The 62,581-nt window shown below is 34.2% G+C and overlaps 1 protein-coding gene and 1 long non-coding RNA gene across 3 annotated transcripts; one reads left to right on the top strand and one right to left on the bottom strand.

Annotated features, from left to right (window-relative positions):
* The first annotated feature begins 5,045 nt into the window (after window positions 1–5,045).
* Window positions 5,046–7,443, top strand: LOC124372356. The gene is made up of 3 exons (XR_006923326.1): window positions 5,046–5,123; window positions 5,837–5,985; window positions 7,349–7,443. It is a non-coding gene; the product is annotated as an uncharacterized LOC124372356 (long non-coding RNA).
* Window positions 7,444–20,520: 13,077 nt separating this feature from the next.
* Window positions 20,521–59,728, bottom strand: LOC124372355. 2 transcript variants are annotated; one of them, XM_046830738.1, is made up of 9 exons: window positions 59,578–59,728; window positions 55,851–56,054; window positions 54,503–54,627; window positions 39,109–39,319; window positions 37,728–37,872; window positions 35,334–35,413; window positions 33,378–33,506; window positions 21,799–22,000; window positions 20,521–20,655 (listed from the first exon to the last, which is right to left on the bottom strand). In XM_046830738.1, the coding sequence occupies exons 1-9, from the start codon at window positions 59,583–59,585 to the stop codon at window positions 20,521–20,523; spliced, it is 1,239 nt and encodes a 412-aa protein (XP_046686694.1). In that variant the 5' UTR covers window positions 59,586–59,728. The 2 variants fall into 2 exon arrangements, with proteins under 2 accessions (XP_046686694.1, XP_046686695.1); XM_046830739.1 differs by having other exon boundaries at window positions 21,799–21,991.
* Window positions 59,729–62,581: the final 2,853 nt, after the last annotated feature.

Below are 62,581 nucleotides of genomic sequence, written 5' to 3'. Positions count from 1 at the left end.
TTCTTGGCATATGTATTAGTCTCTGTGCATAAGAAATGCCAAAATTCATCACCTAAATATTGCATAAAAATGTAAAATTCAGTTGGGTTTTGTACTAGTCTTCCCAAACTACGTACATGTACTCCTGGCACTCATGTGAAAACTATTGTTTTCGTTTCATTTACCTGATCAACGCAGGGCTTGTCAGCATCACAAAACTTGTGACTTTTTGCCTGAAACATTGTTTCTTTTATTTTAGGGTTTGGGATAATATACTTGTCAGTAATAGAAATTCTACTGCCAAAACTCAAATCTATTGTTTCACTCATAGGCCTAATAGAATCAGTAGTCACAGTTAGGATTTCGTCACAATCAACATCAACTAACCTAGCCCTTTTATTTAAGTTGTTTTGAATAATAATGATGTCATTACCTTGACATTTTGATGTTGAAGGTAATTCCAATAAATCAAAAATCTTTATTTTCTTGTAAGGGTAAACAATCAGCAGACACTTGTTTATTGTGTTGAATAATTAAGTCTTCAAAACTGTTCCCACTATCTTGTTCACTGTCACTTATTTCAATATCACTGTCCAAAGCTACTTCTGAATTATGCAAATTGTCTTATTTCCATGATTTAGCTGCTGAACTAAAAACTCATTCAAACAACTAAAAACAGTTAAACACTGAATCTTGAGAACACGATGTCTGTGCACGAGAATCTGATGCGCAGAACGTTGGAAGTCAAGAAAATTGAGCACATGGCAAAATGTAAACAAAAACAAAACAACCTATAAGTAATAGAATAGAATATAATAGAAAACTCTCTTTATTGCAGGAATATACAAACTCAATTTCAAATGAAATGAAACAAATAACACGTCATGATTAAAACAGTTCATAAATAAACAATAATTACTTACAAACTAACAATAATTACTACTAAAATATATACTATAAATATGTAAATTCCCGCAAAAGGTAGCCCTTACAGGCATAAAGCCCAATTATAAGGGAACCCTATGCTAAGGTTTACCTCCCCGGTAAAACGAAAATTAAATAAAATCCTTATATAAAATTGAAGAAACAACAACTTTCATAATAAATTTAATATCTATGTAAAAGAGTCTGCCTAACTACAAATAATAGTGGTAAAAATAACACAAACTATTACTTTTACCATAAAAAAATTATATACATATATTATAATATAGTACTTAATTTTATAATAACAATTTATATAAATGTACCATTATATCGTATTTTAAATATACTAGAGCTACATAAAAAAATAATACTACATTTATAAAAGGTTTGCGAAATAATATTAAAACATTTTTCTCTTAAATCCATAGTTTTTAAAGATATATCTAAACTATTGGCAACATTGTTTAGCAAATTAAATGCCGTCAACATTGGTGAAGTGGCATACCCCACCGTTCTAGCATACTCCACGTAGAGCAACCTACTAGCTCGGCCGCCTCGTCTCGGCACATGCCACGGCACACACGCCAGCAGCTCGGGGTCATCCACAGACCCAAATATGACACCCTTAAGAAAAACAAGGCTTGTGACCTTTCTCCTTACATCCAAACGATGGAACTTAAACATCTCTAAGAGCTCTACATATCTGACTGTGTAAATAGGATAAATACGGAATCCAAATACCTTAAAAATACAAAGTTCTTAAAAAATGTTTCTGAACTCTTTCAATCATTTCAATATATAAAGCTGAATGAGGGGACCAGACAAAACTTGCAAACCCAAGTTTCGATCTAAACTAATGACTTGTAAAGAGTTAGAAAAGTATGTGGATATTGAAAACAAACTGCAAGTTCGAGTTATAAATCCAAGTGTTCTGAGGGACCTACTGACCGTATTGACAATATGCTCATTAAACTGCAAATCTGATGTCATTATAACTCCCAAATCTCTGAATCTTCTAACTCTTTCTAAAACTATGCCATCGATATTATATGGAAATAAAATTGGATGTAACATTCTATTGAATGACATAGTCGAACACTTAGATACGTTCAATATCATTTTACTGCGGCTACACCACTGATTAAGTGAATCCAAGTCGTTTTGTACAATTGTGCAATCAGATGGTAGTTTGACTAATGAAAAAATTTTTAAGTCATCTGCATACAATAGAAAATTACTTCTTAATTCTAAGAAGATCATTAAATATATTAAAACAAAGAGGACCTAAATTACTGCCCTGAGGAACTCCAGAGGGGGCTAGGAAGGAATCGGACTTGTATCCTGGGAGGAAACAAATTGTCGTCTATTTTTAAGGTAAGAGGTAAAAAATTCTATTATTTCAGCTGAAAATCCATAGTAGTTCATTTTCTTCAAAAGAATAAAATGGTCAACCTTATCGAACGCTTTTGACATGTCTGTATAAACAACATCGACTTGATGCCTTGAGTCCAAAGCTGAAGAAGTAAAATTAACAAAATTCACCAGATTTGTACTTATAGAACGCGAAGGCACAAACCCATGCTGACGACTGCTGATATATTGTTTCATATGAAAGGATACATGATCAAAAATTATTAGTTCAAACACTTTAAGCTGGAGTACATAAAATAGCTACAGGTCTATAATTGGGGATTTCAAATCGGTTACCCTTCTTTAATATTGGAGTTATTTTAGTGATCTTCCAAGAATCCGGAAAACACTTGTTAGCTAAACACAGGTTAAAAAATATGACAGAGCGGTCTCTCAACAAATTCTGAACAACCTTTGATAATGTAATTGGGAATCAAATCAGGCCCGTATGAACGCTTAGACGGAAGTTTTCGAATCGCGGCAGAAACCTCGCTCACAGAAATGGAACGTAAATTAAAGTTATTAACTCCATTCATGACAGGAGATTTATTAATCAAGAACTCCCCGCGGTCATAAACCGAACTGAAATATCGAGCAAACCCAGTCGCTGCGCTCAAACCATCATCAAACGTTTCATTTTCCCAGACAAACCGCTGACCCACAGGATTTATTTTGGAAATTTTTTTTAATTAATGAAACTCCAAAACTTTTTAGGATCACTCACAAGTGATTCTTCAGATTTATGTACATAATTGTTATAAGACTGTTTAAACCATACGCTTGAGTGTTGATCTACACTGCCGAAACTTCTCCAAATGAACTGGATTTTTAAATCGCTTAAATAAATTTCTAAATTTATTCTTCTCTTTTATCTTAAATATTATGTCTGAAGTGTACCAGGAAGGATACTTCGATGGACGCTGCCTACGCGCAATTGTATGTTGATTTAAACAAGAATATAGAATTTCGTAGAAACAAGCAACTGATTCATTAGCATCGTTCGCCTCTAGGACACGGTCCCAATTAGCGATGGTTCAAATTAGTAATGGTTCAAGTGTGTCAACATAATAAAATGAAACGGAAAAAATGCTCATAAGAATGCAAGTGGTACACAACTGCGATCTAGTGAAAAAACAATCAATTACATGTTCGTTAGTGTCTATAAGTAGCACTACAAGTGGAGCTCAGGGATTCAGTCCTGCTTGCCGGCAACAAGTAATGCTCGGGCAAGTTCCCCAATGGGTTGTTAAGTTTCATAACACTAGGGAGGGTACACAAGAGTGTACTGAAATCAAATCAAGTCAACGACTTCTAACAATGACTTTCCACTTTATTATTTTTTTTTAACAAATCGTTTTTGTTTGTTTTACTCTAGGAATAAAAATTTTACATATTCAAATCACATATGATTGTAGTCAGTTTGTTTACAAATTTATTTATTCAGCTATTTTCTCATTGCCATCATGGTTACCAATAAGGACAATGTAAAATTATTTCCTAATGCTCAGCCAAATCCAATGAAGTTTGTCCCAAGTGACATACACCATCATTGAACTCAATGTTGATCTTATAGAAAATAAAGCTTCAGTGCAAAATTTCAAGTCTGTAATTCCATAATATTCTATGTAACTTTTCTTAACTTTTTCTTCATAAAAACCTTTCTTCGATTTCAATGGACATTTTACAAAAAGAATTACCCGAATCGGTTCAGCCGTTATCAAGATTAGCGCTTACCAACACATTTCGACATTCATTTTTATTTATATTTATTTATATATATATTTATATTTATATATATATATATATATATATATATATATATATTATATATATAAATGTATTTGTAAACCTGTTTTAATAAAATAAATGAAAAAATAGTGGATATGACTTAGTCCTCAAAATATATCTATTTCCCTGAAATTTAACTAATATTTTTAAAACAGCCTGGTATTTTTGGGTTGCTTTTTTGTGGTACCATATGGTTTACACACATGGTTAATGGAGGCTATTTTTGGTACATTAAAAAAATTTAGGTCATGTTCAAGAATTCTAAAATCCAAAGTGGCAACCTTACTGTTTCTTTCTGATACTTTGTCGAGAATTATATGGAAATCAAGCATTTTGTTGAAAATTTGGTCTTTATAATGATTTATTTTCTAGATATTGAAGGTGTCTTTTAAATGATAAATTATTAATTAAAATTATTCACTGCCAAAAAGGACATAAAATACACAATCTTAAGGGAAAACCATTGTTAAAGAGTTTTTAACTATTCAAATATTTCATTGGAAAGAGAGTTGTAAGTATACATGAAATGACATGTTTCATTGTCTTTGCAAGGGGAGTTGTCATTTTAAAATTAGAGCTGGTTTTTTTTAGTCTTAAAAATTTTGAATATGCAAAAAAGCTGTTGATTTTAAGATACAATTCAACTGTCCTATAGACTATCATTCCAAGATTATAGCAGGTGGAGCTGACCTGGTTACCACCATACATTCACGCGCGTGCGTGTGTGTGTGTATGTGTTTCAGCTCCCAGTTGCTAGTCACTTACATAATTTACTTTATTGATTGATTTATTTTTAAATCTATCATATATAAGAACATTGTATTGTAAATAATGCTAAAATGATTACACAAAAATTAGTAAGTGTCTCAAATATTGAGAAAATTTCCAGTTATTGTTATATGTAGAATCCTGAACGATGTTTGTTTGTGTTGTATATTACAATGCTTTTATATTTGTTTCAGACTTTTCTTTGTCCAATATGGACACGGATATTTTGGGAGACTGTTACGGAAGCGATGGTATGTTAGTTGTTTGTATGAGTTGAATTTTGTTCTGCAATTACTACTTCTTAACTTATAAATACTGCTACAGCTATTTATATATCAAATATATTAAAATTAATGACTATTGTTAGAGTAACAATATAATATTTGCTGTCCATAATTCTAATACAAAAGCTGTATGCATGAATTTAATATCTGTGGATGTTGCTTTATTGTCTAATCAAGCGCTGGTCTATAATCAATATTTACATTAAAACTACATATTTTCTAGGCTCAATACTATCATATGAATTAGTAAGATGCTATTAAGTTTATTGTATTTCTTTAGTTTTTAATCTTTTGTGTACTATTTTTATAATGTATACAGTCAATTAAGAGTAGGCTTAAGTTCAAGATTTTCAAGGTGTTAAGGACCATAACTTTCGTATTTATTCTAATGTAATTAATTTTTAATTAATCTGTTCATTAAAGCAAAAACTTTATTTTATCATTCACAGATGTAACAACAATTTCCAAAAGTCTTTATTTTTCTTATTAGTTTTCTGTTTTAATAAAAATTGTAAGTACTGCAGAAAAACACAAATGAAAAAATATTGTACATGTAAGTACAAAAAAGCATACATTGGCACAGAATGTAGGCAATAATTACCACAGGTGAAAAATATATATTTCTTATCGGTAGGGTCGTCATTATACTTTTACATATAAAAAACTTTGCTTTATTACAGCTCTCAGTCCATTCCTAAGACTCAGTCCACCACCCAATGACAGAGACTATATCTTCAATTTGGCTGACAGTGAGGGTGTGGCCGACTTGTTTGATGTCCCCATGATAATGAAATGACGCATATTCCTCAGCAGGTCAATCTTCTTTTAGGTACATATCTACTTACTTAAATTTAATTTTTAAATTTACGTTCTTTGATTACAGATGTCACCGTCTTAGGTAATCAACTCTACTAATCAAAACATACCATTGTAGCTGTGTAGTTTATTGTTTTTCCAAACCTTCTTAAATTTTCATTTTTAGATAGAAATATTTATTCCGATGCCTCAATTAGAAGTGTTTGCACTGGATTTATATTCCAATTAAATACAATTTCGCAAGTATGGGTATAAGCTGTTGTTTTTTTTAATTTTGTTGTTACCAAGAAAAAGGCCAAGTTAACAATAAGAGCTGGCTGTAGTGAAATAAACTTTAGTTTTACTCTATAAGAACAATGTTAAACTTCAAGCACTTTTTGCGCTCTTGTTTGTTGTATGATTACAGATGTCTGATTTTAAAAGATACGATTAATGAGCATCCAAATGTCTTTTTAGTTTTTATTGTAAATTTCTTACTTTTTGAATAAATGAAGTACAAAAAAACTTTTGACTTTTTGTTTGAATAACCAATATAAATATTGAAATTGTTTGAATATCTATTAATCATATCCTTTAAAAGTAGATATATCTTTAAAACTCATCCGTAGTTTTAAGATAAAAAAATAAGGACATAAGGTACTTGAAGTTTGTTTCTTCTAGAGCATGAGTAAACATAATATGTCACCATTTACAGTTTTATTTTTTCTGTATTTATTACTCATACTTAGAATACTGCTACATTTATATATAAAAAAATGTTTGGACTTCCTCATTATTGCTTATTTTTATCTTAATTAATTAAAATTAACTACTCTATTGTCAGAGTTACTCAATATAATATTTAGTGTCCATAATTCATATGGAGCTAAAATCAAGATGGTCACCAGTTCAGCCGGCTCTTAACTTAAAACTGAGTGTAATTTTGTAACCTTTGTGAGAGTTTTCTCATTTGTTTGGTCCACTATTCACCAAATGAAAAGCAAAACAATAAATAATGCATTATGAGTACTCTTCTCTCAAAAATAACCTTCAAACAAAGTACTCTTCTCTAGTTATAAAAGTGTTCTTTTAGAAACTAAAAACATAAAAATTTGTCCAAAACTTATGGTTGATGCAAATATTTCATGTTTCTAATCCAGAAAAATTGACGTAATCAAAAGTGTTTCTTCAATAATTTTATAGTTACAAATTTAGATTTGTTTTAATAATGAAATTGGGCCGCACAATATCTTAACCATTTACAGCCTAAGCCTTAATCAGTCCTTTCTTTAGTATATGAGTTAAGTATATGCAATAGGTACAACATTTTGCAGATTTTGAGTTAAATTTACATTATATAAGTAATTTAACAATATTACTATTTGATTCCCCAACAGACACGTGTACCTGACGATGATGATGGTGGTGCTACAAGTGAGTTTTGAGGAAGTTTGCTTGGCGGCTCCTCCTCGCTCAGGATTTCCAATTGAAAACACGTTGAGGATTAGCTTTATGGAAAAAGATATTCTCATTTATACTACAAATGTTTTAGTATAATTTGTATTCATTCCCTAGTTTAAAATATTTCAACTGCCAATATCACTTACCACCACAGTAACTTAATTTTTTACATATATAAAGCTGAAGACTTATAAATTGTAATGCCTGTAAGTATCTAAGCAGTAATGGCTTATAGCACATTTCCCCCATGGTAAAATATATTGAAATGAGAATAAGTATGTGCATTGATTGTCATTTGATACAAAAGCACAACATTGTCAACGTTGAAATGATATGGAGGAAATCATATAAATGTAATAAGAACAATGAAGTTGATACTGTCACAGTTTGGTAATAACAATTTTGTATTTACATTTGAAATCCTTTTTAAAAGGTTTTGTGAAGTAACAATATTACATTATTGGTCTTTGTAATAACAGTAATAAATGAAGAGATACTATAATGATGCACAAATCAGAAAAAGACATGGATTATATCTTATTTCTGAAAAGTACTAAAGCTTCAACCAACAAAAGGTTAAAAGTTGTTTTGTTTTAAAATTAAAAAATATTTACTCCTCTTTTGAACGTTTCTTATGTTTTAAGGTATGTTGAAATTTTGTAACAATACATCTACACAGGTACATTTGTCAAAATACAAGAAACACTGGACTTTTTAGTGTCTCAGATTTTATTTCTTTATATTTGTAATCCAGGTTTTTTTAACATTGAATAAAATTTAATATCAAATCAATGTTTTTACCGAGTTGTGAAATAATTTACATGTTATATTCACACTCGAGCCAATGTGTACCATACTTGGTTCTCGGTTTAGAAAACTTTAAAGGGGTGCTATAGTGAGTCTGCATAGTAACACCTCTATCCACACATCCCCTACAACAGGACAACATGGAAGTTTGCTATATAGGTGTGGAGAAGGGGCCGGCTCACTTCTGCCGAATGAGGGCGAGTTAAGAAAACCTGGATGGGGTGCACAAACTATATATTAAATATATTCAAAATTTCAACAAGATAAAAACAAAAACAGTGATCAACAGTTTATTTAATAAGATTTGAGTTTTTTAATCCATAATTATTGTTGCTGCCTCAGATAACAACACCATCTCATCTATAGTGCACTGGTTTATAACAAGATGGTTGGCCAACATATCCCTAGTTAACTTAGGAACTATTTGAATTTTGGAACTGCTTTAATTTATAACATCAATACCAAATCATACCCGGAATCCTGCAACATAGGGCGGGCTCGTAATAAAAAGGAAACGTGAATTGAATTAACAAATAACTTAAAACTAAATAATAATAATAAACTTTCAAATACAACAATAAATTAAACGGGCCCACTGAAACGTATAGAACTTGTCATGGGATTGTTCCTAGTTGATAGAAAAATCAGCAGGCTTACCTTGAAAACTACTTTCTAGAGTCCACTGATTTGAAAGAACATGTAAAAGTACACATGTTTTAGAAATTTGTTATTGCACTGCAATATTTGTAAACCGGTAGAGCATACCAGTTGAAAAAGATTGCGGTGCAGTTTAAAATTTCTAAATATGTGTACTTTTATATGTTTTTTCAAATCAGTGGACTCTAACTAACAACAACAGCCTGTCAACTAACAACAATTCTTGGCTCTCAGTTCTGTTAATTCAAACCTAACTTATCACAGGGTATGGATCACAGTTTATTGCTCTCAAGTATTTAGTAATCCGCCATGGCATGGTGTGAAGGATCGGCCGGGAAGAAGGGAGGCGGACAGAATAGTACTCCCGCACTTGGACTTCATCAGTAGAGCATTGTAGACTTAATCAGACATAATTAAGTAAACATTAACTTTTTTAAACTGATAAAATATACAATAATGAGGAGAATTAAGAATGTTGGGGTAAAAGTTTGACTGGCCACATGCAGAATTTCTGCCACTATGACGAGTTGACCGCCTTGACGTTTCATGTCTGAGTTGCCAATGCCTTTAGGAACACAGCAATGGGTTTACACACATACCACATAAATGCGTAACTCAGGGGACATCTGGAGGGCGGGGCAAGGAACTGCCTTGGCTCAGTGCACAAGCTTATGTATTACCAATGGTAGCACACTGGCGCATCATTATTAGGCTATGTCAATGTTAGGAGTGGAACTATCAAGTAGTAACCTTTCTAATTTGCCATAATGCAAGCCATACTACTAGGAAACCGAAAATTTGGAATTAGGAAACTCTTTTTAGCCTACTCACTCTAGAATGAAAACTAGGTGTAAGCTAAGGTAAACTACGTTGTAAAAAATTCAAGCAATGCAGTTCAAGTTTCACGAATTTTCTCATACACGTTCAAGTAAACTAACTGTTGCCAATGTTTCCAGAATCCAAACTATATAATAGTACTAAAGTTATAATTATATAAATATGTCATTTTCAGAGAAAAGCTTAAGTTTACTAGTTTTGATCACACGTCAATTGTACAAGTGGTGGGAAATGTGCTATTTTTTAAGAGCCTTACTATAAGTGACTTGTTTCTGTGTTTGTCTAAATAGGTAACTGCCATTATTCCCCAGATAAGTGAGCAGATTTCAATCACATTATGAATGTTGTAGATATGTTAATAATTATTGTTAGTTAAATATTTCTTTGTATCCACATTTTACACTATTTCGTTTTTATTTCACATTTATTATACAACTTTGACATGGACAATTTGAATAATCTGTTTTATTTGAAGTTATCAATTGTTGGTCCGTTTTATGGAAGCTGCAATATTGTTATTGTATATTTTGTATAGAACATATTTTTATCCATTTTTAACTAAGTTCTGTATGAATTGGATGAATTAAATTTAAGTTTATTATTGATGATAGATGTTTAGTTGAAAGGGCGACACATTGTTACAGACAAGTGTAAATGTTATGTTTTAGAAAAATCAAAACAAGCAATTGTTTAAGTGATTGAACATCTTTTCAAATTCTAGAAATACCAATTACAAGTTATAACCATATTAAGTTATAGTAACTGTTGGATAGCTACAGTGATAACAGTACAACCCAGTTACTTCAGTATATGCTCTGGAACCCTCCAGCTGGGTTGCATTGGGCAGTTAATAAATTATGAAATCACTAAAATTTCTAGGAGAATCAATATCCAGCTGAAAGGGTCATGACAACGTCTCATAGTAATTCGTCTTCCACTGCTCCTCATCCTGAGTGAGACGGTACCAACTAGATTCAATGCAAGGAGGCTTTACTAAAAATACTGAGTACTTTATCTACTCCACATATACCCATCTCTTCTAACAGCTCCTCAGTTATTGGACATAAACTTGCAGCTAGAAGAGAACTGGGCTATGTCCTGGAACATTTTTAATAGTGAGATTAGTTTGTAACAAACAACCCCCAGCTCTAGGTAGTATGAACCTTCCTCAGAAATTGTAAACCCTGCTTAATTGGTTTTGAACTGGAGTGGAGAGATAGTGGAGCAGAGTACTAAACTATGAACACGTTGTTAATGACGTTCTCTGTACGCTTTTCATGAAGGTCTGGTCAGCCTCCATCTCAAAAGGGAAGTAGGGCCTTTAAAGGTGTTGGAAATTATTTTAAGTTGGGAATATATTTTTTATGGTTTTTTTTGTTATGTTGTTTTATGTTTTGTTTTATTTTGTTACGTAGCTTTTTAACCCTCTAAGTGGCGGTAATATGTTGCTGGAATGGCGGGCTATTTTTCAGAGTCAAGCAGGACTATCTTATAATTTAAAAATAAAATGCAAATTCTAATATGAGCAATGCTTGTGATATATCAATGTTTTCGTAATAAACTACAGAATAACATAGTATAGTTATTTTTTACATACCTTAACCTTTTTTTATGATATCCACACAAATGTTCAAAAAAAGATTTTTTTCTCCATCAAACTTTTCATTTTTACGTTCTGTAACTTTAAAAATGTCATTCCTAGGAGATTATGTTAAATGCAACCTTTATTCACAATTTAATTCTAAACAAAAAACCTTCAATAATATTTTTTCTATTTACAACACTGTAAAAGTTATATGGGAAAAACTTAATCTAGAAAAAACACTTTTTCTAGTCAGAATCGCTAGAAGTTGCTTGCCTTTTCCTCCAAAGCCCTCAGTAAAAAAACAGACCGCGGGAGAAAACTTAGGATTATTGGTACTTTGGGATTATACCGACCACACCAGTATGAAGAACACAAAAATATAAATTTATAGAAACAAACATGATAGAACGAAAAAACAACTCTTTAATTACAAAATTAAAAACTTACAAGCATTTCCAGGTATTGTAATCGGTATTGTTGTCTCTGTTATCTTTCTCGAGAATCCCGATTACGGCAGGCAGCGCGGCATCACATGATTTGCACGGTACATAATTGCCTTTCCATTACAATTCAATTTATATTTCTGATCAGCCCCTCTAGAATTTGATATTTTACTGATAGGTACTATCTCGAGGAATGTTTTTCTTTCTTTGACATCAACGCGGGGCAGCACCATTTTGGGTGGCGGAATGTGATCAAGAATAAAAACAAGTTTTGAGTGTTTTTTCAATAAAGAGTTTAGTTTTAGTTTGGTAATGTTTGTTTTTGTTGAATTTTAGTGTTTGGAGAAATGTAGAGGTAAAACACGGAAGTACAACAAAGCGACGCGACTCTGCAATCACGTTATCTACTAGACCGCTCGACTTTGACCTCTGTCTGAGGATGGGAAGGGGTTTGCGATAAGACAATTCCTGTTTTATATTGACGAAATATTGTTTTACGCTAATCTAGTAATCAGTAGAAGAAAAATGTCAAATAACGATTCATGTCTGGGTGTGGTCGGTATAATCCCAAAGTACCGGATTATTTCAATTAGTACCATTGATTATTTTATCGTGATGTTGATGATACTATATGAAATGTATTTGAAATTTAGTAGTGAACGCAACTGTGCAAACTAGGCGTAAAAATAATTATCGGTTGCCTAGCAATAAGCGGCAATGTGAAGCGACTTCTAAGACGTCGCTTGCCACGTCACGGCGGCGTAAATAGAACGTCTCAGACGTCGCTTGCCACTTAGAGGGTTTAATATGATTCCCTGAACGTAGAAAAATAATTTTAATCACTTCATGTAAATTTGTATGTCCAATTTATAATCAGTCCCAAATAAAAACTTCTGAAAATAAACCTGTAAAATTTTAACTGTTTATACATGAATTATAGCATTGAAGAATGACGTGTTTTCAATTCATTCATGATTGAAAAATCATGTTTTATTAAATATAACTTTTTAAAATTATATATTTTAAAATTGTTTTCTTTACAACATTAATTTTTATAAATAAAAAACATGTCACTCGGAAGCTCTAACAGTGTCACTCGTCATTACATATTCCAACTGAATTATCCAATAAAACTACAACACATTCTTAAACATCTTACTTTGTTGACACTGTAACTAGAGAAAACTTGTTATACTTCTACATTATATAACATAATAAACACTAATGTTAATCACAAGACCGTACAGTCAATGGAAGTTACTACAATTTTGTGCAGGTAACAAATGCAGTGAATTTTCTATTGACCTAGGGTAGATTATGTATTGCAGGATAAGCATGGGTGCATATTGAAAATTAAAAATTACTTTAACTAAAACTTTTCTCCTGGAAGAGGAAAATTACTGTAGTTCAATGATTACCATGTAATTAGCCCGGTACTACAGTAAGGTTGATTTATTCTGCACTGTGAAAGTGCATGAATTATCCTAATTCTATTACTGTAGCTCTTTTCTCTGTTTTTTACAGAATAGATTAATATTTTGTTTTTGAGTTTTTCTCCCTTTGATTTCTGGTAATATTGATTTTGACTTAACTATGAATTTTTCTAATTATTTAAGAGTTTACTGTGTTTAAAAAACATGTATCAATCCTGCATGATAGTTTTCTCTTGGTGTTGATGATCTACATATTCCACTAAATATTATAATCATTACAAAATTATACAATCTAATTTTTTTATCTGCTAGCTTGTTTTATTTTGAAATATTTCATTTTTAGATTATATTACGTAAATATACATACTAGTATGTTGGTAAAAAAGTGTAAAATATGTATTAATGAAAATTTGTTAGTTATGTTACCATTATTGTATTGTAGGTTAAAAAAATAAACATTGTGGAAAAGTTAACCTGTGTAAGTATAAATAAAAAATAAATGGGGACTATTTTTGTTTTTTATCAATGATTTTTTAATTAATTAAAAATGCATAATTTTTATACCCATTTCAGAAAACTTTTCTTGTATTTACATTTATTTATAAGAGTACAATATATGTTATCTAATTATATCAGGACTTTTTTAATTTAAAACACAATATGTGTTCTTGTGAATGAAATGGAGCATAATCAATTAGTTTACATATAAAGTTGATTTATATGTGAAATGTGATGTTATGTATTTAAATATGTAAAGCAATAAAAAAATTTAGTTACGTTTTTTGACTTTATACAATCCTCCTGATTCGTCTGTTTATCTATAGTTATATAAACATTATAAACACTATATCTATAGTTAGACCCGTGATAACAGAAATGTCTGATGATGATGATGATCTATAGTTATAAAAAGTCTATAGCTCATTTCATTCTCGATATGTTTTCTGGACAGACAGACAGACAGACGAACAAACATCAATTTTGGAACTACTTAAAAATATTGGAAATGTGCTGAAAAGTGACAAGTGTAACATAATTTGAGAAAGTGTACTTCTTTGGTAACTTTGAATAAAAAATTGGATTTATTAACAAAATTTTTAACATAACAGTTATAAAATTAGTGAAACTGAACAACTTTGACTTTTTGGACACTCCTGTGTACAAGAAGCAAAATTAGCTAAAACTATTATCAGTGAATAGGGGTACTTTTAAAATGAGGTATGGTTCAACCTACCTTTACATTTGAAAATCTGTCATAAATGACCTCTACCAAGTGCCATTTTGGGTAGGTGTCTTGGTTCAGCCACTATACGAGTGGATGGGTTGTCTGCTTTACCATATATACAAAATTTCAACTTTATAGCTCAACCTGCTAACACTAATAATTGAACTCATATACAGAAAAACTGGTAAAAACAAAATATTGAAGGGCTCTACTAAACATAACAAAAGTCTTACTAGCAATCGAACAAAGTAACCTCATTACATGATTATTGTAACATGTTTAAAATGTGAAATGACTGTACACACTTTGTTTACAAACTTGTTACTCTATGATTGTCTTGTTACCATCTTGTTTAACCATACGACCAATGTAAAAATGTTCATTAATGCTCAGCCAATTCCAATAGAGTGAAATGCACCATGACTGATCTCAAATTAGGTAAATATTTCACAACTAAGTATTCAACAAGAAAAAAAACGTTTAATTTAGATCCAAGATAGCGTAAATTTGTTTTGACAAATACGAGGTAGGTTCAGAAAGTAAGTTCCATTGGGATTAAAATTGAAGTGTATATAAATACAGAACAATTATTTATTTCACAAAATTCTACAACTCTTCAACTACTTTTCCACATAACCGCCAAAATTTTGTAGGCATTGGGCATAGCGTGGCACAAGTGTTTTGTATAATTGCTTCATAGAAGTTTGCCGCCTGTGTCTTCAACCAGTTGGAAACATTTTCTGTCAGTTCTTCGTCATTGTTGAAGTATTTGCCTAGGAACAACTTGAGATGTAAGAACAGATGAAAGTCGCTAGGAGAGAGGCCAGAGCTGTACGGAGGATGGTCAAACACGTCGCAGCCAAATACTTGTAGGAGGTGTTTTGTCACATTTGCAGTGTGTGGTTGTGAAGAAAAACAACACCTTTGGACAGCAATCCTCTGCGCTTATTCTGTATTGGGCGGCGCAATTTCCAAAGTGTCTCGCAATAAACATCTGCTCTGATTGTTTGACTACGCAGTAAGAAATCAAGGAGTAAGATGCCTTTCCAGTCCCAGAACACTGTGCAAATCAATTTTCGAGGTGTCAAGATTTGTTTCCCCTTAACTTTTGCTGGGGACGAAGTGTGCCTCCATTCCATTGTTTGCCGCTTACTTTCAGGGGTGTCGTAAGAAACCCAAGTTTCATCTCCTGTGACTATCCGTGTCAGATATTCTTCGCCGTCTTCATCATAACAGGTCAAAAACTGAAGTGCACTACCCATCCATTTTGTTTTGTGTTGCTCAGTAAGAATCTTTGGTACCCAACATGAGCAAAGCTTATGAAATTTCAGTTTTTCTGTAACAATTTCATGAATTAGTGATCGTGAGATTTGAGATAATTCCATTGCGAGAGCACTAATTGTAAACTTGTGTTTTTCGTGGATCTTTCATCAATCGCCTGAACCAGTTCTTCTGCAACCAAAGATGGAGGCCCACTTCGTTTTTTTCATCGTGCACTTCCACTATGTCCTTCATTGAACTGTTGGACCTATCTTCTCACCATTGAATCACTCATCGCATTTTGTCCGTAAACTTCGAAAATTTGCCGATAAATTTCAATTGGTTTCACTTTCCTAGCATTCAGAAAACGAATCATATATCTGATTTCATAAGCGGCGGAATTTTCAATAAACACTGACATTGTAAACAAGCACAACAAAGCGTACGTGGCTAACAGCGATCTCAAGATGGCGCATGTTTCTTCTTGATACAGAGCGTCTACCGCGCATGTGTGGAACTGCGATCGCAGCGCTGTGATAAATTGAAAAGGAACTTACTTTCTGGACCTACCTCGTATTTTTTGTAATAAATATTGTTTTACATAGTTTGAATTTTGTCAACTTGACTTAGTTGGTGTAAAAGATTGCCTAGTGCTCAACCCATCAGCTGAATTGTTAATTATTAGTATTATGTTTTACTAAATCAGATGATAAAATATTACTTTATTCTATCCATACATATTTCAAACTATGGACCTTTATTCTTGAAATAGCCTACTTTAGACCGATTAACTAAAACTCGACTAACCAAATTTTTGTATTAGTCAAATTTATTCAAAAAAGGAGTTATTGATGTTTAAACACAAATAAATAATAATTAACTTTAAATTGTAGTTTAACAAAGCTCAACCCAGGAACTGGTGAAGACCGCTGCAGTGACGGTCGATCACTCTCAATAATTCAAAACATCGCAGAGAAAAAGCCACTTTATAAAGTTAACTATAATGCTTTTCAATGAAAGTAATGGTAGCATTGGATAGCGGATAAATAAATGTATATAGCGCTCCTTAGTTTTGGAGTAAGCTTGACTTAGTTTAGTTTTCATTTATCTTATCGATTGTTTTCAAGGTCGCTTGACGTACGTTGGCACCAGCGTTCTTACGTTTCGAGCTCGGCGCGATTTCGAGCAAACTAGTGTTCGCGTTAGTTATTATTAAACTTGCCGTTTCTTTTCGAGGCCGCTGGGTTGCTTGACGTATGTTAGCACCAGCGTTCTTTAGTTTTGAGCTCTAGTCGAATTAGGCTGGATTTCGAGTAAATTAGTGTTTGATTTGAACTTTTATTTAGTTTATCGTTTCTTTTTGAGGCTGCTGGGTCGCTTGACGTACGTTGGCACCAGCGTTTCTTAGTTTTGAGCTCTAGTCAAGCTAGGCACGATTTCGATCGAACTAGTGTTCGCATTTAATATATTGTTTCTTTTGATGTCACTGGGTCGCTTGACGTACGTTGGTACCAGTGTGCCTTAGTATCCAACTCTAGTCGAGCTAGGCACGATTTCGAGCGAACTAGTGTTCGCATTTAATATATTGTTTTTTTTCGATGTCACTGGGTCGCTTCATGTACGTTGGTACCAGTGTGCCTTAGTGTCGAGCTAGGCACGATTTCGAGCAAACTAGTGTTTGCGTTAGTTATTTATTAAACTTGCCGTTTCTTTTCGAGGCCGCTGGGTTGCTTGACGTACGTTAGCACCAGCGTTCTTTAGTTTTGAGCTCTAGTCGAATTAGGCTGGATTTCGAGTAAATTAGTGTTTGATTTGAACTTTTATTTAGTTTATCGTTTCTTTTTGAGGCTGCTGGGTCGCTTGACGTACGTTGGCACCAGCGTTTCTTAGTTTTGAGCTCTAGTCAAGCTAGGCACGATTTCGATCGAACTAGTGTTCGCATTTAATATATTGTTTCTTTCTGTGTCACTGGGTCGCTTGACGTACGTTGCTACCAGTGTGCCTTAGTATCGAACTCTAGTCGAGCTAGGCACGATTTCGAGCGAACTTGTGTTCACATTTAATATATTGTTTTTTTTTTCGATGTCACTGGGTCGCTTCATGTACGTTGGTACCAGTGTGTGCCTTAGTGTCGAGCTAGACACGATTTCGAGCGAACTAGTGTTCACGTTTAGTTTTTATTTAGTTTATCGTTTCTATTTGAGGCCACTGGGTCGCTTGACGTACGTTGGAACCAGCATTCCTTATTTTCTAGCTTAAGTTAAACTAGCAACTGTCGTGTTAGAGCACATTTAGGTAGGAGAACAGTCATCCTAAAGCATATGCTGATACCTTGCCTTTATTTCCTTTCGTTTACGTTAACCGTTATAAATCAATTTTTTCCTTGTTTAAATTTTTTCATCTCTGTTCACAAATAAAAAAGTCTGTAGATGTTGCAAAGTAAATAGGTTTAAAGTGTATATTTAAGAATTGGCACTATTTAATTGTAATCATATTTATGCTATGAATAAAGGATTTTTGAACTGAATTAAATTAAACTTCCATATAAAGAAACAAAATTTATTAACAATTTTCTTAAATTTTAATATAACATTTCTTTACTACAATATAAAGTCTCATTCTACGCTAGCAACATTAAAAATCAATTATGATACATATAGACATTATCAGTTTCTTCCATTGGATTGGGCAGAACAAGACAAAAAGAGAATATAAATATTGAGAAAAAAACAATATTTACATTATCACATATTATCACCAAAATAAATTAAAATTAACTGTAAATAAACAAGTTTCCAAAAACCCAAACTTTCGGTTAATGTAAACAAACTTGAAATCACAAAACATAAGTAATAATTTTTTTACTGGCAATACAGTGGTGTGTTACATTAGAAATAATATTATTACAATACACAGGTCTATATAAAACATTGTATATTAAGTAAAACCATATTATTATCTGTTAGAAAGTGTATAATAAACTTGTTCGTATAATTAGAAAATATCCAGAGAATGTGGTCAGAAAGAAAGGCAGGCAGTGAAATTTAAAAACTACATGATTTTTTGTGACAAATGTGGATATTTAAATGTGACATTTTGAGTGTGTTGTACATACATTTTTATATTTACATCAGTGTTTTTTTATTGATTACTCTATTTTATTTGCATTATTTTTCCTGAATTGTTAATGCATTTACTGTTTACTTACTTATACTGTATGTTGCCTTTCATTTACATTTTAGTTCAGCTCGTTCTTTTAATACTGCCCTCTAACAAAAATACTTTGAGCTTATTAGAAATTAATTTGTTAAGTTTAGTTGATTACCTGGACTGGTTTTGTAAAGCGTCTTTAATTGCAAGACTTAAAACTTTTAACAAACAGTGTTAACAAATACGTACCTAGGAATATATGTATTGACACAACACTTTATGCTTAATTTTGTTCCATATCAAAGCTTGTACAAATTTTACAACAATAAATTATTTATTTATTTACTGGAAAGTCTCTACCGAACCTGAATATTTATTAATCAGTGAAGCAAGCTTTCAGATGGTAATTTGAATGAGTCTACAATTCTGAGATCAGTAACTTACAAGCTATTCATAATAATGAAAGAACACGTCAAAGCAAGTAATACCAGAGACCAAAAATAGAACTAATCGTATGTTGAAATTTGAGGCCGGTGAAAACATTGCGTTTATAGTTCACTCTAGCGAATCAATTCTGTAAGTAAGCTGTAGAGTGAAGATAGGGCGGGAAGGGGAAGGTGGTTCAGGGGAGAGTGGGGTTAGGAATGAGGAAGTGCAGGGTAGAGGGAATGGCACAATGTAAGGGGGGCTGTCAACACTATAAACAGCTTGGTTGATACAGAGCCAGCACACTTCTCCTGTCTGGATCAGCAGTTCTGTTATTGGTTTCTGGTAATATTGAATATTCTATTCATTACAAAAATTATGAATAATATAATGGTCCTCCTCAAAGTAATGTATTTTCAGGAGGAAATACAAAATGAATCACTGGTTTAATCCTTATCTAACTTGAATGAGTTTAAGGAAAAACAATACATCTTATAATTGACTAAACTTACAATAACTGAACTGGATTGTATTCTTTGTAATCGGTTCATTATAAATTTGACTTTAACTTAACTTCAAGAAATTCATTCACAGTTATGTCTAAAATGTTTGAGTGAGAGAAACCGCAATCGTTTTTTACAACAGCCTCCAGGTTGGTTTTCTAGAACACAAGACACATTCTCAATAGCAAACGATTCAACTGGATGTGAGTCCAAGGAGGGATCCGATTTTGTAACATCGTGTTTAGGCACGGGAAGTTTAAAGGGAAAGTTACTCCGGACATTAGGCACGGTAGGATGTCGGTACGACACAGGATGTGTTGGCGGGTTCAACTGAGTAAGTGAATCGGAGATATTCGCTTGACTCATAAGGAGTGGGGTGGGATTGTTCTGCAACAATGTGGCTACTGGAGGACTGGGATACAACATGGGTATTCCACTGGGAATGTTTGAAATCAATCTTTGTTGTTGGCTGAGGAACCAGGTGTTGGAGCACTTGGGGTGAACCGATAGGATGAGGCACTGCAGGTGGTTGTATGGTATTATAAGGCTGTGACCTTGAGTCTTGGTCAAGCACAGTTGGGTGGGATACAACTGGAACAGGATTTGAAAGATTCAGTGGTGGAATGGAAACAGGTTGAATGTTGGGGTTACGATTTTGTGTAAAACCGGAAGCACTCGCAGAAAAATCTTCCAACTTCATATGTCTGTTATTACAGTGAAGATCAAAACAACTGTTTTTCTCCCAGTGGAAGCAGACTGTAGTGGAACCCTTGGCTTTGGGCTCATGGCGTAGCTGGCACAAGTTTTTTTTTAGCGCAAGACGAGTTGTAGTAGTCAGGACAATCATCAAGGCAGTTCTGACTTCTTTTCAAGTCTTCTTCATTTTTCATTATTGTTTCTGTTATATTTCGTATACTCTGCAACCAAAGTAAAAAATTAACCATGTGAAATAATGGTTACAACTGAATCTGCTTATAATCTAAGCCTTAAATTGCATTTCCTTTGTTTTCTTAGGACAAGCAACTAAGAAATTACACTTAGTACTAAAAGGAACTTTGCACTACTTCAGAAGTGAAAGGATTTATGGATGGGTAAGGTTGGGGCCACCGCTTGTCAAGGTCCATGAGGAAAACTTTTGGGCATTATTATCAGTCATATCTTTTTGGACGAAGGGAGGCCAGCCAGCTCTGTACCAGCCTCTCCAGTCAAATTGGGCATGGGTGCCACACCATATCTCTAAGCTAGCAACTGCCTCTAAAACACTTAGGAAGTCCCACCAACTCCAACAGTCATCCCCTGCAGCAGACTAGATGTATCAATTTACCCTTGCACCTCAATATATTGATATTTGTGGTAAATGATGTCAGGCTCCTGGACATCCATAACGTTGCCGAGATTTGAGTGGACACATGGGTTTTTGGTGTACTCAGTATAGGTTCAACTGAAGGTATAAGCCAGCCAGAAGACTAAATTCGTAATTAAAAATTGATAAAATCATTTAAATTTAATTGTTTATTCCAAACAACAAACATAGGTGTTCAATTAAATATTTAAAAAATAATATTACATCTCAAGGTACAAGTATTTTTGTTTTTTACATATAAACAAATAAAAAGCAAAACAAACTACGAAAAATTATATTAGCGTATACTTTTCCAGTACCTAAAAAAGAAACATATTTCTTGTCTTTAACTTGATTTAAAAATTATTTTATACTCTCAAGTTATTTTTATGAAATTATATAAAATTAATGTTTCCTACTGAAAAAGTTATAGGGAAAATCAGTCAGTAAAATAATTTTTGAAAGCTGAATAAAAATGTGAGGGTTTCAAAGGTTGAATCAATTAACTGTAATTTGACCCAAAATGTTTTTGATTATAGAAAATCAAATGATTTGGGTCCAAACTATAAAATATTATTTTAGTACAGATACAACTTCTTTTACTTGCCTAACCCTAATGAAAGTTGCTTTGATTACTATTGCTTATAGTTTTTTTCTTAACAAAATATAGAATACCATATCTAAACTCAAAATATAATTAAAACTGTTATTTAATTACCTCTCCAGCTTTCACAGTGTAGTAATGATACTTTTCAGTGACTCCACCACTGACTATTAACTCCTTTACCAAGGTCATTAAGCTCTTCTTCTTGTACACGCAAACGTTTTGGGTTGTGACAAGATCTTCTGGCCCCAGTCGGGGCCCAACTGGACCGAACAATCTCCACCCCAATCCATTCAGAGTACAAGATCTGCAAAAACTAACACACACTTCACTTTTTTGTGTTGTTGGAGATCATTTTAAAACTCACATCTTAAAGCTCACATCTTAACACACGTTCACTGCTAAAAATCCCTATATAGAGATCCGTATTGCTGAAATTTTAAAAATATATTTTTACCTACTTTTGGATGAAATATGATAAAAATATATGAAAATTACTCATTAGTTACAAAAATTATCACTCTACCATTTTGCAGTAGGAATGCAGTAACTGTGGTTAGCGCTACAGTAGAACCCCTCATATCCGGCCTCGGTTTTACTGCACCTCGGTTTATCCGGCCACTTCCCGGAAGCCAATATCGAAATTTATTTACCACGGCTTGCAGACGCGCAGTTGCACGCACTAGTCTCCCACGACTCGTGCGTTATTTTGGTGTATCTATTTGTTTACATTTTCCTGTGTTGTCCTCAGTTGAGCTAGTAGGTTTAATCTGTAAACAGTTCGTTGATTATTTCCAGTGCGGTTAGTACAGTACAGTACAATTGTTTTGTTTCGTCAAGTGTTGTGTACTGTAGGTTGGTTTATCCGGCCGAATCGTTATCCGGCCAGGGGCTCGGTCCCGTGGTGGCCAGATATGAGGGGTTCTACTGTACCTTCCTGAGGACAGTCTTCGTTTCCAGCTGGTAACTAGTTACCGCTCGCACTGGGGAAGACCCTTTTATGGCAGTGGGAATATTCCAAATGAATACATCGTAGCTAAGTGAACTGTATTTTATTCGTTTTAGACAAAAATAAACAATATTTTATAGGTAAATGTGTAAACCAAAAAGAATGTAAAAATGTATAAAAATTTGAAAAAGTTTATATACATCTCTGTTAACTCACTCAAATTCAGTTATTATTTACAAATATGTGGTGAGTAATTATAACAAAATATATTTCAATATTTAATTTAAATGTTGTAGTGTATAAAAAATATTCTAGTACATAAGTTTGTAAAATGTGTGTAAAAAGAAGAAATGTTTACTAAAATAAAATATTGATACAAATGTGTATATACATCCTAACCAACCCACCCAAAAGTCAGAATCAGAATCAGAATATCTTTATTGTCATTTGTCAATATTACAATTGCTATAGACAATGTCAATATAACTAATATAATAAATAAAAATGTTATAAGGCTACTCAGTTTATTTGAATGTCATTAACTGATATAATATATTGAACTAATTCGTACAGTGTATTTGTCAATTTTAAAAATGTAACTGTAGTATTAGTAAATACATAACAAAATAAATAGTTGAAACAATGAATTAAATTACAACTAATCAACAACTCCATTCCAGGCCTAAGGAAGGTAACAATTCATAGCAAAAAATTCTTCAAGGGAATAGAATGCCTTACTTATAAGCCAGTTCGACAGTTTAGCTGCAAATGGTTGTAGTTCTAAGCTTCTAAAACGTTTGAGGTAATTTGTTAAAACATTTAATTTGTAAATATTTATGGCTAACTAATGTTTTCCTAAGTCTAGAGGAAGGTGCAACAATATCCCGAGCTCCCCTAGTGTCATAATCATGAATTTCATCAAAGCAGATAAAGTCTTCAAAATTCTCCTTTACATATATTACATTTTGAAATATGAAAATGCCAGGAACAGTCATTATATTGTAGTCAATAAAGCATTGTTTACAATCATCTTGATAACCCAAATTGGCTAAAATTCTTACTGCCTTTCTTTGCCACGCAAAAACTTGACTGGCACCCCTACTGTTACCCCAGAGCATTGAGGCATAAAGTAAGTGTGAGTGAAAGTCACTGAAATAAGAAGAGAGCAACATATTTCTACCAACACAGTTTTGTAATTTACGTAACAGAAAACAAGCCTTAGATAGTTTAGAAATTACTGAGTTAGTTTGAGCTTCCCATGATAGTTTTTGATCTAATGTTACTCCAAGTAATTTCACTGGCTTAATACAGCTCTCTGCTATGTGCAACTTTTTTAATGTGAAACAAATTGTTTCAGTTTTATCCCCATTGACTTTAAGATGGTTGACATCAAACCACGAGTTTGCAATTTCCATCACTCGGTCACTTTGTGCTTCCACTTCTTGGAAAACTTTGCCAGTAACTAAAAAAAGAAGTGTCATCTGCATATAGAATAGTCTTACATGGAATATTGGTTGGCAGATCATTTATATACATAATAAACAAGAGTGGGCCCAAAACTGACCCCTGTGGAACCCCAGCAAGGACCTCCTGAAATGAGGATTCTGAACCGGCCACTGAGACTTTGTGTAATCTGCCACAAAGATAAGTTTTAAGGAAGTGCAACGGTTTATTATCAATACCATAGTATTTCAGTTTACTCAGTAGAGTTTCATGTGATATACTATCAAAGGCCTTACTGAGATCCACAAGAGTCATATTAACATATTCACAGTTCTCAAAGCTATTTATGACATTAGTTACAACTTCATTTAGAGCTTTAGTTGTAGATCGACCAGGACGAAAGCCAAATTGGCTATTACTTAAAATGTTATATAGATCAAAGAATTCTAACAGTTGGTTCTTAACGCATGACTCCATTATTTTTGAAAACACAGATACAATACATATTGTTCTATAGTTGTCAATACATGATTTATTGCCTTTCTTAAAAAGAGGTATACTCCTAGACTTTTTTAAGCAATCTGGAAATTTAGAACAGTGAAATGAAAGATTGATCAAAAATGTTAATGGCTTAACAATAGCATCAGCAATAAGTTTGATAACTTTGTTACTAAAACCAAACACATCTTCACTGTTAGAGGGTTTTAATGATCTTATTACCTTAAGTACATCAAGCTCGCTCGCTGACATATTTCAAGTAAAAGTTTCCTGGAGGCTGTTCAACATTACTTAGAAAGGAAAAATGACTAATATTATTCTTATTAATTGCCTTAGCACTATCAACTACATTTTTCCCAATGCCAATATAATAGTTATTAAATTCTTCAGCTGTAATAGGTGGTATTGGATTTTCCCGTTTATAGTAATTACCAGCCTCAGACTTTATTATTTTCCATGCGGCTGAACATTTATTCTTTGAATTTTTTAATATGTTCTCATTATGCAAGATTTTTGCTTCTTTAATTTTACTCCTGTAAAACTTCTTTTTGGCAATGTAACACTTCTTAAGTAATATATTGTTTTTGTAATGAGGAATTTTTAGCAAATCCTGTAACATAATTACCGTGCTTCTCATTTTTCTTAAGCCACTGTCAAACCAAGAACTATTATTCTTACTTTGATTTCTCTGTTTAACATTTTTAGTTTTTTTTGGACAACTGTTATTGTACACTATTGATAATTTACTTAAAAAAATAATCATATGCAATATCTACATCTTCTATGTTATACAACAAGTTCCAATTTAATAAAGAACTTATTTCTGTGAACTCTTGCAATGTTTCATCACTTATCTTCCTATAAGAGATTTTAACAGTTTGGGGAACAGTAAGTGGAGCAGTGAATTCAAAATAAACAATAGAATGGTCTGAGATTCTCTCCTTCCATAAGCGGTTTTTATACAAATTATTATCTAAATCTGTAGCTATATTGTCAATACAACTGTTATTTCTTGTTGGGAGTTTATTTACGCAGTAAAGATTGAATGATTTTAGAAGGTTTACAAACATTACAGTGTCTTGCTCTCCACTCTTTAGAATGTCAATATTAAAATCCCCCTAATACAATTTTACATTTAGGCTTTTTTCTTTGAATAAAGCATAAGAGATTATCAAGATTAGCCAAAAACATTTGGCACATAGAGCTAGGAGTCCTATATACAGATATAAAAAAATTACATTCCAAATATTTACATGTATACAAACAGCTTCAAGTAAACCAATTTGGGTTAAATGGGCGATATCAATCACCTCAAAAGCAATATTGTCATTAACAAGAATAGAAGCACCTCCATAAGCATTTTCTCTGCAAAAGGCAGCAGCTAAATTAAAACCTACAGGAACATACAAGGAGACTTCCATTTTGTGCAGCCAGTGCTCATTAATAAGGACAATGTCACAATTGGCTTCATCTAAAATAACAGCTAACTCATTTAACTTGTTCCTTATTGACTGGATATTTAAATGCATGATGCGTACAGTTTTGGTGTTATTTGATTTCAAATTGTGACTTAAACTAGACTTAAAATTATATACAGAATTTACATCATCACTCTTGTTGCACACTAGGTCATCAGGTGTTGGACTGCCATTGGTAAGTTTCCCGCTGTAGACCCAGGTACTGCTGACTGCTGAGGGCTTCCTGGTGTGTTGTCTACTGTTGCAGGCTGCTCGCTGTTGCTCGGTTCCTCAGATGGGGGGGGTGACGGTGAATCAGCTTTCTCTCTCGCCGCCTCACATATCTTGCTCACCAACCACAGCTTTCCCGTACGATTTAGGTGCATACCATGCCTTGTGTGGAGGTCCCTAGTGGCTTTGCTGGCTTCCACAAGAGTGACATTACTGAAACCATCGCAAATGTTCTTTAGGGCTACATTAGTTTTCTTAGTTTCCTTGTTTACGCAAGACCAGTCCAACAAATCATACCGGTTAGGAAGGTCAACCAGAATGATTCTTTTTGTACTATATCTTTTTAAGGTGCTAGTAATGGCGTCAATGGCTAGGTGTGCTTCATTATGAGATACATCGTTAGTGCCACAGGAAATCACCAAAATATCCTTGTTCTTCAACTCCTCCCCATCAATGTTTTTATGATCCAAAACCTGACTAGCTCTGCCGCCAGGTCTTACAAAACCAATTGCATCGTATGGATGTTTGTGTTTATTGATATACCATGGCTAGGTCTTTACCATGGCTATCAGTGCAAAGCAACATTCTTGGCAGAGTGACTTCCCCAGCTCTTGCTTTGTCATCAGTGTTTGTGATGCTAGTTTCTAGATCGTCATCTTTGTGAGAAAGAGCTGCAAAGGGATTTTGGGTCGTAAAAGAACTCTTCGTTATTTTATCCAATGTTGGAGGTTTCTCCTGTGCCACTGAACGACCTCTTTTGTAAACAAACCTTATTAAAACCTTGGTCTGATCCTTGAGTATGGGCCTGAACCTTGTTGGAAAGAGGAGGGAAGCATTTTGAGACACTTTGACACATATTTCTCGTCGGCTTTTAGTTTAGTTTGTAGATCAACATTGTCTTTCTGCAGCACCTCAATGACTTCCTCTAGGCTCTTAATTGAGGACAACATTTTGGACACTTCCTCCTGGTATATTTTACATGGTTTGCATTGATTTTGAGAGTTCTGAATGTCCCTTCTGTATTCCTCCTTTTCTTGATCACATAGTATGATTAGCTCGGCTTTTTGAGTTTGCTCAGTCTTCAACCTAGCCTTTAAGCGAGTATTTTCCTTGTATAGTTGTTTTTCTATTAGATTGTATTTTTTATTTAATTCTTCTATTTCCTCTTCTTTTTGCATAATCTTATCCTCAAGCTCTAGTTCACGAGATGATTTACTGTTTTTTATGTTATGCAACTCCTGTTTCAAATCCTCATTTTCATGAAGAAGGGCATTTCCAATGTCAGCAGCAAGGGACAAGGATAGCTCTAAGTCGGAGTTTTCGACATCTTTAAGACTATTTACGGGTTCTTCAGTGGACTCTTGCTGACAAACCGGACATTTCCATTTTTCTAATTCTTCTTTTTTTAAGTCTTTAACTGCAGAATATGCCAGGTCTATACATCTCAAGTGTACCCAACTTTTACACAACCCTGTGCAAAATACACCCCCATGCCGGACATATCTTCCACACTTGGAGCAATCATTTATATTTTCATCTGTTCTAGATGCCGTGGAGGAAACAGTAGAATTTTATAATTCAATATTAATTATAAAATATAATTATAAATTGAAAATAAATGTTATAAATGTTGAAATATGTACAAAAAATATTTCCTGACTTTTATTGATTTTTTTTATTAACTACAAGTAAAATCAGTAAGCAAAAAATTTGGGCCGATAGCGGGATTTGAACCACTGATAAAGTCGTTTATTATTTACAAATACGCCTAGAACTTGGTTGTTGTACACCACTTGGTTCCGGGGGAAGATCCATTGTGTTGCACGATCACTTACTACTAAATAAATCATTAAAAATAATGAAAGTCTAATGTGAAAACGAAGTGCATAAAAACGCGGGAAAAGTACCTCCCGAGGAGCGAGAAATACGACGTTGTGATAGCTCGAGTGCTGGCCGCACACTGACCTCATTTCAGAACAAAGGCTCTGTGTAACCATAGTCACTGCCCGCAACGAAAGTGTTAAAAATATCCACTCTAATGACACTACTAATGGTTATAAATCTATCAATACTTTTACCACAACTGTCACCAGTTGTAACATATCAGGCTTCAAACTTGCTGTTCTATTACCCAAACACAGACTGCTGCAGGACACTACATAAGAAGGAAGGCAAAGCAATATGCTGAGAACAAAGTGATAGGGGTTAAAACTAAAAATCTCATTATTACCTCATTAATCTGTGTCTAATAACTGACAATTAACAATTCTCACACTGTTGGAGTGTACAGGTCAGAAAATAACTTTGAAATAGCTGAAGAAGCATTCACATTGTGGTTTAATTTCAATGGATTTTTGTTGAATGAAAAAAAGTCGCAGCACATAATTTTTAGCCTGAGACAAATTACAATATTTATTCTGATATTGAATTGTTGGATAATGTGAAGTTGTTGGGTGTTTGTGTAGTTGATCATTTGATATGGGGACCCCACATTGAACACCTAACAGCTAAGCTCCCCTTGATTGTTTATATGTTAATATGTCTCACATGTTGTGTGCACACTGATTACCTCAGAATGGCCTATTTACATCAGTGCTCAGATATGGCCTAATTCTATGGGGAAACTGCAGTAGGATATTAGAAATTTTTATTATACAAAGAAAGCCATTTAATTATTGTACGTTGTGAACCATTAGCTCACTGCAAACAAATTTTTATTGCCAATAAAATTCAAACTATATTTAACTTATATATATATATATATATATATGAGGTATGGCTATTAAATAACGGGACTGACATAGCAGTGGAACGAAGTGCGCATGCGCCAACCAACAATGACCAACAGCTGTGTAGTTTGAGAATTCCTCTTCAGAATGCAGTTAGTCTCGTTTCTGTAAACAACATCGTTGTGTCATAACCTTCATTTATGTAAGTGTTGTTATTTTGTTTTGCCGTAATAATAGAGCAACGAATTGTTATTAAATTTCATGTTAAACTTGGAAAAACCGCTACCGAAACCTATAATTTACTAAAAGAAGTGTATGTCAGTGAATGTTTATCGCGGACTCGTGTTTTTTTTAATGGTTTAAGCGTTTTCAAGTTGGTCGACAAAACGTGAAAGATGATTCGCGGCCAGGTCGTCCTTCAACATCAAAAACGGAAGACAATGTCGAAAAAGTTGCTAATTTGATTCGGTCTGACCGACGATTAAGCATTCGTGCAGTTGCTGAATCTGTAGGCATTGATAAAGAATGTGTACGGCAAATTTTACATGACAATTTGAACATGCGAAAAGTGTGTGCAAAAATGGTACAAAAAATTCTTACGATTGATCAACAAGCAGCTCGTAAAAATGTTTGTACTGACACTTTGAATGCCATTGAAAATGACCCAAATTTATTGAAAAGAATTATAACATGTGATGAATCGTGATCACGAATCGTGATAAACGAATAACCGGAAACGAAGCGCCAATCCATGCATTGCAAGACCTCAAATTCACCGAGAGCCAAAAAAAGCAAGAATGAGCAAGTCAAAATTTAAAGCAACGATGATTGTTTTTTTCGACATTCGTGGGATTGTGTACCTTCACTGGGTTCCTGAAGGTCAAACAATTAATCAACATTACTATCTTGAGGTACTTAATAAACTACGTGAAAGAGTAAGAAAAAAACGACCCAAAATGTGGATGGACGAATCATGGATTTTGCACCAAGACAATGCGCCAGCTCATTCCGCGTTATCTGTCAAGCGGTTCCTGACCAAGTACAGCATCCCAGTGTTAGAACATCCACCTTACTCGCTAGACCTAGCACCATGCGACTTTTATCTTTTCCCTAAGGTGAAATCTGCATTGAAAGGTACGAGATTTGAATCCGTAGAAGCTGTTCAAGAAAAAGCGGCAAGACTCCTGAAAGAGTTGACAGAAGATGACTTTCAGCATTGTTTCCAACAATGGAAAATTCGCATGGAGTGATGCAGGGATAGAGAAGGGGTGTATATTGAAGGTGATAATAAGTAATTATGTTTAAAATGAAAATAATTTTTTTTACAATATCAGTCCCGTTATTTAATAGTCACACAGTAATCACTTTGAAAGCCTACAACTACTTTTTAAGACCACTTATCTCAAAATATAGTTATAATGAATTTAAAGAAACATTTTATTTCTGGCTTTTAGTCAATCCATTTTATTCATTAAAAGAATTTTTTTACTGTAGAACAGTTAGTTTCTAGACATAACCTATTTAGTTTAATGATTTCATTTTACATGTTAATGTCATATGTTTTTTATTTATATAGTCTGTATATATGTATCATATGTATTAGAAACTTTATCAATGTTATATAATTCTGTTATTGTAATTTCTGAGGCTGTTTTTTACTTGTTATTTATTTATTTGTTATACACCTGTTTTAATTTATTTATTAATTAAAATGTTAAAGTAATTTAAATTGTGGCATGACTGTTTTGTCAACTTCATGTTTTGGGTACCAAATTTTCCTTATCTGGACATATGCTAGTTTTCATATTTTATACTTGACTTGTGTCGATTCTTGTGTAAGCTTTATGACAATAAATGTATTCTTATTCTTACACATTTATTTGATACTATTCCTGTTTTGAAAACTCTGCAATAATCATTGGAAATATACATGAAAAGAAGTTTAAACAAATAAACAAAATATTATAACACATACAACAAAATTCTACAGAAGTTAATTAAACTAGCTAAAAAGACTTGCTACAATAAAGATGTACAAAAATTGAACAACAAAATCAAAACTAAATGGAGTATCATACACAGAGAAACTGGCATAAATTCAGAGAAAAATATATAACTTCCCTAAAGGTTGCGAAAAACCATTTTACGGACTAAACTTTCCTGGCGGATCATTTCAACGGCTTATTTTTTACTGAAACTTCTGCTCTAGCTTATGAAGCCCGTGAATGAGGCATATAGAAAAATTCATCACTTTCGACCTCCTGCAGTTTCATGTGTGTTTTTGGCTCTAGCACCTGAGGATGAGGTATCAAAAGTAATTTTATCACTGAACAATAAATTGTCATTTGGTTGGGAGGTTTACTTCCCAAAGTCTTGAGATTCTCTGCCTTGGAATTTGCTGCTCCTCTAACTGTTGATTAATCAGTTAATCATGTAATATGAGGTTGTTCCGGGCAAACTAAAATATACAATAATTAAACTATTACATAAGAAAGGTTCGCAGGAGGACATTAATAATTATCGTCACATAGCTTTGATTTCAGTTTATTCAAAAGCGTATGAAAAGGTTTTCTTATTCTGGTTGACATTCCATCTAGTGACCAATAAAATAATTTCAATAAATCAACACGTCTACCAAAAAGGAAAGAGTATACTATCGGCCTGTATTAATTCACAAATGATGTGCTATGGGCCCTGGATGGATCGCAGAGCTATCAGTGTTTTTTTGCGATTTGTCCAAACCTTTTAACTGTGTGTGTCATGAAGTTCTGCTGTATAAGCTGTATTATTATGGTGTCAGAGGTCTAGTACTAAGCTGGCTCAGGCCATTCCTGTCTGGATGACAACAGAGTTTATCTCTGGACTGTACTCATGACAAGTATTCATCATCTTGGAATAAGGTCAGTATTGGCGTGCCTCAGGGTTGTGTCTTGTCCACGTTTACTGTTCTTTAGTACAATTCAGAACAATAAAGTCACAATCCTTGCAGAAGACATAGCCCTGCTGCTCACCGGTAGAAATGCTGTTGCTGTAATGAGTTCAATGGACTTTGCGATTTCTCAGCTTTCAGATTGGTTTCAGACAAACGGCTCACTTATGAATGGAACTAAAACCAGTGCAATACAGTTTCAAATCTGTGGGTATTGAGCTGATAGGACTGAGGGATTGATAATTTTGCTGGTATCACAGACTGAGGGATTGATAATTTTGCTGGTATCACATTTTGTGAGTCCGCAAAGTTTCTGGGATTGATTATGGACAAAAATATAAGATGGGAACCTCATACAAGCGAACTGTTAAAATGCTTGAGCTCTGCAACCTTTTCAATTAGAATGTTGAAGCCCTCTTGTAGCATAGATGTTCTCATAGACGTTTACTGAGGATACTGCAAAAGTCTACTGTGCTACGGTGTAGTGGTTTGGGGTAATCCTTCTTCTTTAGACAAGATCCCAGAAGTCTAAGAATAATTTTTAACCTCCGTAAATCAGACTCTTGCAAGGAATATTTTTAAAATTTCAATATCTTTACAGCGCATTCGTTGAATATATACTAAGTTCTCATTCTTACTTATAAAAATTTTGATGGGATTCTTAAAAAAACAGACTTTTATGATTTCAATACAAGAAATAAAACTAAACCATGCTCTCCCCACTGCAGAATGGGCAAGTCCTGAGAAGAGTGCATTTTACTTTGGTATTCGGCTGTTCAATAAGTTAAGGGAACAAATGAGAGCAAAAACCTCATTTACTGGTTTTAAGAGATCACTGAGGAAACTCCTAATGAGTTCAATGTTTTATTCTCTTAAAGAGTTCCTTGAGTTTAATTTTTGACTTATAAAGTTCCTTTTACTTTTTACTAAGAAAGTTAAGATACCTCGTCCTTGCTTTTCTTCGCATTGTTTGTACTTCATTACGGTACTTGACAAAACTCAATATTTTTTCTTTTTTTTTGTTAAACTGTACAAGTCATATGTACAGAATTCAATCACATTGAATGAATTGAATTGAATTAAACATCAAGATTTTTGAAAATTCAAGCACAATATTTTTTATTTAATTTTAATTTGGATCTTGAATATAAACCACTGTAAATATTACTAAATTTTAATAAAAACACTACTTTTTCCAAATTGTTTATTTTTTGGACGAGGCCTTTCGAAACCAAAGGTCCAAAAAATAAACAATATGGAAAAAGTAGTGTTTTTATTAACATTTAGTAATATTTAAAGAATTTTCCAATTGCTCCAAGAGTCTACAATAAACCACTGTAGTAGTACTAACTTGAAATGTTCTTTAAGCCATTCAATTTCACTACATAAAAGTAATTAAATTTAAACTTTTACAAAATTGACACAACAGTATCAAAATTCATATAAATTTGACTTACTTTACAATTCCATTTCTCTCTGTATTGGAAAATTCTGAAGAGAGAAAAAACAAATCTTGAAGTTTATTACTCATGAAACGTTGTAACATCGAGTAAAATCCTGGTTGATCTGAGCCTTTACTAGCAATTCTGCAACATGATAAACACAATTTAGCTTATGTTAAGAAAACAACTGTATAACATTAACACCGATGACTGTACTTAAAGATATGAATGAAGACCTTGATACTCATTACTTTACTAGCAATTCTGCAACATGATAAACACAATTTAGCTTATGTTAAGAAAACAACTGTATAACATTAACACCGATGACTGTACTTAAAGATATGAATGAAGACCTTGATACTCATTGCTTTACTAGCAATTCTGCAACATGATAAACACAATTTAGCTTATGTTAGGACAACAACTGTATAACATTAACACCGATGAATATACCTAAAGATATGAATGAAGACCTTGATACTCATTGCTTTACTAGCAATTCTGCAACATGATAAACACAATTTAGCTTATGTTAAGAAAACAACTGTATAACATTAACACCGATGACTGTACTTAAATATATGAATGAAGATCTTGATATTCATTTCTTTCTTAGGTTTATTCTAGATTTTCTGATCTGAATATCTCTTAACATAACCTATAATCTTTTCTATGAATTATATTACTTTAAAAAAAACCAAAAGCATATTTTGATTGCGTTTATGCTTAAATGAACCTTCATGATAAGCTTATCACCATTAAATGCATAAATGCTCTTTAAAATTACCACATACAATCGAACAGGTTTTATATCATTGCGATCCAATAATAAATAGATTTATGAATAAAGTAGAATTTCAAATAGACAGAATCCTGTCTTTGACTTTGAAAAATCCTTTCTTTATAAAAAAATTCTTTACTTATTTCGCACCAAAATTTTAAAACTGTTTGCCTAAATAACACAGGATTATTACAGAAGGAAGTGATATTTTTGAAAACATATTCTTGACTGACTTTTTTAAATTATCTGTTCATTTATTAATACAGAATGTATGATTTAGCAGGGTCTACATAGCAGTGCCAAAAGAGTCAGTTATTACGTCTCAGAAACTTAGCTATAAGCTCAATTTACATTTAAGCTATCTCTCCTATGTAAAGTAATTTGTGTGATTGGCCCTCAGCCCCAAGAGTTTTGGTTTTAAGTTTTATATGTAAAATCCTACACAGGTTCATAACCTCAGGATGCAGACTTTGTTAGTCTTAACAACACTAATAAAGAACTTAATTCATTCATTCATTTACATTTCAATAATTGAGAAACATAGTTATTTGTGATTTGCACCCCCAAAACCATGTATACTTTTGTTCATGAGGATGAGCAGAATATGTAAATAACGTTGAAATTTTGATTGACTACTCCGGCCGTTAACCTCACTGATACCAATGAATCAATAATCTACCTAACAACGAAACATTTGCAAAAAACAATGACAAACAAACAAAAATTAAAGAAGTTTATACATGGTTTTGGACAAGTCACCATTACAAGGATGGGCCCAAAAAAATAATTATAACTTTATATTCCAGCAAGGATCAAGATTTGTGAGCTCCTAATTCAATATTTGTAGGAGTTGAGAGGCTCAATTTGGAAATATTTTTTATTATTTATTCTCTTTTGCAGTATAAAGCCAAAACAATACTAATAATATTAAGATCTAAATCTTAACAAGTTTAAATATTAGAAATGAGTAGTAGAGTTTGCTGTTACCAATAAACTTGCCTTACAGAAAATCGTTTCTCATTTCTTAGAAAGTCTTCTTTAATATTATCAACTTTTACAAAAACATGTACCATATAAATTTTTTAGTAGAGCAATGCTTTACTTTACATGCATTTAAAAAACCCTCTTTTGTAACAAATTCAAAGTATTAAAGTGCTAAAAATGATAAAAAAACTAATAGTACTCACTCATAAACATTTGTCAACCTGGGAGAACTATTCTGTATGAACTGCGGAACTCCACCCTCTGCAAAGTAATGGAAATTCGGCTAGAAAATAAAAACTCTTATTAACCTTATACAGTGGTCAAATCCAGTAAAATTCATGTTCTGCAAAGTTGAGTATACGTCCATTTGGGTATAGGTGGCTGGTACAGTACCAGTCTAGATGAAAATGCTGTGACAACAACAACAGCTGTCATATTTAATGTACAGAAACTCTAAAAAATGAGAGGATGTTGTAATATTTTATTACAGAACTGGGGGAAAGGAGGGGTTAACTTTGCAGCTGTAATTTTTTTCTGAATTGTTGCTTTCATTATCTTGACATAAACAGTAAAATCAAAGATCTGTTGGCATCATTGTTTAATAGTTTTTTTATGTACTAAGGTTGGCACACAGTTGTGTGTCCCATATAGTTTCTTAAATACTGACATTTAACAAAAAACTTGGCACCATTCTTGTACATAATGTACATTGAGAAATAAATAGTTTTAAAGACACCTATAACCTTTTGAGCGCCAAAGTCATAATATTTACACATTGGGACAACAACTATTAACCCTTCCAACGCGGCTAACGCCTAAAGACGCGGAACTGCCGATGCTTTAAACGCGGATTACGTCTACAAACGCAAAAGCTTTACTTATGAAATGGCGAAGAATTAGTTGTTAAAACTTCCGTAAGAGAGCAGATCGATGTTCCTTTCGACTGTCGGGACTAGACAAAACGCTTTGTCACCGTTGGTGGACTTTGTAACGGTATCTACTCAGGTTGAAAGCAATCGCCGCCATTTTTTGAATGGCCTGTGACGCGGCATACGCCTACAGACGCGTTCGTTTCATTCAGCTGTTTAACTACGTGTGTGTTGGTCGTATGTTGGTTATATTGTTAAACGAAGTGTTTTGAATCAGTCCGTTGTAATTCTTATACAATTATCTTATACAATTCTTATAAAATTGTTTTTACTAACATTTAGTATATTTTTTTGTTATAATGGCTAATCCAGATGATCCAAGTTTTGACAAATGAGCGCATTTTTTGGTATATTATGTGTAATATTTTTTTTCAATTATTTGTTTTGTATTTTATACCAGTTTCACCATACAAGTCCAGTTTATTTATTCTAAATAAATAAGGTTTATAAGTACAATATTTGTTTCATTTCCCTTGTAGGCTATCATATAAATAAGTTTGTGTTAAATTTCACATTATTACATTTCAAAATCTTATACTGAACTTATTTATTTTATGTACTAATTATACAGGAACTTCAGTTACAATTTACTCATTATAAATAACCTGTATAAATGTAATGTAATCTGTCAAATAGTGTTGCTATGTACATTATCCTGCAATGCAGTTTATTCAAAATTTCAAATATTTTCGTGTGTATAAAATTTTCAAAAATATGTAACATTACATGTTTATTATTTTTTCTTATTAAGGTAATACCAAGGTATATGAAACAAAAATTAGCATTGGGAAATTAAAAAAAAATATATTTTTTATGTCTTAGCGTTTGACAGTAATTTAGATTAGCGCTTTAAGGGTTAAACTGTAGGCATACAACAAAGGTTTTATTTCATTTTATGTTTTATAATAAAGTACAAACTATAATACATATCCTACAATGGTTGGAAAAAGTGCTTTAACACAAATAGTTAAACTGTACCATCAAAAGTCAAATTTGAACAAAATTTGTTGAATCTAATATATTTTTAGATTTTATTCCACAGGAAAAGCCTAAATAAAACTAAACAACACATTTCATACAGCAAACATATAACATTGTAAATAATGGTTTATTACAAAATACAAGGATTTGGTACAAAACAGTTGATGTGAAAATCCTATTATATTACTTTTAAATTTTTTCCTTTATAATAAAATTCAGATTTTATAATTTTGATAGAAACTGCATGCACAAAATATAAAGTTTTCTTCCTGATATTATACAAGTATATATATGTAATTTCAGAATATGCGCATTTTACTTGTAAAAAATACAGGTATTTTTTATTACTATACATGTTGTACACTTTAAATTTCTCAAATCCTCTTTGTAAATACTTTTCACACCACTCTTAGCCCAATAAAGAAATATTGAGATACGTTCTTAAAGAGAATACAGTGGTTTACTGATTAGAGAGCATGTCAAAGATTATGGTGAAGATATAATACACTTGTTTTTTATGTGTGTGGTGAGGAACAAACATCGCTTGCATAACACTACTCTCATACACAAATTAAATACAAAGTTCAAGTCAAGTGTTACTTTTACTTGTTATTCACCTAAGGTGTTTTGAAACTTATCATATCAGAAATTCATTTTCAAAGGGTTAGGAAATGAAATCGTACTGACCACAATAACTTTGCAGTGCTCCTGTAACATGTGCACTGACTTGTGAGCTGCTATCAGTTTGGCATTTTGAATGTTTCTTGCCACGCCCGTCCCAAGCTTCAGATGTCTGTTGTCCAACTCGAGCCCCACAATTACTTGGTGTTGGCTGCAACATCAATTACCAATCAGAACTGCCAACATACCCAAGTACATTTTTTAAAGCAAAAGTGAATTATATACAATTGAGCATGGTGAGCAACAGGTGACTAAGATGCATAGCCTTGTTGCTGGCTAAGTTCAGCATACTATCCTAATAAGAAATGGCCTTCAAAGGAATGCTGATATTCATATTTAAATGATAAAAAAATCTGTTTCACCAGCCAATTTTAATCAGCCTTCTACTATGATGGACTATATTTTTTTCCAACCAGGATGTTGGAAGAGGGTGATAGGGGCATGAAAGTTCAAAACAAGATTGACTGACATTGACCAAAACTGCACAAATCTCACACATACACGAGAAAGACAAGGGATTGCTGAACTATTATTATTCGTAATAATAGGAATAATATTTTGTCAACAAGTGTAAAGAATATTACTAGTTGATGGAAAAATTAGCAGGTTTATCTTGAAAACTATCTTCTAAGATCCACTAATTGAAAAAAACACGTAAAAGTACACATATTTTACACACAATTACAAGGTTACCCACATGCGTACATTATGTTTTCAAGGTATGCCTCCTGTATTCCTATCAACTAGTAACAATCCTGGTTTTCAAACCTATTAATTCAAACCTGTAAAGAATATTTTATTCAATAGATGAGTGTTTTGTATGGAAATATTTCATACTTAACAATTTCATAATTCTTGATAGTTAACATATAATATATGTTATATAATTCAAAACCAATTTTCACACCTTAATATCAACATTTTATTATAAAGGCCATTGACGATTGTACTGCCTTTGGCTTATGCAATAAAAACTATTCATATATAACCATTTGTCTATCAATAAAATACATGTGAAAGTACTTGGCCTCATTTTCAACATTTTTCAATTTAGCCATTGAACAAAAACATTTAGAGATACCTACATTAAACATTTTAATGCTCAGTATTACGGTGCATAATGATTTGATAATTTTAAATGCCATTTGATTTTAGTATTATTTGACAACATTATCAAATGGGCTTTGGAATGAAAGACGTAACGATATAGAATTGAAAAGTAACGAAAGCTTGTTACCACTAGAAGTTAATCAAAGTCAGAATCAGTTTATCTTTATTGGAAAATTCTTCTGTAATCTCAACAGATCAAAACAACCTCTGATAACAAAAGATATGCAAGGGCCACTAAACAATCTACTACAGAGTGTGACAAAATAAATCAACTTACTTATTGTTTGTGACTGAAGTGATATACTTAAATACTAAATTGCTGATAAGAGAAATGGTGGACTCTAGAAGCGCACATGGGTCCGACTCTGTGGTGCTGTCGCTCTTCACAAGCTTGCACATAAACAAAGACTTCGCCACCTTGGGCAAAAGTTCCTTAGGGGCCCAAAAGAAATCAGCCTTTTTAGTTGGGTCACTGTCTTGTGTCTCCTCTGCAACAGATCAATCAAGTACTTTAGTACATCAGTAACATTTCTTTTAAAAAAACAAGCAACTAATATCTTCATTTAAAAAGTACAGAACTGCATAAAAATTTAATGGGATTTAAAAAAAGTGCTCTTGTTATATTTTCAAATTTACAACTCTTTCAATCATATTGTAAGTTTTAACCTATGGACTCTCTTTATTTTGCAAGAAAAGCAACATCACATGATGTTAAAACTGATGTTTTGTGTCTTCACTTAAGAGAAGACGCTGAGGAGAATTCTCATTGCACTTAATCCTAAAAGGGCCTTTGTGTTTGTTTCCGGAATGATAGGATTTTCAAGATGTCAGATGTTTGTAAGGTGGTATGGCTGGCTGCCTTCTGTAGAGATTCAATGCGGAGTACTCGGATAGTGGGCTATAACTCGGACCGTACCACCTCGAAACAAAGGGAGGCTAGTTCTGTTCCAGCCTCCAGCAGTCAAAGCGAACAGGGAAAAGTAATCCCTAGCGATAGCCTTTAACACTAAGGGAGTTCCACCCAATCCAACAGTCATCCTCAGCAGTAGACTAAACATATTGATCCACCCTTTTACCCCAGTATCTTGAAATTTACAGTTTGTGATGTGCCACTTCGAGACATCCATAGGGAGGGTTGTCCAGATGAATGTAACACACGATTTTTTCTGTACCCAGTGTAGGTTAAAATGAAAGTGAACCCTCCTGAGGAAACTGATGTTTTAGAACAGTCATTAAAAATTAACCCTGCTGTAATTCCCGTTACTTTTGTAAGATAATAGAATTATTTATCACAATTGTTAATTGAAAAGAAAATATGCACTGTTTGTTGTATATTACTTTATTCAACAAATTTCTTACAGTACAAACATGGTCTTAAATATTATTAATCATATACTTCACGTTTTTTCACTAGGTAAAAAAAACTTCGCATAGACACACAAAACGTCTTTGAAGAGCACGACTACAAACAAGGACAACTTGTTGATAATCATACTAAAACGATAAATCACCTAGAGAATACAATAAAAAATCTTGAGAAAAAATTAAGCTCACAAGAAACACTTCAATCAGATTTGCCGAATCGTACAAACAATGATTCCCAAACTGAACCGTTCACTCATTACATCTCTCAGCCCATAAGCTACTCCTCAGACTCGCTGATGGAACTTGCTCAATTAAAAGTAAGGCAAGATAATTTAGAACGTACGGTTGAGGACTTGGCAGGACAAATCAAAAAAAGACATACTGAGCCTCCGTCTAACTCAGAAATACAAAGCATGCTTAAAACACAAAATCATAAAATAATTAAAAAAAGTATGCCAACCAAACAAAATAATACACCATCTAATAGAGGAAAGAAGAACTATTTCAGTGTTTCACTACAAATGGCTAAACTTACACAATCCCAGAAACAATATCCTATGGTTACACAAAGACAGATACTTTTGACAACTAATGAACTGCTTAAGACTGTGGGAGACTGCCAAACGCGTACAGAAAAACAGAAAATCTCCTGTACGACTCAAGGTCTAGGCCAGATTCTGGAAAACCAAGCTCACAAGACTCAAGAAATGACAGTGACTTATGCACAATATAACAGCAACAGGAACACAATAGGTACCAACAAAACTGAAAATCTGCTACCTGATATGACTATGGGAATCAGCCAATCCTACACAAAAATACTGTCCACCGAAATCCATGACTCATCAGAACAGAATGACCAAATCACACAAGATATTACAGAGGGAATCTGCCAAACCCAGCCTAAAAAACAGTCTCCTGAAATGACGGTGGGAACCTACCCAACCCACACCAAAAAACTACCCACCAAATCCCATGCAAACACCAAACACATTCATTCAACAAACACAAAAGGAGACATCATGGAAATAGATACAGGCAAACTCGAAGATATTCCATTAAGTGATGACGAAGACTCAGAACTTACAGAGACAAGAGCGACCGCCCGCAAGTATGTTGGGAGCACCTCAGTAAACCCAAACACAGGCCGCATTTCCAACCTACTCGAAGAGGATCTTAAAAATCTTGAAAGATTAAAACCATACTCTTTCCCACCAGAAGAGACACCTATATTGACTACGCAGTACATGACTGATGAAGACATGACCAAATCGTGTAGCATTTTCCTCTTCAATGTTGATGATACCTTCTCAACTTCAAGATCACCATCAACTACCACCAAGATGGCCGACACTCATCATCAACTGTGAAAGTGCTCCCATTAATTGTGAAGTTTTAGTGAGTAAAAACAACAAAATACTTACTGATCTGCACATCATTAAACACCACTAAACTGTAAGTGTATTTTAGTCATGAAAATCACTTAAAGACGTAACTCAAAAGAAGAGAAAACAATATATGCTGTCACAAACTGACACATCAAAGCCACTTTGATTAAAGCCACATATTTAAGCATCATTGACAGCAAGCTTTTAGAGCTTGAATAATGTTTTGTTTGGAATTAAGCACAAATATGTCTTAATATCAAGACATCTACAGTGACAAACTTAATTATTTGAATTCAGTACTCTCTTACCAAGCTACAGTGGCAACGCAACACCTGTGCTGACACAGCAGTGGCAGACATTCCTACAGAACCTACATCAACCGTGGTTACATTACACTGGCAAGGTCATCACTGCACAACATCTAGCATATGACACATTCTACCTCAACGGCTGCATCTACACTATTGAACTGCAAACTGTTGACAACAAGAAGTTTGAAGAGGGAAACCCTTTCTCTCACAAATTGCTGTCATTTTAATACACTGGCAAATTCTGAACCAGCCAAACAGAATTAAAACAAACTGATCAATTTGTATTAATAATTTTTATTATTTTTATTAATATTGATAATTTCTTCTTCAAGGAACCATTTTTGTAAACTGACAGATTCTGAACCAGCCAAACAGAATTAAAACAAACTGATCAATTTTATTAATAATTTTATTAATAATTCTATTATTTTTATTAATACTGATAATTTCTTCCTCAATGAACCATTTTTATAAACTGACAGATTCTGAACCAGCCAAACAGAATTAAATCAAACTGATCAACTTTTATCATTACTGTTTTCTGAACCTCCCCTGTCACAAAGAACTTTTAACATGCCAAAAACGAATTCGGAAACGTCCAAATACCCCTGTGGTGTTTGCAGTATCGGGGTAAGATACTCCGGTATAATATGTACTGGGTCCTGTAGCCAGTGGTACCATGGTGGCTGTGTGAATATATCTGACAAGCACCTAAAAAAATTGACCCAAGATGAAATAAAAACATGGACATGTGAAAATTGTAAGACCTCAATGACTGCCCAAAACGGCTCTATGTCACAATTAACCTTTGTGGCAATAGGAGAAGCAGAACAACGTCCCACATCTAAGACACCCAGCCCATCAGGATACCACAAGGTCAAGGAAAATAGAAACACAGTTATATCTGATCTGGAGCTGAGCTTGAGTGCTGTAAAAACAAAGGTAAAAGATCAAGAGGGACAAGAGGAAGATGATCTTGAGACATCTCTGGCATTGGCAGCAGAGGTGGGCAGTCTTCTTTTGGCTGAAAACTTGGAGCTGAAAAAGGATGCTGAGGACCTAAGCACCCGAAACTCAGCGCTGGAGGCTAAACTTGCTGAACTGGAGGCAACACTGGAAGATCGAACTGAAGCCGAGGAAAAATACCTACAAAAAATTGAAGAATCGGGAAGAAAACTACAAGAAGCTATAGCCCAGATCGCAAAGGAAAAAAAAACAAAATAGACAAGAACTACAGAACTTTTACGAGGATCATGACACAAGACAGACTCTCATTTTTGATGAACAAGCAAATAAAATATTAGAACTAGAACAAATAATCCTTAATCTCAAAAGAGAAAAATCTGGACAAAGAGATTTGCTGGACAAAAACCAACAAGACTCAAAGAAATTCAAAAATGTAGAAACGCAAACCATACAACCAGCCACAGCCTACACAACAGCACCGTCAAGTCCAACACCAGTGAAGCAATTACATGTAATAATAAACAAACCGAAATTAAACCAAGATGACAAAACGGGCCTACCTCAGACACCTAAACTCACTAGCGCTTCAGAAACACAAACAGATTACTCAGAATTTTATGTTCCCAACTACTCTGCCTCTCTATTAATTGAGCTGACTCAACTGAAGATTCGACAAGACCAACTAGAATGCTCTGTGGTAACTTTGCAAGAAAAACTGCTTAAGCAAGGTGAACAAACAAACCCTGCAACACCACCAGCACTCACACAAAGTACACCCACTGCAAAGAGTCTTCCTTGTTCTAAAAACCATAACATAAGTAAGAGCAAAAAACAAACTGGGAAGGAGAGGAACCATTTCAGTGTATCTCTCCAAGTAGCCAAAAACAAAGCTCGGCATGAAGAACCTGCCAATGTAGAAACAGGCTTGAGAAGGACTACTGTAAATGAAGGATTAATTGAAGGGATCAGAAGAGAGAAAAAACCACCACTGAGTGCTAAAATCCTCCCAAGTGGAGAAACCCTTGAGGAGTTTGTAACTAGAGAACTTGAAGCCCTCAAGGGATGCTCAGAAAATGACCATTTTCAAACCCAGCAACGCCAAAATAAACCCATCAGTAAAAACTTTTCTAACCAAAGTCAACCCCCACAAATATACATCAATATGGAAGTCGCCTCAAAAAATGAAAACGCTTTTTTAGAAAACTGCCAACCAAAACAGGAAAGACACAAAAACATACAAAACCACAGGATTTTCATCAACTCCACTCTGAAAAAAAGGACTCAGCCTCAGAAATCTCAATTTTCCACCAGAATATAAGGGGACTGTCTAAAAAAGTTGAGAGGCTAAATCACTTTCTGAACCAGTTGCGCCCAACAGTACTGATATTAACTGAACATGGGCTAAATCAAGATAATCTACGCTCAATATCAATTCATGGATATAAACTAATTACAGCTTTCAGCAGAGGCAATCATAAACTTGGAGGAGTTGCGATATATCTGGAGGAAACATCAGGCATTGAGGGAGAAGCAGCGGATATTGCCAACTACTGCATAGAATTAGTGTGTGAAGCAGCCTTGATAAAGATCAAAATTAACAAACAATCACTACATATATTGGGAGTTTATAGACCTCCAGGAGGACAAAGTAAACAAGCAATCGAGATGATAGCTAGTATCCTGGAAAATATTCGAGCAGAGACAAATCCAATACTTTTAATGGGTGACGTTAATTTTGACAGACTAACTGACAATCCAGAAAACCAACATTTTGAAGAAGAGCTGCTAAGTCATGGAATAATACGCCTCCCTCTCCCAGAAACACGCATAACTAACACTTGCAAATCATCTATAGACTGCATATGCACTAACATGCCCAATTCAACTGTCAAATTCAATATTTTTCAAACAGGCTTATCAGATCACACAGGCCAACAATGTCTTTTACACCTAGAAAGTAAAATCCCACAAACATCAGTGAGTGAACACAGAAGAAATTTCAGTAAACAAAATCTTCAAAATCTTAAAACGGAGCTTATGAAAGTAGACTGGAGCTGTGTGTATAATGAGCCTGATGCTGAAGAAATGTACAATGCCTTTTACAGGAATGTAAGGCTGAATCTGGACTTAACTTGCCCAAATAAGAAATCAAGAACCAAAAAAAGATCTAAGCAAAATGGCAAGTACGATGAAGAAGCCAGGAGATTGAAAGAAATTTTTCTCAGGGCCTTTCGGAAATATGAAGTAACTGGCAATGCTGCAGATAAGGCTGAAATGATCACTAAGAAAAAAGACTACGACCTCAAGCTTAGAAACCTTAAACGTACTGCAGCAACAGAATACATAAATAAATCCGACAATAAATCAAAAGCACTGTGGACCATAATAAACTCAGAGAAGCAGGCTAAAAATCCAAGTGTAACACCTCTTCAAATGGAAATAAATGGTACATTTGAAAACAATCCCTCGTTGATTGCTGAAAACCTAAATAAATTTTTTGCAGAAGTAGCAGAAAATACACTGATAAAAAACAGAAATGATCTGCATTATGTCCCGCAGTCAATTCAAAACCCTCCCATTAGGCAATACATCGAAGTGTTCAACTTTGCTCCAACTAATGAAAAAGAAGTTTTAGAAATAATTAGCTCTCTCAAATCAAAATTATCATGTGGTTTGGATGAGGTACCATCCAGGGCTGTCAAGCATTGTGCTGAACAACTCGCTGCCCCCCTTGCTGCTGTGATAAATAAATCATTTGAACAAGGACACTTCCCATCATTACTAAAATTATCGAAGATTTACCCAAAACACAAGACTGGAACAACTACAAAATTAGAGAACTATCGGCCAATCTCATTGATATCCACATTTTCAAAAATAATAGAAAAAATTGCAATCAAAAGGATGACTGAACATCTGCAAAACCAAGAGCTGCTAACAAAACATCAGCACGGCTTCTTAAAAGGAAGATCAACACTAAGTGCATTAGTCAGCCTAGTTGAATTTGTCACAGATCAGCTGGAGGACAACAAACTTGTAGCAGCTGTTATGGTTGACTATAGCAAAGCTTTCGACTGCTTGGGACACGACCTCATTCTAACTAAACTGGCAACTCTAGGTGTCAGGGGAGGGTCGGGGAACTGGATAGCGAGTTACCTAGAAGGACGCCAACAGCTTGTAGAATTACAAACATCAACAAATGGTAAGAAGACATCCTTCAAATCCACCTTTCAACCCTCAAATAGAGGAGTACCACAAGGCTCAGTTTTGGGCCCTTTTCTGTTTGTCCTTTTTACCAATGATTTTCCAAATTCCATAAATTATAACTCTGTAATGTATGCCGATGACACTACTCTCCTTCTAACCACAAATACTGCTGAAGAGCTCCACTCTGACATAATATCATCAACGCAAGAAACACTTCACTACTGTCTCCAAAACGACCTGGTAATAAATCCAAAAAAGACAACCTGCATAAACTTTAGTAGGCGACTGGACGAGATACCAAAAATTCCTGATCTCTTGGTAGAAAAAGAAGCCAAATTACTGGGAGTTACCATAGACTCTGATCTTTCCTGGACTACTCATGTCAATAATTTGAGCAAGAAGCTGGCATCAGGAGTTTTTGTTGTGAGAAGAATGAAGTGGATTGGAGGACTCGATATAGCGAAAGCAGCCTACTACGCCTTGATTGAATCCCACATTAGGTATGGTTTGATAGTGTGGGGTGGCACAACCAAACAAAACCTAAATAGAATCCTAGTCCTACAAAAGAAAGCAATAAGAACACTTGCTGATCTAAAACCAACAGAGAGTTGTAGAGAATCTTTCAAAGCACTAGGAATGCTAACAGTGATAAGTCTCTATATCCACACTGTTGTTACCCACACACACCAGCAGGACTACAGACGAGGGGAGAATATCCACCACTACAACACGAGACGAGCAAAAGACTACATACTTCCACTACACCACACTACACAGTACAGCAAGAAGCCGTCGTACATCGGACGTAAACTGTATAATGCACTACCAGAATCACTGAAGAACCTGAACACCCAACAACTGAAGAGACAACTACAGGACTGGCTGGTGGAACGACCGCTATACACATTGGAGGAATTCTTCACCATGACACAAACCTACTAATTTTGTAAAGCAAGAAGCATGAAGACAATTCTGTATTTTGACGCCATTACATTTTCTTGATGAAATTGTAAATAAAGCATTTTGATTGATTGATTGATTGATTGAACTCAAAACGTCACTGCAATTCAAAAGAGACTAAAGAATAAAAACATCTCATTCAACAACTTCACTACAACTCAGGACAACAATGGAAACACAAAAATAATCATCTGTTTTTCCGCCAAACTCAACAACTGGAAGAAAAAACTGTTTCGCTTTCTAGAGCTGGCCAATGAATGCATCAAATTTCCAGTGCTCTTCTCCATCAATTCAGAGGAAAACATGAAGGAAGTGAACCTGAGCCCCTCAAGCATTAGAGAGCTCCTTCAGGTATTTCTGCAGTTCTCCAGCAATGCCTACCTACATCGCTTCCGCCTGTATACACAAGAAAAGGAGACGAAGAAAACAATTGACCGGATTCTTGATGACACAGTGTACAAAAATCAAATAAAAATATCAAGAGTAGCAACAAGAGACTCGGCTATATACAGCACTTGGAGAACAACTCGAGGGTCCCTCCCAAGCCCAAACACCTACCACCCTACTCGTCCAACTGGAAACGACAGGCTCAACTACATACATGGGGCAATGCACGAACAAAAAGAGCTTTGGAAATCAAAGGAAACATATATCCTTAAAGAGCATTGTAAAATATACAAGGAGTACAATGTAAGCCACCTGACAGAAGCCTCCCAAATAGATCTTTTCCACCAAAAGACTAAGAAAAAGTATGACATCATAAATATACGCACAGGAAAAGTGCTTACAACAGAAAAAACACAAACACAATACCAATTCGGGTATGACAGTGCACGCCTAGTGGAACTGCAAAGAAACGAAAACCAAAATTACAAATTATCCCCTAACAATTTTGCTATTAATGACAACATCCTAGTTTCAGATAACACACAGCTCCTAAACGACCTGAGGCTATATAACAGCATAAAACACCTCAATATTACTCTTACTCCGGATATTCCGCTTAACCTAGTACAAGGAGTACCAGGATGTGGCAAAACCACCTATATACAGAAGAACTTTAAACCTGGAGATCTAATCCTATTCCCTACTAGAGACTCAGCAATTGACTTCAGAAACAGGTTCAAGGACACACACCCTAACTACTGTAAAACTAACATTAATGACACCTTCCGAACCCTACACTCATTTCTGATCAACTCTTCACAGCATATCGAGAAAGGAAACCAGTATGATAGGCTCATCATAGACGAAGCACTTATGATGCACGCTGGGGAGATTCTATTTGCAGCAACCCTCTCCGGAGCAAAAGAAGTCCTACTCATAGGTGATACCAATCAAATCCCCTACATAAATAGAACAACCGAGCTGGAGGTAAAATACTACAAAATCTCTGAAATAGCCACAACGGTCAAAGTGCTAAGCACATCCTACAGATGCACTAAATCTACGACAGCTGTCCTCTCAAAATTCTACCCACAAGGAATGGAAACAACAAACGATATAGTAGGTGAACTGGATATACAAAACTTTGAGGGCCTAGAAAATCTAAAGCTACACCCAGATGAGTACACTGTTCTGGCTTTTAAACAGGCAGAAAAGAAAGAACTTATCAAAAGAGGATACAAAGCATCCACCATCCATGAGTTTCAGGGCAAACAAGCTGCAAATATAGCTGTAATACGCACTTCCAGTAGCCCAGGGGAAATATACAACTCACTCCCACACTGCCTAGTAGCACTATCTAGACACACCAAATCCTTTCTTTACGTGACACCATGCAGGAATGACACAATAAGCAAATGGATCCAGCAGACAAACGCCCTTGACAATAAGGAACTCTTAGCATTCACAGCAAATAACCTCACTACTGACCAGCTGAATAGAAAAAGCATAACAATCAACACAGGCCAAAGTACTAACAGGCAAGAAACAAACCCACATCAGCAGCAGCCAACCACAGACCACAATTTTTTAGACAAAATCCAGCACAGCAAGGAAAGAGACAAGACCAAAGTGAAACACAAACCACGAACACTCTGGAACTCCAGCTTCAAAAAAATAAAACACCTCCTAAACAACACAAGGTCACGCGGCCACACCAAAACATTGTAATGGCCCACCAAAATATAGATGGAATCAAAAATAAAATAGAACGACTGACACACTTCCTTCACTCCCACAACCCCGAAATTCTCATACTGACAGAACATGGACTAAACAGCGCAAACCTAGAAAACATCAGGATACCAGAGTATGAACTCATTGGAGGGTTCACAAGGACACAACATAGGAAAGGTGGTGTGGCAATATTCAACAACAAGAACTTAAAAAGCAAGGTCAGCATAGTATCCATCTCAGACTCAACAAGTGAAATGATCTGTGAATCCATAACACTGAAGATAAATCTCAAAAACTGCTTTCTATACCTAGTGGGAGTCTACAGACCTCCACATTCTAACCTTGAGAACGCTATTGATACACTCTCAACAGAACTAGACAAAATCCCAAATCCAAATAACCCGATAGTCATAATGGGTGACATAAATGTTGATAACCTGACAGATAGTCAAGAAAGCCAAAGCTTAATGGAAGCTCTAGAGGGATTCAATATTAAGAGATTAAAACTAACTCCTACTAGAATCACCCACCACAGCCAGACCTCTATTGATGCCATCTGCACAAACATAAGTGAGGATCCCATAGTGTGATCACCACAGGGCTTTCAGACCACACTGCTCAACTGTGTCGTGTAACCGTAAACATTGACAATCATATTCCAATAAAGTCTAAACAAAGGGTTATAAATATGCACAAAATGGAGGAAATACGAACAATCTTAGCAACCCAAAACTGGGCAGATGTAATATCTAAAGAAAATACAGAGGCTGCCTTCACTGCTCTGGATAGTGTCTTGCGGTTTACTCTGGACGCAGTATGCCCACATAAAACAGTACAAATAAAGAAAACACGAGTAAAAAGAGTATGGGATGCCGAATGTGAAGAACTTAAAAGATCATATTTAGAGGCATTAAACCGAGAAATCCTCACTGGTAATATAGAAGACAAAAATAACACAGCTCTCAGAAAGAAAAACTATGACCTCAAACTGAAAGATCTGAGGAAAAAGCACAATGTACACCTTATAGAGCAAGCAGAGAACAAATCAAAAGCCTTATGGAAAGTAATAAACTCAGAGAGGAAGAAAAAGAGTGAGACTTCAGTTTTAGAAAACCTGAATATAGAAGGAGGCATGCACAGCTCACCCAATAGAATAGCAAACTACTTAAACAGTTTTTTTGTGACAATTGCAGATAGAACACTGAAACAGAACGAAAGGGAAGAACATGGCACAATAGAAGACCCTGTTGAAAATATATTGGCTCAAAACCTCCAGCTTTACAAGGCAACTGAAGAAGAGATAAGAAAAACTATAGATTCAATGAAACCCAAAACTTCGGCTGGAGAAGACGAGATCTCATCTAAATTAATTAAATACTGTAAGAATGAACTAGCAGCCCCTCTAACAAACCTAATAAATAAATCTCTTAACGAAGGAGTATTTCCTAGCACTTTAAAAACGTCTAAAATATATCCAAAATACAAAAGTGGAAAAACCACTGAAGCAACCAGCTACCGCCCAATCTCCTTAATACCAAACTTCTCAAAAATTCTTGAAAGAGTAGTTCTCAACAGACTCACAGAGCATCTTCATCAGCATAACCTTTTTACCTCTAAACAGCACGGCTTCATCAAGAACAGGTCAACAACAACAGCCATTACGCAACTCATAGAAGGCCTCATAGAGAAGCTAGAACAAGGCTACATTGCCTCAACAATCTTGCTGGACTTCAGCAAAGCATTTGATTGCCTGGACCACAAACTGATAATAAAGAAACTAAGGGTTCTCGGTATTTCTGGAAAAGAAGCACAATGGTTTCAAAGCTATATAAGTGACAGGAAACAGTTGGTAGAGATCACCTATGAAGACAATCACGTCCTACAAAAGATGAAATCACAAGTACTACCAATAACTAGAGGAGTGCCACAAGGATCAGTGCTTGGTCCTGTCCTGTACATTCTTCTAGCAAACGATTTTCCAAAATACCTAGAAAACTTCTGCGAGGCGGTCATGTTTGCGGATGACACAGCGTTGATTGTTGCTGACAAAAATAAAGAACAATTGGAAATAAATTCCTATGTGGCGTATAACATGGCAAAGCAATACTGCTACCAAAATGACCTTGTCTTAAATGAAAGCAAAACCTGCCAACTCATCTTCACAACAACCCCAAACAACCATCAGGGGCTCCCAGACATCACAACTGTCAGTATAAATAAATACTTAGGCATAATTTTAGATAATACCCTAACATGGACACCTCACATAAACCAGTTATGCAATAAATTGAACTCCAGTCTCTTTGTTATTAGAAGAATGAAACAGATCAGCGACCATAAAACAGCACTAACTGCCTACTATTCACTCTTTGAGTCCCAGCTTCGATACGGACTGGTAGCCTGGGGAGGTACAAGTGACACAAATCTGCAAAGAGTACTGATCATATAAAAAAGAGCAATAAGAACTCTGAACGGACTGGGCCCCAGAGACTCTTGCAGAGAGGCTTTTAAGGAGCTCAAAGTACTGACAGTGGCCTCACTCTACATCCTTGAAACTGTGCTCTTTACAGTAAAATCGGGCCAAACTAGAATGGAAGAACAGCATTCTTATAACACCAGGTACAGACACAACTTTCTGCTTGACGCTCACCACCTTAGTCTATACGAGAGGAAGCCTTCCTATAAAGGAGCCACCTTCTACAATCGACTGCCTGAGAATTTCAAGAGGCTGCCTGAGAAAAAACTGAAAACCGCACTGTCAGACTGGCTACTGGACCGATCCATCTACACAGTACGAGAGTTCCTGAACTGGAGAACCCATTGACAAAAAAAAAGAAACTATAGCAACTTTTATGATGTTATATCATAACCTTGAAATTTAACACTTTTTTACCTATGTACAGTAAAATTTTTGTATGTATGTAAATGTAAACCTGTGTTTTTTCTTACAATGTAATGTTTTTGACGCAATACTATACACTATGTATATGTAAATAAAGATTGATTGAGGTAGATTATTGAAAAGACGTTGAATGTTACATTTCACTTCACTTTTCCAAATACTACATAAAAACTACACAATCCAGAAAAATTAAGAAATGGTCACTTTTAAAAAAAAAATATGTATAAATTTCAGAACAATATTTACTCTATGAAAAAATTTTGTGAGAAAAGTATATGAGAAGAGTTACAGCTGTTTGAGCGGTTCTATTTTGGTGCCGCAGCTGTTAATCAATGTAACTCGCTTGCTGAATGAGGAGACAAATAGGTAGTTTCTACCCATACTGAATATAATGCATTCAGTAAAGTATGGACACAGCTGCAACTGGCTGTTTCAAGGCCAGACTATAATACAGACTGGAGACCTGATAATGTGATGTCCGATTGCTCCGCTTCATTCAATGGGAAAAAGCGAGTGCTAAGCCTCATAATTGTTAATGCGAGGCGTGTTTTAAAAGCAAGTACCATTTTTAATTTACATTGTTGCAACGCTGCAGTTATTGTTTAGCGCATGCGTGCCATGTAGCTACATTTGTCAGGAAGCCACAGATACCATTACGGTACCATTCAACCGAGTTTACATGTGTTAGTGTGATTTTAAAATGCTGCCACCACCTATTGAGAATTCTGTTGAATGCGAAGTGCGGAATAAAAAAATACAAAATAGTGACTAGCAGCTAAACAAAAAATTTCTCAACCTATGTTTATAGGACATTTTTTGTTTGGAATGATGAGTATTATCAGCGACAGAAGTTTGTGATACCCTTTTCTGAACACACTGTATATACAATAGATTATAAACGTAAATATCAGTTTTGTTGTCTCAAAACATTCTGATAAAATTAAATTAATAATGTACTTATTTGTTTCAATATATTACATTAAATATATTTATTATTTAAAGATATCTATTAATTTAAACAATCTCTCCAATAATATAAAGATTTTATTTTTGTGAGGCCTTTCGTACTCAATGAGTACATCTTCGGACTCACACAACTGAATAAAAGTAAAATAACAATAGTAACATAAACAATTTTGTACTAAATAAAAACATATGTCATTAAAAATACAAAGAGGTAATATTCTATGACAGCACAGTATGTTATATGTATATATAAAAATAAAGTTTATATTTAGTTAAATCAAATAAAGTAACGGTGAATTTTGAAAAGGCCCAGGTTCGTTGTTTACCAGATTATTTTGGTTCTTTTTTATAAAAATTGTTTCATATACATCAATTGTTTCAGAATGTATTTATAGATATATTAAGTTTTAGTTAATAATGGGTTTATATCTCAACTGTAAAATAAATATTTACAAAATTACATAAATTTGTAAGAATAATTCCATGTTTGTCATCTAGTCCTATAATTTTAAGCACAATCTAATGGTGAATATAAAAATTTACATCTTAGTAATATAAAAATTCAAATAATCTTTCCATTTATGAATTAACATATTATTATACTCATTATAATAAAATGAATATTCTTTATTAAATAAATATCAGCTGCATGCTTTAAATGCAGAAAAGAACATCTACGTCATCATACAAGCAGTTAACTCAGGACACAAAAGACAACAATATTCACAACTACAATACAAGAAATGCCTCCAACTTCAGCTTGTCAACACATCACCTGAGCCTCTTTGGGAAAAGAGCCATCTTACAAAGGAGCCCTATACTTCAATAAACTTCCAGATAATATCAAACAGCAACAGCCTAAACACCTCAAGAAAGCCCTGAATGAATGGCTCCAAGAGAGACCCTTCTACAACAAAGACGAATTTTTAAACTCTGACCTATTTATGTAATATGTTACTTGCTATCAATTTTATTTGTTATGTAAACAAAAATATAATGACTCAATTACTGTTCTCTACAAATTAAAACTTTATATATTGTAACTAAACTGAAAAACAAAGGAAACAGCAATAAAAGTTTATGTTGGACTGAGTACGACACAGAAGTGCAAAAGGTTAGTATTATTCTTTGCAGAGGCAATGAACTAATACTACTACAGAAAAGTTCTTCACTTAAATTTCTTAAAAACTTGAACTCCATTGTAGTTTCAAGTATTTTTAAAGTGCTTATAATTTAGTTCTGAATTATTTAAACAGTTTAAAATTTTTACAGATTTACAATTATTTATTAGTTACTGCAAAAATTGAGGATATATTTAGAATGAAATATTTTTAGAATCTGATAATCTCAACAAAAGAGCCACATACAGTATTGGTATATATTCAAAAATGGATAAAACTTAAAGGTTGAACAGTAGAAATTATTTTTCATAACATAAACTACTATACCATATTAAAGTTTGACATGTTATTGTATTTAACTTACCTGCTGTGGATGAAGGAACTTGTGAAGTAGTATCCAGTTCACTTATAACTTCAGCAATATTTTCTTCTTTTTTTACATTTAATGGTAGATTTTTCTCTTGTGTCGAAGATTTTGTACTAGATATCCTAAAAGTACAGTACATAAACCAAATCATTTCTTTATATCAATGTGAATAAATTAAAAGAACATTTAAATGAACAATAAAGATCATAATTAAAGTTTGTACAACATTTAGAATTATTTAGCAATAAGAGTAAGAACTAAGAAAAACTTTTAAAATAATTTCTAATAGATCATCATCATACATGAATGCCATCATAAATGGCAGACTTAATGATACCAGTTTGGTCCTACCCCTACAGACCCTATGAAAATTATAGATACTTAACTTACTTGCATAAATTATCTTTGTTACTTTCAACTGTACATGAGAATAAACACTTTTCAGACTACGCTTATTTTACTTTTCATCTTCATTCAATGGTTGGATGTACCGAAAATAGCCTCCCTAGAATGATTCAAAGGGCTAATTACAAAAATTTTAAGTTCTTGGTTAGACAGTTTATAAATACCAATACAACTTATGTTACAATTATCACGCACACACAAACGCACTGAAGAATAAGTTTTAAAACCTAAATTGATTATAAAATATAGGGCTGCAAAAAATAAATTATTCTAATTAATACATTTTTTGTTTTTATAGGCGAATTTTTTTTCCTTTAATTTCTCTACCATTACTCAAATTTATGTTGGATGCCATTTAGCTAATATTGAATAATGTCGAAGGTATTTAATAATTTTTAAATTAACACAAGTCAACATTACTGTAATGCACCTTCTCCTAATAAATACAAAGAATAAAGGCTGTTTATCTATGGAGATTATCCTTATTTTTTAGTACACAGCTGATTTAATTTACCAGATGATAATAAATTAAGTAAAATTATCGTTACATAACAATTAAATTCCACTTCATTTGTTTATCATAGTTTTATTAATATATTTGACAGTTACAAGTATTTTTTGGTTTTGAACCTTTTACATCACCCTGCATAAAAGTTATGACTGTAACAATTCTACACTTAGTAGATTGTATACAAATTTGTTAATAAAAGAAAATATGTTCTTATTCATTTAAAATCAAACAATCCAATAATGTACAGTACATCTAATAACATGAGCAATGTAGTAAATATAATGATTTTATAATTAACTAATTGGTCCACCTTCAACACAATTGCTTTGGAACGGTGACCACAGCTAAAAACAAATAACAAAGTAATTGTATATTTGAAAAAATACTTATTTATTATGACTAAATAATTTGTACAACATTAGTACTCACGATTTATCAGCAGGAAAGAAGAGTTCGTCCCCCGGGAAGTAAATTTCCCCACCAGGTTCTATAAGTTGGTATTTATCACTGTCTCCACCTGTCTTCATCAGCTTATATTTCAACATTGTTGGTGATGGCGATTGGTAGATGGCGATTGCTGGAATGTTCTGGTGGTTCAAAGAACGGTACGAGAAATTTAGTTTGTCGACCTCACTGGAAAAATCCAACCAGACCAATAAAACAAAATTTATTAAAATTCTTTTAACCCTTACCGCGCGATGCACTCAAACGCTGAGTGAGGTTCACATGTTACTGAAACGCTGTGAACTCAGATGCTGAGTGCATTCAGTTTATTGGCTACAAATGACGTGTTGTTTACAACAAACGTGCTAGAACGAAGGGGAAGGTTGATTTATGGCCTGGGCAACCCAACACGTGGACACGGACCGTTCCTTGTCGACAGACAAAATATTATTTATTGTTTTTGTGTCTGGAGCTTCACGGCGACACTCCAGGCAGCGCGGTTGACTCAGGGTCTGCGTGCGTGTACTGCCAGCCGTCAGTCGCTTGTATCTCCCTTTCAACTACGGATCGTTGCTTACTCGTTTTCTATTTTTATTCAGTTACAATATTATTTTAGTGTACAAAGACATTTTTATAGTAGTGTTTATTTGTAGTGTGATGTAGTTTATGTGTTATAATAATGGTTATTTAGTATCAGTTAGTTTTTATTAGTATTAGTGTTTCTTTTGTGAAAATATGGCGAATCCAGACGATCCGGAGTTTGATAGTTTTGTTGAGGGGATAATGGACACATCCTTTTCGAGTGCTTTTTATCCAAATGAACCAGAAGATTTCGATATGGAGGATGTGATTTTGCACAATATAACTAACAGTGACACAGACAGTGAAAGTGGTGTTCCAAATGAAGGATTACCAAGTACTAGTGGCGGTAATCAAAATAATGACGGATTACCAGGTATGTCAACTTTCATGAGGAACTATAGGCCTATTCCCACAAATGATAATGAATGGATAGATGTAACCAATTTCGATCAAGGACCTTCTACTACTATTCCGATTTATAGTGTAAATACTGGGCCTAACTTGCCCACCAGCTTTGATCATAAGACAAAACCAATGGACTATTTTGCTTTATTTTTTAATGATGACTTGTTAAAATACATTTGTGATGAGACTAACTATTTTGCTAATACAAAAAAAACACGTTTGTTGTCACCAAATTCTCGCCTACAAAAATGGACAGACATATCTGAAGTAGATTTGAAAGCTTTCTTAGGAGTTATCATCAACATGGGCCTTTTAACTATGTCTAATATAAATAATTATTTCTCTACTAAGTGGGTTAAGCGGATGCCATTTTTCAGCGATGTGTTTTCTAAGGACGAGTTTCTCAATATATTTTGGAACATCCATTTTAACCACAACGAAACGCAACTACCAAGAGATAAAGGGTTTCTTGTGAGACCTATTATTGATCATATAAAGAAAATGTGTCAATTGTTTTATAATCCAACTAATTCCGTAGCTATTGATGAAAGCACAGTTTCCTTCAAGGGAAATATTAGTTTCAAGGTTTATAACCCTCAGAAACCTGTAAAATTTGGAATGAAACTTTTTGTTGTCTCAGACTGTGATAACGGTTATGTTTATAATTTCATTCCATATTTTGGAAAAGAAACCTTGATTTCTGGTTCAAATCTATTGAAAACCACTCAAATTGTGAAAGTTCTCAGTGATTCTGTAATCTATAAAGATGTAACTAATCCCAAACGCGGTCTTCATGTATATACCGACCGCTACTATACAAGTCCGGAATTAGCCGCAGAGCTATTGAAAACTCATTGCCATCTCACGGGCACTGTAATGACGCATAGGGTTGGAATGCCACGTGGACTCAAAGAAAAATATAAAAAAAATGAAAAAAGGTGATTTATTTTCGTACCGAAAAGGAGACACCTTAGTTGTGAGTTGGAGGGACAAGAGAGTTGTTACCATGCTCAGCACTAAGAGCAAAGGGAGCAAACACGATATGACAATTGTTCCAAGTAAATGGCCCAATCAACCTCCAATACCAAAACCTAATGTCGTCCTAGATTATACAAAGCACATGGGTGCTGTTGATAGAAGTGACCACTTCATATCCAATTACCAATTCATGCGCAAAACAAAGAAGTGGTATAGGAAAATATTTTTCTGGCTACTAGAAGTAGCAATTGTAAACTCTTATTTGTTGTATAAGAGTATACAAACTACACACGGCCGAAGACCAATGTCACATGAGGAATTCAGGGAGAGCCTTGTTGAAGATCTTGTGGCAGAGAAGGCAAGTCTACGGAGAGAGAAGAGACGACGGCGCGCGCCAGCTGGGCCCCTTCACGAGCGGCTAAGTGGGCGGCATTTCCCATCAAAGGCAGAAAAAAGGAGGTGTGTTGTTTGTATGCAGAACGGACATAGACGTGACACACCATATTTCTGCAAAACATGCACATCAACCCCAGCACTTCATGTAGAAGACTGTTTTGAAGCATATCATACAAAAGAAAATTTTTAGGTAAAATTTTGATTTTTTTTATTTACAAATATGTATATAATTTTGCTAATACAACATTATAATTAGAATTTTATTAATTTTTGTTTTATTTTAACATTACAGAACCTAAAACCAAACATAGCTTTTAAAATTTAAAATTTGTATTTTTTACATAAGTTTCAGCTTTTTGGGTACATTTAGCATTTGAGTGCATAGCGCGGTAAGGGTTAATACAAATATTAGTGAATTTGAAAATCAATTATCAACAGCAAATACACTAAGTTCACTTAATCGGGTGCACTAATTAACTTGACCTAAATTTGTTTTATTGGCCTTTTGAGAACTTTAAACTGCACTTTAAAATAGATTATATTTTACTTTAACATTTTGTAATTTTTAGAAACATTACATTATTTCTTTTACTGGCAATACTTGTTTCCTTTTTACCATTTCTCTCAATGAATTCAGCAGCTTCCGAATATTCGATCAAGAGGGGGTTTCACAGGAGTCAATGAATAGAAGATGTCACTGTCTCCCATTAAAGAAATGTTGTTAAGTCAAATCAAACATCAATGTAATGCTCATTTGATTTTGCTATCCATTCTAATATAGTCCCTTTGGACCAGACCTTTAATCATGCTTTTATTTGGAAGTTCTAGGAAAATAGTGTACAAGTGTTTTTCTAACATACATCTGCTTGCATTGCTATCATACAGCTTTTTTTTAGTTTTTGACAAAAAATTACAGTACCGGTGCCTTAACTCATCGACTTTACTCACCAGACATATCTCTGTGTGTTTTTTTTTACACATGAAAGAGTAAGAAAGAGCTTACATTTGATAATATTGATGATGTCAAGAAAAAACTAGGAGCTTTTTCCTATTTGGTTATTACTGAAGACAAATATAAATATTCAACGGCCATCACTAAGAACCAATTTGAAGTGATTCGTAATACAGATGCTTTTCAAATTTTCTAGGAATCTAAGTTTGTGTTCTACGAATAATCAACATTTTTTAAATGTATCCGACCACCTCAGATTTGAAAATTGTTATGTGATGAACATATCATTAACTATTTAAAATTGGCAGTGAAGTGGTTGCAGGAAAGGATACCTTGCATAACACTTTAATAATTTTAAGTATAATTCATTGTAATGTAAATTAGAATCTTAGTACTTACGCAATCATTTTTCTCTTGTCTATATCGGAGAAACCTATTCTATAAACAATTTCTAGTCCTGAATTCAACGCTTTGGAACTACGAAATGTCAGTTCTTTTATAACTTCACCAAGGGCTTTTTGATCTTTAAACCTGTTAACAGTCAATTAAATTTATTAAATAATGCAATAAAATTATACCACTCAATAACTTATTACAAGAAATCAACCCCATAACAAAAATTTTTAAACTAACACTGATGATGAGACATAGGTATCACTTTATGATGGTCCAATTCTCAGAAGAGAGTGTAAAACACGGGTGTTTCAAAATGCAACGACTCCGACAAAGGTGGAACCTATGGTTTACTCATGGTGGTTACTGAAATCTGTTTTAAAAAATAAAACAGATTTTGTAGTTTTTGTGCAAAAACTACAAGCATAAAGATGGTTATAAAATTACTGGCTCAGAAACACATCATCCAGCACAATCGTAATAGTACAAGCAGGATGAGCTTACTAATATGTGGCTGAAATGTATGTGTACAGTAGACTCCCTCTCATTCAGCTTCGTTTGGTTTAGCCAACTGCCTAAATGGTTTAGACTGACTGACTGTGTTCGCTGAGGTGCTGGCTGGCAACAGGTCATCACAAGATTATCGAGCGATGGCAATGTGCTCATTCCTTTCTTTAAATTGGTCAGTTGCCTTCTGTATTTGATCAAGTAGAGACGTATAGTACAAGTACATGTACATTAGTATTCTTTTCTTGAGTGAACGTTTGTGTGTGTGTGGGGCTGTTTGGATTCGTTTTCGGTATGAGTGCTTAACGTAAGAGTACTACTTTTGTGACAATGGAACAATGGCTGAAAGCACTAGAGTGTATAGCCAAAGGTGAATCGGTGCAAAGTATTTGTAGTCAGTAAAAGCATGGTAAATGTTCGGGGTCGAAACAGAGACTTTTTGTACGCAGATTGAAACGGACAAAGTTCTTGCATCTCGTTGCACTTTAAAGAAACCTAACAATGAGTTAGTTGGTGATGCTCTATGGTTGTGGTCTTTGCAAGAATGTAGAAGAGGAACGCCAGTTAGTGGCACCACTTTACAATAAAAGGCTGTTATCCTACACAATAAATTTCAAGGGGAAGGGGAATTTGTGGCTAGTGATACTTTTACACTGGAAACATAGGCATGGTGTTTATTTTCTGGGAGTGTGATCCCAGCAAAAAGCTATCAGCGGACCCGGCAGTAGCAAGTGATTTCACACAAAAAATTTGAAAAAGTGTTTGCCGAAAATAACTTAAGCCCAGAACAAGTACAAAATATTGACGAAACTGGGGTAAACTTCCAACTTTTATCTTGAAAAACATTGGCTGCGGCAACAGAAAAGTCTGCCCCTGGCTTTAAAGTAAGCAAGAAAAGAATTACAGGGGCTCTTTGTTCCAATTCTTTAGACACCCACAGACTAGCTCCTTTTGTCATCGGTACGTCAGCAAATTCCAGGACATTTAAAAACTTGGACGTCAAAAGCTATCAGTGTGCTCTTTATGGGTCACAGAAATCGGCTTGAATGGATTCTCATTTATTTAAACAGAGGTTTATCTGTGAGTTTGTGCCTGAAATAAAAAGTCACTTGTTAAGTTTGAAGTTTCCTGTAAACGCACTTTTTGTTCTCGACAATGCGCCTACCCACACCCGGATGAAATGACATGTGAGTGTGAGACTGAAATAAAACTGTATTTTCTGCTCCCCATGTGTGACAATTCTCAAACAGCCAATGGATCAAGGGGTCATTGAATGCTTTAAATGGAAGTACAGCAGAAAGCTCATTTCAGAAGTTCTATTCGACCTAGAAAACGATGTGACCTAATGCAAGTGTTAAATAAAATCAACGTGAAGGACATCATTTTCATGGTGGCTAAGGCCTATGATGAAATAACGGCCTTGACAATAATAGTCATGGAGAAAAAAGTGTGGCCAGACATTGAAAAAGCTTTTGAAAAGGATGGAAATAATCTTGTTGCACCCGACCTTGAACATGAAGCAGAGGAACAGGCAGAAATCCTAAGTGACTTAATGCGGCTACCTCACACTGAAGACGTTGTGGAAGATGTTTTAGGGTGGATGACCGCTGAAAAGGAGCTCGATAATGAAGTTTTGAATGGTGAAGTTTCATGAACTCATCCATGGAGTAGAATGGTCGGCCGGCCAGCCATCTGGTTAGTTTGGTCTTCAATGTATTTCCTTGTAGCATTTTTATGTCCTCCGGAAGGTGGTTGAATAGTCTCCTGCCAATGTAGGATGGTTTCCTCGTAAACAGAGCAGTGCGGTGTTGTGGCAGGTGGAAGTTTAAAGCTTGGCGCGTGTTATAGTTGTGAAGGTTGTGGCCTCGTTGTAACTCCTCTTTGACAGCATGCATTATGACCTCTCTAATGTAAAGGCTAATGATCGTTAAGACACCTTCATGAATGAAGGCGTCTCTGCAGCTTTCCCTTGGACCGAGACCTGACATAATTCTGACTGCTCTTTTCTGTAACAGTAGGATTCTTTTTACGTTTCCTGCTGTTGTGCCTCCCCAGACCACGAGACCGTATCTCAGGTGTGACTCGATCACATATGTCTCTTTACACACAAAGTAAGACAATATCACGTTTTTGAGCTATCAGTAATTTTCGTAATCATGATCAGCTGTTGTCCACAAATAGACACAACAGACAAATGGTAATGTATGACATCAATAGTTCAAATATTAATTGAAATCTAAATATTATTTAGAAGAACTTTCCATTATCTTGTAAAATTCAAGCTTAATAACCCATTTTTTTTTCTCTCTACAGAAAATTCCAGAACAAATCACAGTTTTGTTTTTGAATTACTGATAAGTAGCCACTCTGTTTACCGCACTTCTGGAAGATAAAGTCAAAGCATCTTTATTACATGATTATTAAGAACAGTAGTTTGTCAGATTATAATACAAAGTTATTATCATACAATTACAATATAATAATTGTGAGTTGAAAGATTTTA

This window comes from Homalodisca vitripennis, unplaced genomic scaffold (genome assembly GCF_021130785.1).
Source record: "Homalodisca vitripennis isolate AUS2020 unplaced genomic scaffold, UT_GWSS_2.1 ScUCBcl_2987;HRSCAF=8205, whole genome shotgun sequence".
Lineage (NCBI taxonomy): Eukaryota > Metazoa > Arthropoda > Insecta > Hemiptera > Cicadellidae > Homalodisca > Homalodisca vitripennis.
Note: the sequence above shows the minus strand (reverse complement) of the source record. Positions and strands in the feature narration are given on the sequence as shown.

What these genes read in the sequence shown, in the direction of transcription:
- LOC124372355 (XM_046830738.1), bottom strand. An exon ending in TTCTTTCCTGCTGATAAATC is followed by an intron (nt 54,628 to 55,850) that starts GTGAGTACTAAT and finishes CTGTACTTTTAG; the next exon opens with GATATCTAGTACAAAATCTT. An exon ending in AGGTTGACAAATGTTTATGA is followed by an intron (nt 33,507 to 35,333) that starts GTGAGTACTATT and finishes ATCATGTTGCAG; the next exon opens with AATTGCTAGTAAAGGCTCAG.